We start from the raw sequence: 72,089 nt of genomic DNA, 5'->3' as shown, positions 1-72,089 counted from the left end.
GTACGAGCTTATAAGCTATTTTTAATAAGTTTAGCCAAACACTCTCTTAGTATAAATAGAACCCTCCAGATGCTAGAAATATCAATCGAATCATCGAATTCATCTAGTATCTTGGTAAATGAATTGCTGCTATCCGTTAGCACCGTAGCGGAGCAATATTGTTTACGGAGATAGTGTTGAACACTAGCCTCGACGATCAGTATCAGTTTGCGCACTCCGGGAGATACCGAGAACAACAATCGTAAACGATAGTTTGCAAACTGATATGGCTACTTCCAACGACGTTCCTGTTGGATCGAAAAGAATTTAGATATCTCCATAATTGCATGGTATTGTCCACTTTGGACCTAAGCCCTCATAGTTTTGCTCTTGGGCTCTCCCCAAAAGGCCTCAGCCAAATGGAGATATCTTTCTCTTATAAACCCATGATCTTTCCCATGTGTTTTCAATGTGGAACTATGTTTGCAACCTTGCAACCCCAACAATCCCCCCCTCAAACAAAGGACCACAGGCTTCCCACGTCCGATCATCGACCCACCAGGTCTTCCTGCCCCTCGGTCCACCCGACCTACTAGGACTTCCTTGCCTAGTCGCAACTAGGACTTCCTGCCTGGTGTCTGGTCCTCTTGATCCGAACATAGGGGCCCCCACTTCCTTTGTTCAAGGTTAATATTGTACCCACATGGCTCAATTAGACCATAGCTCTTGTGCACAGTCGGCGGTTAAACCTTCTGGCAGTCCGGGCTCTGATACCAATTGTTGGATCGAAAAGAATTTAGATATCTTCACAATTGCATGATAGTGTCCACTTTGGGCCTAAGCCCTTGGTTTTGCTCTTGGGCTCTCCCCAAAAGGCCTCAGCCAAATGGAGATATCTTTCTCTTATAAGCCCATGATCTTTCCCATGTGTTTTCAATGTGGAACTATGTTTGCAACCTTGCAATCCCAACAGTTCCGACGGTCGTTCCGACCGTCATTCCGACCGTCATTCCGCCAACATCAATTCCGCACGGAGAAAAGCCGGAGAAATTCAGCGGAGCCGATTTTAAAAGATGGCAGCAGAAAATGCTGTTTTATCTAACGACACTAAACCTTGTACGGTTTTTGCAGGAAAACCCGCCAGCCGCTACGGAAGGTAGTAAGGCTGCTTGCGATGCGTGGTCACACGGAGATTTCCTGTGTTGTAACTATATTCTCAACGCCTTGGACAACACGCTGTATAACGTGTATTGTTCATTGGAGACGGCGAAATCTTTGTGGGAATCACTTGAGAAGAAATACAAGACCGAAAATGTCGGATTAAAGAAATTCATCGTCGGCCGGTTTCTGGATTTCAAGATGGTGGACTCTAAGAGCGTCTCAGCTCAAGTCCAAGATATGCAATTAATACTGCATGATCTGGACGCCGAAGGCATGAAGCTGAACGAGTCATTCGCAGTAGCTGCGGTAATTGAGAAGCCCCCTCCGTCATGGAAGGACTTCAAGAATTACCTCAAGCACAAGCAAAAGGAGATGAGACTGGAAGATCTGATCCTGAGACTACGAATAGAGGAGGATAATCGAAAATTATCCGACTCTAGAGGAACCAAGCGGACTATTGACGAAATGTCCAACCTGGTCGAGCCAAATGCCAAAAAGCCGAAGCAGCTCAAGAAGAAGGCTCAAGTAAAGAAGTTCAAGGGCTCTTGCTACAACTGTGAAAAGTCAGGACACATGTCAAATGACTGCAGACACCCGAAGAAGCCAACTAAGGGGCCAAAAGATGCTGCAAACCATGTCGCAACCTCTCTTGAGGACTTGGATCTCACTGCGGTCGTGTTTGAATCCAATACAGCGGAGGATAACCCGAAGCAGTGGTGGATCGATACTGGAGCAACTCGTCATATCTGTTAAGATAAGGCGATGTTCTCCAACTATACTCCGATAAATGGAAGGAAGCTCTATATGGGCAATTCCACGACATCTCCGATCGTCGGACTCGGAAAAGTTGTTCTGAAGATGACGTCTGGAAAGGAGCTAACTCTGATTGATGTGCTCCTTGTTCCCGACATCAGAAAGAACCTAGTTTCTGGATCGGCACATGTTAAGGCCGGGTTTAGACTAGTGCTCCAGTCCAACAACTTTGTCCTTACGAAGAATGGTGTCTTCGTAGGAAATGGGTGCTTAGAACAAAGTCTATTCAAAATGGTTGTAATGACTGTACTCCGAAAATTTGATGGTAATAAAATAATTGCTTCCATCTATGTGGTTGAGTGTTTCAATTTGTGGCATGATCGACTCGGACATGTTCATAATAATACTTTGAAACGTCTCGTCAAACTAAATTTATTACCGAACGTCAATGTTGACGAAACACACAAATGTGAAGTGTGTGTAGAAGGTAAAATGATGAAACTACCTTTTCATTCGGTGGAAAGGTCAACAACTCCTCTAGAGTTCATACATAGTGATCTATGTGACTTGAAATTTGTGCAAACTAGAGGAGGTAAAAAGTATTTCATTACTTTTATCGATGATTGCACGAGGTTCTGTTATGTCTTTCTTTTAAGAAGTAAAGACGAAGTCTTAGAGGCGTTCAGAACCTATAAAACAGAAGTTGGAAATCAACTTGACAAACGAATTAAGATAATTCGTAGCGATAGAGGTGGAGAATATGGTGCACCGTTTGATGAATTTTGTTCAGATTCTGGCATTATCCATCAAACAACAGCGCCTTACTCACCTCAATCGAATGGTGTTGCTGAACGTAAAAATCGGACACTAAAAGAGATGATGAATGCCTTGTTGATAAATTCAGGCTTACCTCAAAACTCGTGGGGGGAAGCAATATTATCGGCAAATCACATTCTCAACAAAATCCCTCATAAGAAAAGTGATAAAACTCCATACGAACTATGGAAAAGCCGTAAGCCATCGTACAAATACCTGAAAGTGTGGGGGTGCTTGGCAAAGGTCGAAGTACCTAAACCAAAGCAAGTAAAGATCGGGCATAAAACGTTCGATGCGATATTTTTCGGATATGCCCATAATAGTAATGCATACCATTTCCTAGTTCACAAATCAGACATTCCTGATATTCATGTGGGAACAACCATAGAATCTCAGAATGCGATATTATTTGAAAACGAATTCCCAAATAAGAAGGAAAACGTTGAAAATGATAACAACGGAAGTTCAAAAGAAAATGACGTTACCGAACTTAGCTGTTATAAAAAGACTATTGACGATCAAAGCGAAGGGCCACGTCGTAGCAAACGGGCTAGAGCTGAGAAATCGTTCGGGCCAGATTTCATGATTTTCATGTCGAAAATGGACCCAAGAACATTAAGTGAAGCTCTCTCTAGTCCCGATGCTCCAATGTGGAAAGAAATTGTCAACAGTGAAATCGAATCCATCATGAATAATCATACTTGGGAATTAGTAGACCTTCCTTCTGGTAATAAACCATTAGGTTGTAAGTGGATACTAAAACACAAGTATAAAGCTGATGGATCAATTGACAAGTATAAGGCCAGACTTGTAGCCAAGGGGTATAAGTAAGAGGAAGGACTTGATTACTTCGATACCTACTCACCGGTGACAAGGATTACGTCCATACGAGTGCTAATAGCCATTGCAGCACTATATGACCTTGAAATATATCAAATGGATGTTAAGATTGCGTTCTTAAATGGTGAGTTGGAAGAAAAAATTTATATGGAGCAACCCGAGGGGTTTGTGGCTCCAGGAAATGAGAAAAAGGTGTGTCGACTTGTTAAGTCATTATACGGACTTAAGCAAGCGCCTAAACAATGACACGAAAAATTTGACAAAGTAATGCTGTAAAAAAAATTCAGAATAAATGAATGCGACAAATGTATTTATGTCAAAGACACACCTAAAGGTTATGTAATCATCTGTCTATACGTAGACGACATGCTAATAATGGGCAGTAATCATGATATAATCATGACTACAAAGAAAATGCTGACCAATAATTTCGATATGAAAGATATGGGTCAAGCAGATATTATATTGGGAATTAAAATTCTCAGAACATCAGAAGGGATAGTTCTGACACAATCCCATTATATAGAGTCAGTATTGAAAAGATTCAATGCGTACGATCTCTCTACAGTAAAAACACCTATGGATCTAAGTCAACACTTAGTGAAAAACCATGGTGAGACCTTATCGCAATTGGAATATTCTCGGATAATAGGCAGTTTGATGTATCTCACAAACTGCACACGTCCGGATATTGCCTGTGCGGTCAACAAGCTGAGTCATTTTACGAGTGATCCAAACAATACCCATTGGAAAGCATTGATGCAAGTTCTTAGATATTTGAAATATACTATGAACTATGGATTACATTATGGAAAATATCCCGCTATACTAGAGGGATATTGTGATGCTAATTGGATATCAGATACAAAAGACTCCAAATCCACTAGTGGATATGTTTTCACGATCGGTGGGGGAGTAGTATCATGGAAATCCACTAAGCAGACGTGCATTGCTCGGTCAACTATGGAATCCGAGTTTATAGCACTAGACAAAGCAGCTGAGGAAGCTGAATGGCTGCGAAATTTCTTGGAAGATATTCCGAGCTGGACGAAACATGTGCCTGCCATACTGATCCACTGTGATAGTCAATCGGCAATTGGAAGGGCACAGAGTAATATGTACAATAGGAAGTCACGACATATACGTCGTAGACATAATACCATTAGGTGGTTGATCTCGAATGGAGTGATTGCAATCGACTATGTTAAGTCCAAAGATAATTTGGCAGATCCTCTTACGAAAGGGTTGAGTCGAGATCAAGTATACTGCTCATCAAGAGGAATGAGATTAAAAATCTACAACTAAAAACGACTGTAGCAGTAACCCAACCTTGTTGACTGGAGATCCCAAAATCTTGGTTCAATGGGACAACGAAGTTACAGAAGCTGTGTTACAGCACATGAGATATTTTATCTCTATCCCAATCCTAGGATGAATTTGTGCTGTCCTACCTCATGTAGTGAGGTAAAGCTTATGCTTTTAGTGACTTCTATACCTTATAAGGTGGAGTATGGTAGGATACTCCTGATAGAAGTGTCACCTATATGAGTGTGAAGACAGGCCGCTTCAATGAAACACTCATGAACCCAAGATGGTGTCCATGGTCGAAACGGAACCAACCATGAGAACCTAAAGTAGGTGAGATAGGTCTTTGTGTGGGTGTTATTGTCTTAGTATACACCAACAGCTGAACAGTTTAAAACATCACGTTCACTGCGCAGCCTAGTATACTCGATAGCATTCCACTACGGAAGGTTCAAAGCCACAAGCTACCTCTCCCGATGCAATGACTTATCGATTAGACTCTTGTAAAGTGTCAGCATGCATACACGCATTGCATTAATTTCCATTCATATGGGGGATTGTTGGATATTGGGCCCTTAATGGACCAATACGGTTTTGTGGAAAAATCGGAATGCCATCAATAGATAAAAGTCATAATTGACTTCAAAATTGAAATCTACATTTCGAGTAGATAAATTTAGACTATTAATTTGCTCAAAACCGATTAAAGGTGAATGAAAAATTAATTGTTTAAAGTCGGCCCAAATAAACATTAATTATTCATTAATAATATATATAAGGAAATGCATGGGAGAATAGTCCCACAATGAAAATTTTCGATGTGCATTCTTTGTTTATTAATGATGCTGTGTTAATGGAGTTAACTTAGAAAAAGACCAGGTGCTCTCTTCTCAGCGGCGAGCATATGCTCGCACCTGTGAGCCCGCCACCCGCCACGTGCGCAATGGGCGCTTTGTAGGCGCACTTTGTACTTCGCACTTACGTGTCGATAGAATTCATCTATTCTACTCTCTCTTGAGCATTCATCTCATCTTGTGCATTTAAGAGTCCAAAAAGCCTACGAGAATGTTCGCTGGTCTCGGAATTAGGAGTGCTACGATTCCGAGACGTTCTTCGTTGTATCTTGGGAACGAATTGCTGCTATCCGTTAGCACCGTAGCGGAGCAATATCGTTTACGGAGATAGTGTTGAACACTAACCTCGACGATCAATATCAATTTGCGCACTCCGAGAGATACCGGGAACAACAATTCTTTCAGTTCTAATCAGGGGAGAACTGAATTAAAGAAACGAACTGTGCTGGTCCGGACCACCTATGAAAAGAATTACATCATGTTAATCTACTGCTTGTCAAGGTGACTTCCATTGGACTGTTCTTGGAGCATGATTGATTAGAGGAAGGCCATTGCATTTTAATAAGGCGACGAAATCTCTTTGTTTTTTTCTTTGAATCGTGTCTTCGGGTTGGACCGACAAGTCGAATGGTTCATATCGGTTGAGCAATCGACTCAGGCATCAAGTCGGTATGTGAAGCTAAATATCGACAACCAAGCAGATTTAGGGCTAAAGTGAACCAAATCTAGTCAACTGAAAAACAAGTTGACTTGAATCGGCTGGTGGGTGCCATCGAGAGATTCATACTTGTCAGTGGCCTTCTTTAAGTAGCTAAACCATGTTTGAATTTGGTGAACTTTGTAGTATTCTCAGGCACCCATCAGTTTGGCTAACTGTGAGTTATGCTCAACTAGAAGAACGAGAACTTCAATCACATTCGTGTTCCGAGATGCTCGTCAGTTTGGTTAGCTACATCACGATCAGACTCAGATAGGGGAGCAAAATTAGTGACTACTTTACACAATGCAATCCCTATCCGTGCAACTTGACCTTTGCCATGGAACAGCTCGCAGTGCAAAACAATAATAAGGGAAACATCCACATTGATAAATTATACCAGGTTATTTCATCTTGTCAATAATATTAATATTGGGCATTTACAACAAGATGGAATTGCAACGGTTTCTTTTAATTACCTCGAAGTACCTGCTTCCATTTTCGCTGATTAGCTAGCTCTTCATATTTCTTCTGCAGCATGCACAAAACGTAGATCATGCCATACAAATAAAAGTAAATAGTATATCGTCTTTCTGAGAGATAGTTCCCCAATTGCCCGTCGTTACCTGGCCCGTCCAGCATTTGTAACACAAGCCGGCTGCTCAGAAAAACCAACCCAAAGCTGCTACATTTTTCAACTGTTAGATGATGCAAATCTGATCATCCCTAGGATTCCTGGAACACAAAGCCAGATCAATCTAGGTCCATGTAGCATTTTTGGACTAAACTGCTACATGATGCAAATCTAATCAGGTGTGAAAGACGAATGCATCTTCCAATTCTCTATGGTTCAAAAAACACATTTCAATGACCAAACAAGCATCGAGATCGGTGTTAATCCATGTAGCAGTTCTAATCAAAAGTGCAACGTGATTAGCAATTTGGTTAAAAGTGTTGCATCATGAAGACCATTTGGTTTACCTAAGAAGATTAAAGAGAAATAAAGAAAATTTAATGAGAATTATTTAATGCTAAGAGGATATGAAATTCTATCTAACATGCTATTTTTCCCCTCTATAAGATACTATACCATACACATTCCCTTTTACCCTACCTTACACAAGTGTACTCACATTTCACTTTCTTTTAACAAGGTTCATAGACTTGAGGTGATTTTCATAGTTGGATTTGTCAGTTAAGTCATGTTTAGATATATCAAGTGACTATGTTGGAGATGAAATTTTGTGTTTTTTTATTTTCATGTTGCACATGTTATTGTTTTTTATCCATTTTTCTTCTTGCATTTTTTTATTTTTGTTAGCATAAATATAGTTCTACTTATTAGCACAATTCATACATTTTGTGTAAGTATATTTCAATTTATTTAATAACAATCCAACATTTATTATTATTTAGTCTTGTGTATTTATTTGATGTTTCTATTGTGTGGTTATGATACAATTATGAATTTTGTTACGATCGAGGAGCTTTCTCCCTTATATAAAAATGGAGCTTTTGGATGGTGGCAACTATTCTATATTACTCTAATAGCCTTTCCCTTTTTTCTTCTTTTATTTTGCTTTGCGGTCTCTCCATGACCTCCTCTTTCAAACTTTCTTCCTATTCCTATGTGAATCCCTTTCACTATTTTACAAAGGATTACATGGTGACATATGCATTGTTTGGTCAGTGACCGAAAGAATTCTCCTACCCAATAAAGTTCTTTTAGGGGCACCCGATTGAAATGTTGGATGTACTCCAACAAAAGCTCCTAGCTCTTTTATTAAAATTGTACAGACTAAGAGGAGTTTGAGGGTACCTCTTACAATTAGAGAAGTGATGCATGAACAGCATTGAAAAACCTTCAAAGTTCAGATCAAAGTGATCAAGAAAACCCAACAATCTATATTATTCAAATATTGATGCAAAAGGGCAATGTTCTCAAACTGACATAAGTGATCACTTGGCTTAGTGGTGTCATTATATTCTTTTGAAAAGGTCAAAAATTAGGCGACAACTCTCCTGCCATAATGGATGAGGAGAAAGGTATTCCTCATCAGGCTAGAACTTTCTTTGGTGGCAACTCATCAGCGCATTCAAGGTCCCTTTTGGAACTAGAGAATGTGCCCTCACAATAGCTCTATTCAACACCTCTTATGGAGGATCTAACGATGACTCTGAATCTGTTCCTACTTCAATCGGTGATGATGCTCAATGTCGTTGTATAACCTCCTCCACGTAGGTGACAAGTTGTGATAACTGTTTCATGGTGATTGGACCCTCTGTAGTTTCTAGAACTGGCAGTAAGGGTTATCTTGTTACTCATCATCCTCAACGTATGAGAGCAAAGTTTCCCACAGTAAATGTCAAAAATGATGTGTTAATTTTTCTCCTTCTCACCTTGTTATCCTCCAAATGGGCTCTAATTGTTAAAGTTGGTTGCTTTGATGTTCTCTTTCTACATAGTAACATAGGTGAGAGAGCATCGACAAGCGTTGAAAAAAAAATCCTTGGATGATTAAGTTGAGTTTCTAAAATGAAGAATGAAAGCTTGAGAAAGGTTTGTATGCGTACCACTTTCCCCTACCTAAGATGCCTTATAATGGGGCATTGTCTGTCCGTTATAGTCACATAAGATTCAGGTCAAAATTATACTAATTGTTAGGATCTCAAGATTCAGCTAAACTAGGGTTAAGAGGAATCAACCTATAAATAAAAAAAGTATAAGTTCTTGCTAATGACTTAGCAAGGTCACATAAACAAAATTAGCAGTAGAAATAAAACATAAGCAAGTGAAAGTATACCAAAAAGCTAACATGACCATGTAAAGTGGTTTGAAATCCTCAATCCTACTCTATGGCCTATAATTTCTCAATGAGTCACTCCTAAAAGCTCACTATCTTTCTCCTTTATATATAACATCCAAAGATAGAGAAATATCTTACAACAAGAACTTTACGATGAGAGCTTAGAGGATTGGGATAAGAGTACAAGAGATAAGGCTTAATGGATTGTACAATTAATATTTCGCAACATTCAAATGCGCCCCTCATTTCTCCTTTTATAGACTTCAATCTTCTTCAGCTTCATTTATTTTTAATTGTTTTCTCATTGATCACTCGATTATATGCACCATTAGTCAACTATTTTCTTGATCAATTCTAATGGTGATCTTCAATGATTACCTCAGTCGATTGATCCACTATAGCCCCTAGGTCAATCGATTGTTGCATCGTTTACATGTCAGATCAATGACTTCTAGTTTTCTCATTGTAGAATTTGTCGATTAGAACCCAACATTAGTAGATTAAACACAATTAAGCTGAAGTGTGTGTTTCATACATAGTTTTCGATATTGTTTTTTATGTATTTTATTTCATTGCGTCAGCATATTTGGCAAACATTCATTAATTTCATTCCTGAGAAAAACAATTAAGCCGAAGTAGGCAGCGCATTCGGGTAGACACCTCAGTATCACTCCAAAAGATGATATTGGGTGCCTTCGGATAAACCACCTTTACATAATTTAACCTAGAGGTAAAAGTATGATTACCATTGAGAACTTCAATAATTATCATGATAAAATCGAAATCCTAGAATTGTTTCCTAAACTTGGTTTTCCCTCAACTTTCTTCCTTGTTCTCTTAGTTTTTTTTCTCGTTCTCACAATTTCTCTGCTTTCGATTGATTTAGATAGTCTGCTTCGTAATTCTAACTAATACTTGATTTATAGTCCCTATTAGATTAATATTTTATCACTTGAGGACAACCGTACACTTACGAATTTCACACATCATAAACCAACTAGCCAATCAACTAGGCTTCAAATAAAAATAGTTTATTCATTTGCCACAATGCTTGAATAGACTCCCTAGTCAACTTAGCTCACTAGTTAACAAGAACTCACCATCAATCGACCGCCCAGTCAATGAACTTCAAACATAAACATTCTTTAGATGAGTAACTAAGCATGAGTCAACTCATTAGTTGACTTAGGTCACCAATTGACTAGAAACCCTACTACAATCATCTTCATTACCTAGTCTTCACCTAAGTTGAGATCCACCCTCTCTCAAAGGATACAAGTCTTTCAACACTCATGGCTCACATAAATGCATACCTTCCACAACTTGACTTCGCCACCAAGGTCGTCTCCTGCTAGGATAATAGTCCTTTGAATACACCAAACCCATAATTCGCTTCATATGTCATCCTTCACGTTTCACCTATGTGTAGGACCGTAAGTACGCTAGAGGGAGGAGGGGGGGAGTAAATAGCGTTTTTCAAAAATTGAGAGTTAAAAACAAATATGCAACGGAAGAATAAAAGAGAGAAGCTAGAAGGAAAAAGACAATCACATGCTAATACAAGTAGTTTCACTTGATTTGGAGGTTTCGACAACTCCTGCTCTAAGGCCCGCACTCGTCGAGTACTTTTGTTGGCAATCCACTAATAGTTCGAATGATTACAAAGTTTAAGTACAAGAACTAAAAAAAATTGTTACTGACAACAAAGAAAATAAGAAGATCTTGATCTCCGGTTGTTGGAGCTTTGCAGCGTCGTAGGAGCTTTTTTGGAGCATCGCGCAGAGTGAAAGTCATAGCAGTTAATGTTCTGGAGCTACTGGTCGAAGGTCCTTATATAGGTCCATTCCAAGTGCCTGGAACTCCTCTGGATGTCTGGACTATGTTGACGTGGCTCGACCAATCGGCGCCGTCCAACTCAGCTCCTAGATAATTTTTTTTTTGGTTCGAGCGTCTGGACCAACTCCGGGCACCCAGATCGCCCGAGTGCTTGCAGCACCCGCCCGGGTGAGCTAGTCCGGGTCCCCGAGTTCAGTCGCTCGGATCCCTTCCGGGCGCCCGGACTCCCTTTTCTCAGCAGCTACTTTCCTGCAAAAAGGTTAGCCCAGGCAACAGAAAATATGTTTTATCTTGCAAAACAGAGTTAGTACAACATTAATAAAATAGGAATAGTAATTAGATCTTGTCTCCCTGAGATCAGGATCTAGTCAAGTCTCAACTTAGGTTTCCCAAATGGATCTAAGTTGAACCAACGCCTACAGTTCCCTCAAATGAGAACGGGTCCTCGCTGGATCTCTCTTCCAGTTACTTACCTTCACTTACCAACTATAGTCGTTTGACTTGCCTTTGAACCACCAGATCTTCCTGCTAGTTGCCAGGTTCGCAGACTCAACTAGACTTCTGTCGATTGTCAGGTCTCGTGAATCTAACCGGACTTCCTACCAAATATCGGGTCCTGCAGACCTATCTGGACTTCAAACTAGCTATCGGGTCTCACAGACCTAGATGGATTTCAGTCTGGTATCAGGTCCTTCAGACCAGTCAACTCCTGCACACTTGGTAGAAAGGTTAAATAAATAACACATCTAACTTTAACCTATTTATCATACATCAAAACCTGATTATTAGTACAACTTACACTAATACTATGTAGCTCGCCTTCTTATAGTTACCATCAACACTATGCATCGATGCTAAGGAACCTCAAGCCACCAAGTCAACCAACATGACTGTGTCAACTCGAGCTCTATAAATTATTTTAACACTATCAATGTTTTCTTGTCCTACAGTCCCTCGGACACCTTATGCAATCTTTTTCGAACTCCATTGCACCTCCAAGTCATTGAGTGTGTATTTATCTATCACTAACTCATAAGGTGTTACCACCATGAGGTCTAGGGTTTGATTTCGGCAATGCCAAAGTAAATGGCTCCCAGATGTGCTAGACACTATTCCAAAAGCTAGTTGCCGCCCGTGATTTTTCTCCTAGATGTGCAATCAAGGGATGTTGTGCTTCTTGACCATACGCCTGGAGTGCTTCTCGATTTACCCTATCAGTTAGTAGAAAACTTTCGTAGGGCCCAGCCAGTTGCCCCAGATTCAATATTACCTGACCTGGTTAATATATATATATATATGCAAAAGGCGAATACGCTTGCCCCCAGTGCCCCCGCCAACCCCTCCCAGGGCCAACACGGAGGAGGTAAATCACGGGCGGGTACTAGTCTTTGGAATAGTGACTAGCACATGACACTACAACAAATATGACTTTCCGCAGCGTGCAATTATGCTATCCGCAACGTGCATCGCATGCTGCACAACTCCATGCTGTTAAAAGTCAGAATACATTCACAGCGTGCGGTTGCGTGCTGCGGTAAAGTGCATTCACTGCACGCTGTGATAAAGTACATTCACAACGTGCAGCTGTGCGCTGCGATAAAGTGCATTCGCAGCGTGCAGTTCCGCGCTGCGAAAAGTGCATTCACAGCGTGCAGCTACGCGTTGCGATAAATTGTATTTGCAACACACAACTATACTCTATGGTTAATATCATTCGCATCACACGACCATGCGCTGCGGTTAAATGCATATAAAATAAAAAATATATATATATCACACATAATTATCAATATCGTATAATTATAACTAAAGGAATAACTGTGTTACATGCATATAAAAATAAAGAAAATAAATATCATATAATTTTTATTTCCAATAGAAATAACTATGTTACAGGTTGATAAGGTAAAAAAAATATTTGATTGCTACCACTTTAACTGATGGGATCGATATCATGTGCTTCATTCCCTTATCTGAGCAGCTTTGGTGAGGGTGAGAGCAACGCCAGGTGCAACATGGCACCAATGCACAAGACAATCTGCATTGAATCCCTCGGTCGATGGATAGTTCCCGCTGATGAACCAGTTGTTAATCATGTAGTTAAGGGCACCCTTAACATATTGCAGGTTATCTTCATTAAGATTAACACCCATCAAAGCATGCATGATCCCAACAAGGCCATGGGTAGCCCCCCAGCACCTCTCATCGTTCCACTCGTACATCAATGGGCAGCTACTCTTGCTGGCTAGTCTTTTTCCATCCCTAATTATGTCCTTAACTACTGATCTCTACAAAATTATGCATCCAAGAAAACACTATTGCAAAATATGGAAATGAGATAATAAATTTCATCCTTTAGTCTCACATCTTCAAACGATAGTTCTTAGAATATGCTTGTACTAGCATAACATCCACCTACGTGATTTAGTACTTCAGGTTGGATTAGAGTCTCTTAGACTTAAATATGGTATTAGAATCAGTCCCTCACCTCTAACAAGGTTGAGATTGAGGAGAGGAGGTTGAGATTGAGGGTGGATTATTAAAGAAAGTTGGAACTGAGAAAGATAAAACTTTCAGTCCTATTCTCACATCTTCAAATGAGGACTCTCATAACATGCTTAAATACTATAGGTCATCCTTGTAAATGTATTGATGTTTTGAATTGGGTTGGACTCAATCTTGGACATTACAACTATAACGAGTGAATGATTTAGAAAATAATGAAAGGAAACAAGAACGAAAGTTACCATATGAGTTGAGGGAATTGTTCCCTTGCCGATGTTTTTATTTAAGAAAGAACACGGCCACAAGTAGTCAGCTCTTCCATATAAAAGCTCATTTGGGACGTCGTGAGGAAATTTAACCTGTTTAAAAGAAAATGATAAATTAAATTTTATGCAACCAGCAATAAGTTTCCTGTGGCACATGATATTGATCCCAACTGATGCACTTTCATATCTGATGTATCATACCAATGATATTTAAGCAATACAATAACATCCGTGAGACTTGTAAAGAGAAAACAAGAGAAATCAATGATCTTGAAGCAATGAAGATGAAAATTAAACAATTACAAGTCATAAAAAAAAAATCTCTACCAATAAGAAGCTCTGTTTCATGGCTTCTCTCAAAATCCATGCAAAAGAAGAAATTGTAGTGATCAGAACTGTAAAAAAACGCTTCAAGTTTCCTCACACCATAATTCTCCAAAAATAGGAAAATGAAGCTACAAGACAAATCTTGACTTGGTTATCAACAGAAGGGACCTAATATTGTTCCACTAGGATGAATTTATACCAAAAAAAAAATCTCTACAGAAACTACTAATAAACTAATGAAAAAATAATAATGTAAATGTATTAATTCAACCTATTTGCAACCATACACTATTTTTATTAGTTATATAATATCCTTGTGCATTTCCTTTTCTGTTAATATCTATGCTTCTGTCGGTATGAAGCTAGAGTTTAAAAAAAACATAAAATAACATCTTATCAAAAAGTCAACTATCTCAGTATAGTTTAAAGAAGATGAGAGAACATTTCAAAGTCTAATTACTTGGCCTACCTAACTCATATAGATTATATTTAATCAATAAATAAAATTTAAGAAATGGTACTAACTGAGAAATCTTAAAGATCATTCCAACTGGCATAAACCTGCGTGAAGAAATTTTTAGAAACACAAGGCCACAAGGAAAACAATGGATGTTAGTGATTAATTGACATCAACATCAACAGAAACATAGGAGATTCCATTTAATGTTAGACTCACTTGGGAAACCCTATCAAACCAAAAGAATCACACAAAATTGATCGAAACATGATGCTGTTGAGTTAATGAGATGTTGCATCTGATGATGTCGGTTTGCTAGAAAATAACAAAGCTTGGAGAAAAGGATAGATTTAAAAGATATCCTAATAAAGCTATGCAATTTAGTCAGCTAAATTAACAGATGTAAATGAATGCATATCAGCCTACATAAAAAGTACATCTTTTAGCCGCTACAAGAAGTAAGAGAAACTCAAAGCAATTTAAACAAATCGGTTCAACTCCTACCAATCCATGACCGTCATAAGAACTCCTACCTAGAGTGGAAGCATGCTGCGACTTAATATCTTGACCACAATAGCACTCCCTATCACCTCCTGGATGTCGGCCCCAAGCACGGCCACCTTCGCCATGAACCAAAGCACCAACTGTACATAGCGTGAGTACTCTTCCAGGCACAGCTCCGCCAAATGCCACCCAGTAGCCATGCTGAGCATTACCGATAGCATCTAATTAGCAGCCTCGTCGCCCTCGCCCACAGCAATATCCATAGCAAAGAATAGCCCACAATAGCCTCGGCTTGCAAATCCTCTTCCAGATTCCCTGAATCTAGGAACCCTATGCTCATCAAGAACCCTGGCCCTATGAAGAGATACAACTTCTTCCAAGAGAAAGGCAGTGCAAATGATCTATCATCATCATTGGCGTCATCCTCAGCGATTTAGACTTTCTCATCGGCTTCGTACGAGCGCTTGGATCCCTCGTCATGGTCGTTCGCTATCGAATCACCATCGGATAGGATTGGGTGGAGGGGGTTCGCCTCTTTCTCCTCAGTTCCCTCGCTCCTTGAAGGCGAGGCAGAGAGAGGAGGCTAAGGGGGAAGTAAGCGACGCCTGATCTATCACCGACACTAGAGGAGAAGGTAGTCATCATCCTCGACAATGCCTACTATCTTTGTGACCTTCCGACCGCCCTTGCCCTCAAAAACGGTCATGATACCAGATACGGGAGGAACAAGCTTGGTAGCAAAAGGTGCCACCCGAGAGGGAGTATCCTTAAGCAAATCATGGAAAAAACATCGGAGAAGAAGATCGTGTGCACTTAAGGAGGAGTCTTGCGTGCCTGGGAGCCGTGCATGATTTGGAACCGGAAAAGAAAGGGGGGCAGGGGAACCGACTAAGGGATGGGGATTTTTTTCCGCAAAGGTGAAGAGAGGAAAGGGGGCAGGGATTTTTTTGACAAAGGCGAAGAGACGCACACAGGGCTACTTAAAAAAATAGGATTTTACAATAGTATGTCCACAGCGAGCTGCGAATAATGCGCTGTTAAAAGTAACGAAAAGTTTATTAATAGCGTACTTTTTAACGGTGTGTTTTAACTGCACGCCGTTGATGATGCGTGTAAAGGAGGTATTTATCTTGGCTTTGCCGAGATTCGAACCCCAGACCTCATGGTAGCAACACCTCATGCGCTAGCCACTAGACCCATCCGAATGGACCAACTTCAAATACATATGAAACACATATAGGAGGTCTAATTTAAACATTTTATCCAAATATCAAAATCCAAGGTCAAATTGATCACTTTACAAATGTGCCAAGTTGGTGTTCAACTTCAAATTCATATGAAACACATGTAGGAGGTCTAACTTAAACTTTTTATCCAAATATCAAAATCCAAGCCGAATTTGATCACTTAGTGTACAAATGTATAATTGTACCAATAATATCTTTTGTATGTTTGCCAAATCAATTTAGGTATGTGGAGCAAGCTAAACGGAATTGTTATCATTCTAGGTAGCTCAAAAAAACTAGTCATGCCAAGTTTAATGGACTAATTCAGTGCAAGACAATTCAAGAAATTCAATTGAGTTAAGCATATTATAAAAGGTGACTCGTTCGCTCCTAGTATCTTTGTCAATCTATCTCTAGGTTAACATGGAGAAGATAAATCATGAGTGTCTAGTAGTCATTAGTGCAGGTAGTCAAAGTATGGGGGAAGATATGCTCGGGTACGCTGAGTTTCAATCTCAAGATCTCATGTGGTAACACCTCATGTCTTAGCCACTGTACCATTTCGAGGGGACCCAATTAAATTAAGCTTGTGGCAAAAGGTAATTCGCTTAGCCCCAGCTCCCCCGCCAATCCGTTCCTAAACCAACACGGAGGAGGTAAATCATGAGTGACTATTAGCCATTAGTATAAATGACCAAGGTATGGATGAGGGAATGCTCGGAAAAGAGCTAAATTTTAGTTGGAAAATTAAAAATCCAATTGAGTTAAGCATGTGGGAGAAGATGATTCGCTCGCCCTCAATACCCCATCAATCTGTCCTTAAGCCAATACGAAGATGGAAAATCAATTGAATTAAGCATGTAATTAGATGGGATGGACAATTCACGTCAATATGTCCTATAATTAATCAACAACTATGTCATGAAAATCTCAATCGAAATAGGCCAGTCAAAAAAAGCTAGGAATGTTGAATAAATAAGGTAGGTTGGATATACCATAGAAACTTTTACACTGATTAAGTTAAGAGTGCTTTTATCTTTCTTAGGACTAGTTACCCCGCACACGTATTGTATGTATAATATAATATAGGGGTAAATTAATACCCTAACTCATAAATTAGACTTGGTAAGGATGTATCAGACCATACAGTAGTATAACATAAGGGCAACGCTTGAGAATCCAGGCAGTAAATTACTGTAACGATCTCTATCTTATAAAATATTAATTTAATTTTTTATATCAAATATTAAATTGATAAAAACAAATATTATATTTGATCTTAGCCAAAAGACCGAGAAATGTATACTTTCTAATGTCGTCAACTCAAAATATTTATAAAAACTTCTTCGCTCGCGATGTTTTCAATCTTAAGATGTGGGACTAAAGATAAATTATTGAAATAAATTAAATGGTTACATGACAAATTACTTTATTAAGTAAGTCAATTATGCTGGTTATAATATTCCATACATAGTAACGATATTGATAATATATATGATATTCAAACGTCTCCTATATATCTAATTGTTGTTATCCATCCAGAATTGAGCTTGGAGTCGGTCAACAATCTTCTGATCCACTTGGAAAGCCTTAGAGAGAACTTCATCGGATATGGAAGGTTTTGAGCCAAAAACTGCATTTGCAACGGTTATGGTACCGGGGTTTTGACTACTTAGAGCAGCGATTGCAATAGCTCTTGTATGGCCACGGTTGAATTGAAAGTGGACAAGGCCTTGAGGGAACACAAACACATCGCCCTTCTTCAGAATCTTGGTGAAAAGGCGATTGGTTTGGCCGATGTTGGATGTCACAAAGCCAACATAGAGCTCTCCTTTTAGCACGGTGAGGATCTCAGTGGCGCGAGGGTGAGTGTGGGGTGGGTTGAGCCCGCGAGGGGCGAAGTCGATGCGAGCCATGGAGATGCCGAGGGTGTTGAGACCAGGAATCGTATTCACATTGACTGCACGGACGTTGGAGCCTAGCTTGTTTATGGTGTTGCCGGGCTTGTCGAGGCCATAGGTGAAGAAGTCTTCGGCTTTCACGTCATCCATGCTCTTGCAAACGAATCCATTGACAAACACTGTAAATCAAGGAACCAATGAATATATAAGATGTAATTAGACAAGCCACTCTAAATTAAATCAACCAAGCTAAGCTAAGGGAGAAGGAGTTATGCATATAAACCTTTGGAGCTGTTATCGACAACGCAAAAGTCTTGAAGTGGACTAGGATCAGATGCCCATACTACACGAGAGGTAGCCAATTGCAAAGCAAGGAGAGCAGCAATAACCAGAAGAATTTTAGGTGTCATCTTAGCTAATTAATTTGTTTAGGAGATTAATATATAAAAGAGTAGAAACGAGGGTTGGTTGCGATCAAGTTGTTTGCTAGCTGCAATGATGTACGAATAGGTTAGAGGGAAGGGATGTATATATAGACTATCAGACTAGAAGGTTTGAAATAATCTTAACTTACTTTGACTTTGACTTATTATAAATGTATAATTCAAATATGAACATTAATGGGAACGTGGATTAATTAAGTACAAGCCAATACAATCAATTAATTAATACGATAAACGCATTGTGTTGCCCATTCTAATTTGCTTCTATGTTGGCCAAGTAAATTAATATAAAGGACGTGGAGGACTAAGTCAATTGGCTTAATTTGTGCATGTCTTGTAGTTGCTAGCGCCATATGGTCAAATTCTCAGGCGAAAACTTTTAATCTGTCAAGTAATAAGATAAGACCATGTAGTTACTCTGATGATTAAGGAGCAGGTGAAGACTGAGCATGTCATGCGCATTTACCATTTCATGATATCTCTTCTCACGCACGGCACCAAATGAAAGCAAAGCAGAGCTGGAAGATTGTTTCAAACCTCTACTTCTTCTCTATGTAAACCTATTAATGTATGCATAGTATTGCATTGCATTCACCATCAGAATTGCTAGCTAGCTCGGCTCAGTGATACAATTAATCATGGTTGTTAAACTGCTCCTTGTCGAACTCCTCGTCTTGGCTTCCGCTCACGCTATATTGGCTTCAGATCCTAGTCCCCTTCAGGACTTCTATATGAAAGAATATATGTGTTGGATTAGAAATGTGAATGGAATAAAGAGATAAAGATAAAGAGATTCTATTATACATAGATTTTTAGTTTCACATTAGAAGTTTCTTGACTTTATTGTTGGTTTAAATTATGGTGCGTGCATTGATGTTACAAACATATCTATGGTAAGAGACTCTCACGCGTGGGTGCACAAGAGTGGATACAAATCTAAGGCCTAGATTATACTGAACCAAGCTTGACTCATGTACAAGCACGAGTACCTGTGCATGTCGAATGTCGAGCCGATTAAGGCAAGATTTGTCTAAGCCAATGAACTAATGTTTTGTCACATAAATCTCTTTTTGCTTTCTGCTCAAGAGTGTAACAGAAGCATTAATATAAAATTAATAACGATATTAAATCAAGCATTAAATGATTATAATTTGGGCATTCATTACAGGCAGATGATAGCTCCTATATAAAGAGGTTGGATCTTGAACAAAGTGGATAGTAGTGGAAGATAAGAGAGCGCGAGAGGAAGAGCAGGAAGCGAACCTCTATCCACCCGTGTTCTCCCACAAAACTCTCTCAGTCGTGCATCCGTTCGGCTGAACTACTCGTGATATCACTCAGGTGCATTCTTAGTTCACTACGAACAACCAGTGCTTGGTTCGTGTGTGGTTTTACCGTTGTATCTTGGGAAACAAACAACCCGAGAGAACCTCGAAGCACAGCTTGAGGTGAGGCGAATCTGTTTCAAGGAAATTACGTTGTGTGCAGGCCTCGGTATCTTACTCAGCAAATCCCCTTCCTGATGTTGGTTGCTACTCGGAAAGCCTAACGGTTCCACTGTACAAAAATTTTGTACAAAGGTCTGAACTTTTTCCTAGCTACAATGTGTTCTTTTAAATTAAACTCGGATCGCCTGCGGAACTTAACACGTTTGATCCTAAGTTTAATTTATTTGTTCTTTTAGGTTTAGACTTGGATCTCCTGTGGAACTTAACACGTTCGATCCAAATCACCTAGGTTATTAATTTCATTAAATATTAATTTTCAAAATTAGCTTCCAGTACTGACGTGGCGAGGCACATGACCTTCTTGGATATGGGAACAACCACCACCGACTAGACAAAGCCTTTTAAGGAAAGCTAATATTTAATTTCCTTAAATAACTCTAGGTTAACAAAAAAGAACAATCGAAGCACAAGTTCGAAAAGAAAACACAAAAGAACACAACATCAAAAACAAATTCGAAATACTAGAATCGCATGCCTCTTATATTTGGTATTTTTACAAAGAAGTAAAACTAGTATGATGCGGAAATTAAATACTAGTATACCTTTTCGTTTGCAAGCAAAAACCTCTAGGTCTTCTACCGTATTCCTCTTCTAACCTCGGACATTGTGTGGGCAACGATCTTCCGAGATGAGAAACCACCAAAGCACCTTCTTCTCCTTTCTTCAAGTTTCGGCCAAGCACAATGCTTCCCTAAAGATGAAGATCTTTTTCCACCAACCAAGCTCCAAGGGACGTAAGCTTTCTCTCCTTCTTCTCTAAGCTAGAATCCGGCCACCACTTTATCTCCAAAGAAGATGTGAGGTTCGGCCACAAAGGATGGAGAGAAGAGAAAAAGAGGAAGAGGAAAAGGCCGGCCACATCAAGGAAGAAAAGAGGGAGAAAATAATAGAGGTTGTTCACCATGAAGCCTCCTCTACCCCCTCTTTTATAATCCTTGGTCTTGGCAAATAAGGAAAATTTAATAAAAACTTCCTTAATTCTTTTGCCATTGAAAAAGCAAATTTATTTAATTAAAAATAATTTTCTCTTCTCCAATTTATTTGGCCGGCCACTCTTCTCCCCAAATCAAGGAAAGTTTTAATTAAAACAAAAATTAAAACTTCCTAATTTTTTTCCGAAAATTTATAAAAATTTCTCCAATAATTTTTATCCCTTCATGATTGGTTTATAAAAAGGAAATTTAATAAATTAAAATATTCCTTTTAAACATGTGGATAAAAAGAAAGTTATCTCTAAAAATTAAAATCTCTTTTAATCTACAAATAAGGAAAGATATCAAATCTTTTCTTAATCTTTTGTAGAAACTTATAAAAGAGAATATTTAATTTTTTAAACTCTCTTTCAAATCATGAACATGGTTTAAAAGGAAAGTTTTCTTAAAATTTAAAATCCACCTTTTAATCAACAAATAAGGAAAGATTTCAAATTTTAAACTCTTTTTTAATCATGTGGATGATTTACAAATAAGGAAAGTTTTTACCAAAAATTAAAACTATCCTTTTAATTTACAAATAAGGAAAGAGATTAATCTCTTTTCTTAATCTTTTGTAGAAAGCTATAAAAGGAAATTTTTAATTTTTAAACTCTCTTTTAAAACCATGATATCCACATAAGAAATAATTTTAATAAAAATCATTTTTAATATTCTAGTGGTCGGCCACCTAAGCTTGGGACCCAAGCTTTGGCCGGCCACCAATCTTGGCTCATCCATTTGGTCTTGGCCGGCCCTAGCTTGGGTTCCAAGCTAGCTTGGCCGGCCCTATTGAATGGGTAAGAAGGTGGGTATGTGGTGGGTATAAATCTCTCTATACAAGAGGCTACGATAGGGACCGAGAGGAGAAATTGGTTTTGGTCTCCCGATAAAATTAAGCATCCCGTGTTCGTCCCGAACACACAACTTAATTTTATCAATAATAATTCATTCCACTAGAGAACTATTATTGAACTACCGCACCAATCCCAAATTACATTTTGGGCTCCTTCTTATTATGAGTGTGTTAGTCTCCCTGTGTTTAAGATGTTGAATGTCCACTAATTAAGTGAGTTACTGACAACTCATTTAATTAATATCTTAGTCCAAGAGTAGTACCACTCAACCTTATCGTCATGTCGGACTAAGTCCACCTGCAGGGTTTAACATGACAATCCTTATGGGCTCCTCTTGGGGACATTCTCAACCTAGATTACTAGGACACAGTTTCCTTCTATAATCAACAACACACACTATAAGTGATATCATTTCCCAACTTATCGGGCTTATTGATTTATCGAACTAAATCTCACCTATTGATAAATTAAAGAAATAAATATCAAATATATGTGCTTGTTATTATATTAGGATTAAGAGCACACACTTCCATAATAACTGAAATCTTTGTTCCTTTATAAAGTCAGTATAAAAGAAACGACCTCAAATGGTCCTACTCAATACACTCTAAGTGTACTAGTGTAATTATATAGTTAAGATAAACTAATACCTAATTACACTGCGATCTTCCAATGGTTTGTTCCTTTCCATCTTGGTCGTGAGCTACTGTTTATAATTTATAAGGTACTGATAACATGATCCTTTGTGTGTGACACCACACACCATGTTATCTACAATATAAATTAATTGAACAACTACATTTATCATAAATGTAGACATTTGACCAATGTGATTCTTATTTCTAGATAAATGTTTATACCAAAAGCTAGGCTTTTAGTATACATCCTAACACCTGACTCAACGATCGACTCCTGATTCTACTATGCACCACATCAACTCCGTAACTCAGACCATCAGAAGTTTGGTAAAACTAGTCCCGCTGGCAGCCTGAGATTATCCGCTCAGGTCATCTTAATAGATAAGTTAGAATTGATTTTGTATAATTTCAAATCAATAATTTTTCCCAATATCTTCAACAACAGATTGTCCAGCAATCTTGAAATAGATTCGTTTGTTGAGATGACCATAGAACAAAGTGTTTAGGTGCAACGGACTCAACATATGAAGGCCCCCTCCACTCTGATTATAATTGTACCAATCAATTATGGGGAAATGCCAGAGAAATTCACTGGATTGAACTTCAAGAGATGGCGGCAGAATATACTCTTCTACTTGGCCATGCTCAATCTGGATCGGTTCTTAACCGAGGACCCTCCCAAGCGTTCTAAGGATATTGATGCGCAGACCATCAGTACAGTGGAAGCATGGACTCACTCTGAGTTCCATTTACTGAAACTATATCCTCAACTGCCTTGTTGACTCGCTGTACGCTGTGTATAGTACAAAAAGAGGGAGATTGTTGGAACCCCAAGGTTGTTTTGGTGTGATCAACAAGTTAAGTTAGGTTATGTGTGTTTCTAACCTTGTGTCCAAGTGTGCAGGAGCTTAGAAACACAGGTAGTCGAGCGGAAGACGTAGCTAGAGAGAAGTACGACACGCGGTGCGTCCGAGGGACGAGGCGCTGCGGAAGAGTACACCGATGGACGAGAAGGAAGCGTGCGGTGGTTCCGAGGGACGAGAAGCCGGAGCGGAAGACTGCTCGAGGAGCAAGAGACGCAGCTAGCGAGAAGGTCGGCACGGGGTGTGACTGAGGGACGAAGACTGCGGATGAGTACGCTGGCGGACGAGAAGGAACCACGAGGCGATTCCGAGGGGCGAGAAGCCAGAGCGGAAGCCTGCTCGAGAAGACCGGAAGTTGGGTTCGGGTGAGCCCTATTCCGGATGGCAGAGATCACCCAAGCGAGCGGAAGACTCGGTCTAAGGTGAACGGAGCCGGAGTAGAAGACCCGGGCTGGAAAAAGTCAACAGGGTTGACTTTTCCAGCCAGGGGGTGCCCGGAGCTGTCTAGGGCGCCCGGAACAGTCTGGGGCACCCGGAGTTGACTTTTTGACCAGATCGCATCAAACACGATCTGAATATTTGGGGATAAAGTTTTATCCCCTCCAGGGCGTCCGGAACCCTTCCAGGCGCCCCGACCAAGGCTATATAGCCTTGGTCTAGAAGCTTTTCAACGAACTCAAGAATTGTAATTCCAACGCCTGTGTGCTTTAAGTTTAGAGTTGAGTTTCTGTTTCTGTGCTTAAACGCTGTAAAAGGCTTCTCCGCCTAAAGGAAATATTTTAGTGCGCTTCATCTTCCTTGGATTAACAACCTCCCCGGTTGTAACCAAGTAAATCTCTTTTGTCTCTTACTTTTAGTTTATTTGTTTAATTTATTTATGCAAGTGTTCTGTTAAGAGTTCGAGAAAGGTTTTGCATTTTATTTTGTCAGGCTATTCAACCCCCCTTTTAGTCAGCCGTCGCGATCCAACACTTTTTATTAATAAAAACCACTTTCACTATGACACAATATGCAAAAATGTGTATACGGGAGCTTGTCTGACTACATGGAATTCTAACCCGAATCGTGTCTGACAGAGATCCAAAGCTTACTTCCAGATTCTAGGGAAGCTTGCATCGTGGTCTAGGTACGAAGCTTGCTTTTAGTATCGCATTCCACCCTAAGATGGATGGTCAATTGGAATGGGTCAATCAAATCCTTGAAGATATGCTCCGAGCTTATGTGATCGACTTCTGGGGAAGCTAGAAGACAAAATTGCTCCTAGTGGAGTTTACTTACAACAACAGCTATCAAGATACTATAGGTATGACTCCGTATGAAGCATTGTACGGGAGGAGGTGTTGAACTCCTTTACATTGGGATGAGGTAAGTGAGAGAGTAGTTTTTGGTCCAAACATTTTGGTTCACACGAGCCTAGTGGCTAAAATTCGAGACAGAATGTAGGCAGCACAAAGTCGCCAAAAGAGTTATGTTGATGAGCAGAGAAGAGAATTGGAGTTTGAGGTGGGAGATCACATTTTCCTTAAGGTGTCACCGATGAAGGGTGTGAAGAGATTTGGGAAAAAGGGAAAACTCAACCCAAGGTACATTGGGCTATTTGAGATTCTAGATCAGATTAAAACTTGAGCATACGGAGTTGCCTTACCACCGAATCTATCTAGAATTCACAATGTGTTCCACACCTCCAGACTACGAAAGTACATCCATAACCCATCCCATGTGATTCGTCATGAGCCGGTTTAGTGGACGCCAAATCTATCATATGATGAAACGCAGTTCAAATCCTAGAAAGACAAGTTCGGAAGTTAAGAAACAGAGCAATTAAAATAGTAAATGTCTTATGGGGAAAATAACTTATGGAAGAGATTACTTGGGAGACTGAGATAGACATGCGCAACCACTATCCCGAGTTATTTGGTAAGTCTAAAATTTAGATGGCAAAATTCTTTTAAGAAGGAGAGAGTTGTGAGACTCTCATACTTTGAATGTTTAATTGGGAATTTAACTACGATAGATTATAGCAAGGGGTTTTAATTTAATACCTAAGTCTAAAGTCTTGTGGGCTAGATTGGGGGTGGGCTTACTGGTGATGCTTGAGGCCCAAATAAAGGATGAGGAAGGGGTTTTTGCCCTAAAGGAAGAGGGGAAGGAGGGGCTGTATCGGCTGGGGGCGGCGGGCGGTTTTCTGCGGGAAAGAGCTGACGGTGGCGCAACTCCTCCAGACGTGAGAGCTTCCGACGACAAGGCAAGTAGTTCCCTTGTTAGTATGGATGAGGTTTCACGTGGTAGGTTAGCTAAGGGGAATCCGGATGCGAACCCAGTTTCTGCGCAAGGTGTTGCTCGATTTTCTGCATCATTTTCTTAGGGAGTTCATGATTGGATTTTGGTGGTTCAATTGTTTTCTTGCAATGGGTTTTGAACTCTCTCTCTGGAAAGGATTTGGGGAAGGTTTATGTAACTGAATTGTTTTTGTTTTTCCTTTCTTTCGCCTTGCCCTTTTAGAGGGTTGTTGGTTGCCGATCGGTTTCAATCGGAGAGATTTGGACTTGATGAGTTTCTGTTTTCTTTTTCAAGCTTGATGTGATGGTTTCGGATTAGGGTAGGTTCAGTGGTGATTTTCTAGATTGGTTTCATAATCTAGTTTTGTGATGGCTTTAGTTTGGGACAGATTCGGAGATGGTGTTCTAGCTTGGTTTTCTCATTTTGCCTTGGGATGAATTTGGATTTGGGCAGATTCAGTGATGTGGCGAGAGTTGTTTCATGTTTTTTTTCCCTACCTGTAGCTGGTTTCGGTTTGGGCAGAAATGGTTGAGTTGCAATGATTTTATGATGGATTCTGTTTTATGTAGTTAGTTTTGGGTTGTGGTGTACATGTCCTCGCATTGACGTTGGCTTCTCCGTTGCTGGATAGTTTCTTGTGTAATGTGTGAGTGGATCTAATAATGATGTGCTTAATTGTCTTGTTGGCTCAAATTCTGGGTACCTATTTTTGCAATTTAGGATTTTGTGTGGTTCAATTAGGAGTTTTGTTTTTTTTCGTATTACTTCTTTAAGATTACCTGTTTGGTGTGCTCACTAATTTAAGTCCTACTTAGATTTCTTTATGAATGTCAGATTGGCCGGCGGAGAGAGTTGTTAGGGTTGGGGATAGATAAGAAGTCGAGCTAACACGACTTCGGTGGAATTTATAGTTTGTAGCAAATCATTTAGGGGTTGGGTCTACTTGCGTCGCTGAGTCAAGCCGCACGTGAGAGAACCTAAGATATAGCCTCCGGCTCAACTAAGAGATGGCGTAGCTGCCCGTAAAAAAGTCTAATAATATTGTGAATTCTTTTATTTTAGTAATAAATTAATGTTTGAGTCATGCTCATTGAAATAGAAACAATTTTTTTTTATATTTTATAATTATTTTATTCCTTCTAAAAAATTAAGCCTATGGAAATCTGTGTTGAGTAACTAGCTATGCGGTACCATTAAAGATTTTGTTTATTTTAACTAACGTTTCATATTTTATTTTATTTCCAAAAAAACAAACATAGATATGCTCTAATCTGTAAGAGTTCTCAGAGATCTTTTGTTCCTATGCATTTTTTTACCTCTAGAATTGTAGTAGAAGTTGTATTAGAGTGATGATTTTTTGGGGTTTTTTTTGCATATAACTTACTGTGTCTTTCTCTTTTACCCATAGGGTGCACTATCTTGAGCTTGATTGTGTCAGTCTGCCCTAGGGTTTCGTTAAAGGTTTTTCGAAAATTTTATGTTGGAATAGTTTTGTGTATGTACTGTAGAGCCTGGATGTGCTTTGTTACAAGAGATGAAATTTTAGGCTTTCTGTTTTTTCTGGTTTTTAAACGAGTTTTGTGATTTATGAATCTCCAGACGTGCTTTGCTATTTAGTGATGAGTGTACTGATGTCTGATTTAGCTTGAATATTCTGAGCTTGGGCATGCTTTATCAAAGCAAATTGATGTGGTGTTCATTTTGTTGGGCTTAGTGAGACATGCAAGAGTGAAGTGCTATCTGGGATTGACGGAGATGTCATTTGGCTGTTGGTTGCCTTTGGCAAAGATGATTTTAGAGTATGAATTGTACTTTAGGTCTTACAGCACACCAAACCTCATATTTATGAGTTTGAGATATCTAAATATATTTTTGACATTCAAAATAGGATAGGCATAAGGGCTAATATTTCCTGCATCATTTATTACTATTATATTAAACTTAAAAAAAAATGTGGAACCGCCACATCAGCGGGCCCCCTAGAGCTATTATATTAAACTTAAGCATGCATGATATGTGGTTTAGATTTTAAATGATTTGTTAGTTGACTTAATTCTCACATGTAAATGAATGTATAAAAATGTCAAAAACATTATAAATTATAAGATGCTTTTCTAAGCTCATGCACTTTGACATTGTCCTAAAACATGTGACACTTCAGAAGTAGGAAGATCTTTCTTGTCCAATCTACAAAAACCCCTATTCATTTTTTTTTGTCACAACTTAATCTAAAAAGAGAATTAAGTCAATTAACAAATCATTTAGAATCTAAACCACATATCATGAATGCTTAAGTTCAATATAATAGTAATCAATGATGCAGGCAATATTAACCCCTTATGTCTATCCTATTTTGAATGTCAAGAATATATTTAGGTGTCCCAAACTCATAGATATGAGGTTTGGTATGCTGTTAAGACCCAAAGTACAATTCATACTCCAAAATCATCTTTGCCAAAGGCAACCACTGACCAAATGACATCTCCGCCAATCCTAGATAGTGCTTCACTGTTGCATGTCTCAGTAAGCCCAACAAAATGAACATCACATCAATTTTCTTTGATAAAGCATGCCCAAGCTCAGAATATTCAAGCTAAACCAAACATTAGTACACTTATCACTAAATAGCAAAGCACGTCTGGAGGTTCATAAATCACAAAACTCATGTAAAAACTAGAAAAAGCTTTTAACAGAAAGCCTAAAATTGCATCTCTAGTAACAAAGCACATCCAGGTTCTACAGTACATACACAAAACTATTCCAATAGAAATTTTCGAAAAACCTTTAACGAAACCCTAGGGATTGACACAATCAAGCTCGAGATAGTGAGCCCTATGGGTAAAAGACAAAGTAAGTTATATGCAAAAAAACCCAATAAATCATCCCTCTAATACAAGTTCTACTATAGTTCTAGAGGTAAAAAAATGCATAGGAACAAAAGATCTCTGAGAATTCTTACATTGCCTAAATGAATACTCATTTGACCTACTTAAATTACCTAAATTAAATTGGTTATCTAAACCTTTATTAAAAAGTTGATAAAAATATTTCTTTCATTGCTCTTTTATTTCCTCATTATTTACTAGTATCCTATTGCATTTATCTTTAATACATCTTATTTAATAAGATTTTTTTTTTGTCTTTCTCTCTCTTTTTAACTATTTTATAAATATCTTTTTTCCCTTCTTTTGTATTTAATTTTTGATATAAACATTTAAAAGTTTCATTCTTAGCTTCATTCATTGCTTTCTTAGCCTCTTTCTTCTATTATATATATTTTTAAAAAGTTTTCTTGGTTCTTAAAAGTATATAATTCCTTATAGGCTATTCATTTTTTCCTTTACTTTCTCTTGTACTTTCTTAGTCCATTGCCAGGATTCTTTACTTGGTGGAGCACATCCCTTTGACTTACCGAGTATTATTATTTTCAATTTTAATACTATCTTATCCCATATCGTATTTGAGTCGTCGTATATTTTCCTAATACTTGTAATCCTACCATGCCTTTAAATGTGTTTTGCTTCCCATCCTATGGCTTTCACCATTTAATTCTAGAAATCATGCTTATTTATTTCTTTTGATACTATGCTTGAGACGTATATCCAATACTACTAAATTACGTTGGGGAGTTAGATTTTCTCCTGGAATGACTTTACAATCTTTACAAATCTTTCTATCATTTTTCTCACTTTTGGATGTGACCTAATGTTCTCTTCTCTTTTTTTTTTAAAAAAAATGTATTAGCTAGTATAAGATCATATGCTGTCGCAAAATCCAATATAATTTTTCCTTCATTTTTTTTTCTAAACCCATAACCCCATGTACTCTAGCATATTTCTATTTTTTCACTCCTACATGTCCATTTAGATCTCATTCTATTAAAATCATTTGGTTGGCAGAATATTTTGTAATACGTCATATAAATTGTACCAAAATATAGATTTGGTAGGCTCATTTTATCCTATTTGAGGGGCATATATGCTAATTACATTATTAGTTTTTTGTTGCCACTGCTATCTTGAGAGATATAATTCTATTTCCTTTTCTAGTTACTACTATTTCGTCCTTTAGCGAATTATCGACAACAAAACCTATTCCATTTTTTATTTTCTACCTCCATTGTTTTACAAGTGAGCGTTTTCTATATTCCATGTTCCAAATCTTATACAATTATTTTTTTATAACATTTGTTTTTATCAAACCTATGGTGTGAGAACTTTTGCATATTTAACAATACACCCAAATTCTGATGGAGATGTAACAGTCGAACCTTACAACGTGAATTCTTGCATATTTAACACTACACTCGAATTCTCATTTAGATGTAGTGGTCTTTGCCGACCCTGCAACGCGTTCCTTCCGGGGAACATCCTAGCATTAACACAATAGTTTGATGGATTCATTTATTGAACATTTGCCTGAAAGTCTACGCTGCCCTTCCTCAACCGGGCTTGGGACTAGCTATAACGGGATTACATACTTACAAAGCAAGTCTTATGGTGATGACAATGTTTTGAAAATTTAATCCACACTATTTGTTGTACTAATACTTCCTAGAGTGAATTTCCATTCTACACTGTAAGAGATTATGAGCATGCAGAGAAATGAATGCATGCTTTGAATACCTTTTTTCTTGTTCTTGAAGGTCATGGATTTAATCTCATTCTATAATCTTATATTTTCTACTCCGCCACTATACACTAATAAATAACATTGGTTATGCTGTTATTTTGGGCATCTTCAATTTGTCACTTTCATACTTGGTAAGTTTGTACTCAAAATTCCATGTTCTAATACTCGAATAAATTACATTTTATGATTTTAGTTCATTTAGTACCTCATGGATGAACTTGTGGAAAATACTGTTGAAGAAGAGACATCAGGAGATGTTGGAAATTCACATGACATGAAACAAGAACAAGATATGCAGATAGCGGCTGAATCTGGTGAAAAAAGGTGGCCTGGGTGGCCAGGTGAAAGTGTTTTTCGTATATTGATTCCTTCCAATAAGGTGGGTAGTCTCATTGGTCGCAAAGGAGAATTCATCAAAAAAATGTGTGAAGAATCAAAAGCTAGGATTAAGATTCTTGACGGACCTCCTGGAGCACCAGAAAGAACAGTAAGTATATTAATAATTTCTTGATCACTATTCGCTTCAGCATGATTCATTGCTCCAATGATGCTGTCAATTGTTTAATTATGAATCTTCTGGTGATCATTACATTTTGATACCATGTTTCTGCAATATATCACATCATATTTCATTATTCTAACCCATCATTTCTCCTAGACATGTAGGTAATATGCCCTTTTTTAAATACTTGGATATTAGTTTGTTGAGAATTTCTGCATTTCATGATCTGTGGCCTTAATAATTTTCTAGCTTATAGGGATTTTGTTATGCATTTCTTGAAGCTATTTCTAGTTTGCTATTTTTCCCATTTAAACACTATCTTCAATTTTGTGATACTTGGGATCACAAATTAGTTTGGAAGCTTTCTCCCAAACTTTAATTTTCTTTATTAGGAATAGATTAAGTTTTATGTTTTGCATACTCATGACAATTTAAAAAATCCGTAATAATTATTTGATGTGGATCCAATACTGATCAAATAATTTCCTAACACACAATTTGTTGCTAGCATGTATATTTTATAGGGATTTTGTTATGCATTTCTTGAAGCTATTTCTAGTTTGCTATTTTTCTCATTTAAACACTATCTTCAATTTTGTGATATTTGGGATCACAAATTAGTTAGGAAGCTTTCTCCCAAACTTTAATTTTGCTTTATTAGGAATAGATTAAGTTTTATGTTTTGCATACTCTATGACAATTTAAAAAATCCATAATAATTATGTGATGTGGATCGAATACTGATCAAATAATTTCCTAACACTCAATTTGTTGCTAGCATGTATATTTTATGCCCATTTCACTGATGTAGATCAGTTCATTTAAAGTAAGTACATTTTGAAAGTTTATGATAGTCTTGTGTCTTTATTATTAGCTTGTTATCACTCAAGTTAGCCAGGATATAAATTTTTCTTATCCTTAAAAACATTATAATGATATTATTCTAAAGATGGATGATATAGATTGTTAGCGAATGGTGTTCAAAATCCAAGTCAAAGAACAAAAGGTTGGATAAGTGAATGACATAGAGATTATCAAAATGCAGAATTGCAGAATGCATAGAAATAACCCTTTCTAGAATGAATAACTGATATGAAATTTGTAAATTTCCTATAAAAAAAATCATTGTTTGATTGGCAAAAACTCATACTCGTTCATTTCAAATTGATTGAGGGAACATTTTAGTGCTACTAGAATTGTATAGGAGCTTTACTTTATTTATTATGTCTCCATCTAATCTAAAGCTTTCTAAATATAAGGTCTTAATTATAACATTGTCCTTCAAATCAACAAATTGCACATAAAAAATATTGTGACTTCAGAAAGAATTAAAATTGATCCGTCGTTGAAAACTTGAAAACAATTAAGTTTTGTGAATGAGATGTATTCTAAGTCTGTATATGAACTTTAAGCCATCATCATGTGAGTTGGCCTGAAATTGAGTGAGTTAAGTAATCAAGATCCTTAGGTCTGGATTATTGGCTTCTTCATATCAGAGTTCTTAGTAAAACTAGCAATGATATGATTATAATTATTGGTTGCTAGTTATTCTGTTAGTCTATAATCTGGTGATTTAGAAGATCTTGATGATCATAAGCTTCTTTTAATATGGTTTTTGGTTTAGTAACTGCCAACCGAAGTTTCTATGGAATTTAATCTTTTGAAAATTGAAGTGCTTATTTGTTTAATTTTCCTTAGACGTAGGTAATATGGGTATGCTGGAGCAGAGAAAACTACAATTTAATATGCAACTAAGAATACCAGACATTTTGAGAAGTAATGAGAACTTGGCCATACAAAATAACTAAGATCCAAACAATCACATGCAAAACCTAAAGACAAAAAACTGAAAATATGTAGTTTGCAACCTCCGGTCATATAACCAGATCAATCTTTGCAGGTTCTTTCTGCAGACCTAAAGCAACAAATCCAATTCTACACGTGAACCGAAAATAGAAGAACAAAGATCCAGTTTGCAAGATCACTCTTTGAGCATCTGAGCTGGAATATATCTAAGCATATACATATGGATTACCATCAGACATCATTTTCTTCTGGTAATTCCATAACTTGCTTGATTGCCCTTTCAACAAAGGAATAATTAGCTCTCTCTAGGGAATAGAGTCCAGTGTAGAGACTATTTCATAGTATTCTGCAATCTTGCAGAACCAAAAAAGAACTATTAGCTGAAAATGAGAATAAAAAACAGCATATACACTATTTGGAGATATTAAATATAAGATAACTTAAGAGAAGGAATACTGCAATGAATATCTCTGATATTTATGGATGTGAATATATAAGCAAGTAGGGTTTATCAAAAGAACAAGATGATTTGCCATATTTTCAGCTCTGAATAGTCTCAAACTAGAAACTGGAAAAATTCGTGGTAATGCAAATGAGGAGGTAAATACCATGAATATAAAATGACAAATAACACGAATATACTAGTTTAGTTGTCGAATTGTAAAGTCAAATTTTGCTGCTCCTTATTAATATGGTGGGGTATTTTGCCACATGCAGTGGGATATGACACTTGAAATATGACATATATCTGTTGCTTTAAAGGATGTTACTTTGTGTTCAAGTGAAATTATGCGTGACACTTGTCACTGGTAAATTACATCTTAATCCTTTAGTTTATATCTATTGCTTTAAACGGCGTGACTTTGTCTCTATGCATGTGATACCTGGCACCGAGAAATTACATACCGATCTCTTAATTTTCTAACATTTAAAGGGTGTCATTTCGTCTTGTGACATTTGTCATCGAAAGATTACATCTTGTTCCTCTAATTTTCAAAATTTTTAATCTAAACCTTAAGATTTTACAATAACCTCATAGCGTCATCAAAAAGTTACATCTTGATCCTCTAATTTGCTAAATTTTCATTTTTTCTCATAAAAATAGTTTCACTCAAATTACACTTACTCTATCAATGTTTTAAAATTTTAATTTCACTATCAAAACATCATTTTAACCACTTAAGTTGTAAGATTTCACTGTTTGACCCCTGTGTAAATACAACATTATAATTTGCTCCTTTATTTTTTATATTTTCCATTTTTCCCAAAGTTTGACACTACCCTCACAAATTTTATATTTTCTAATTTTTCCTATATTTTTAAAATTTCCACTTCTATATATTTTTACCCAAAGTTACACATCTGCCTTTACTTTTATTTATTTTTTATTTTACTATTAAAGTTTCATTTTAACCTCTATATTTGTCAAATTTCTTCATGAATCAAAATAAGTTTGCATTTTATTGATTTATTCTTAAAATTTTTCACCCCATAATTACACTTTTTATTGACAATTGCCTTCCATAGCATATTTTTACAATTTTAATCACTTTAAAATATTTCCAATTTGCCAATGGATTTTTATTTTGCATTTTAGTCATAAAAGGCTTTCATTTCTTCTGCATAAGACATATATTTTCCTCAAAAGATTGTCATTTTCTATTTAATTCCAAAAATTTAAAAGCTATAAGTTTGTGTTTCTAGAGTCAATTTCAGTATCCTTCTAGAATTTTTCCATTTTATCTTTTAGCCCACCATATTAGATAAGTTAAATTTCACCTTTTTTATTTTTGTTAAATATCATTGTATTCTATCAGCTTGATGTTGCTTGGTTAATATATCACCTAACAAAAAATTGTATAATGAAACTTGATTTTACTTTTATAATTTGCCCTTCTTTCTAAAAATGGCCATGATGTCATATAAACATCAAAATGTTCACTAACGTTTTTGAATTCAAATTGAACCAAATTAACATCCAATATTATAATTTTCTTTGCTATATTGAATACAATAACAAGTATATATGAACTATACAAAATCTAATCAAAGTTTTAAGATACTTTGGCTAATTTGAAAGGCCGAAACTATCTGAACTAATTTTGTTTGATTTTGATAAACAAAGGAACAAGATGGAAATAAAGATTGATCAAATTGAATATTTTGTACCTAGAAAACGTTTTAGCCTAAATTTTAAATCTAATGACAACTATCGACAAATTATTCGAAATTTAATTGAAATTTTAAGACACTTTCTGGAAGGTTGAAACTATCTGAAATGATTTGGTTAAAAAGCTAGTTGAAAATATAAATCAATTATGGAATCTCATTTCATATAAGGGATCAAATTTTAAATAAGATAAATCAAATTGAACATTTTGTACCTATAAAAATATATCAGTTTGATTTAAATTATTTAACATCAATAATCTAAAAAAAATAGATGTATTATTTTCCATATATACACACAAATTTACTATAATTTATATATTGTTTTCTAAATGTTTATGATTTTTTTATATTAGTTATTTATTAGTTTATTTTTGATATAATTTAATAAAATTACCACGCCTTGTGTGGGGTGATTCTATCTACTACACTAGAATAAGATTGATGATTGATTTTCTTGTTTTCAGATTATGGAGATATGCCAATTATGCAAGAGTTAATTTGAAACTCTTGATGGTTTTTTTTGAGATTTCATATTCATCTCCTTGCAAGTGTCCATTGAGTTTACTTGTATTCATCATCGCCAGATGTTGTTATAAGCATTTCAGTTATGTTTGATTGGCTCTGGTGCAAGTGTCTATGGATAGAATGTGGTGATATGAGGAATTAATTTGATGCTTAGTGGATGAGAAATTTTGATTTAAGATATAAAATATCATTTATGTTGAAATAATAACTAGCAAGATTGTGTTAGAAAAATTTTAATCCTAAATGCTCATGACCTTGTTGTCTAGCAAGATTGTGTTAGTCTGTTAGAACTTTTTCTAATCCTAAATACTCATGGCCTTGTAGTCCTAAAAACATATTGTAAAATCGAAGAAAATAAAATATTTTTTTTACTTATTGGGAAAAATAGTTTAAGGATTCTAAGAATGATACCAATTGTGCTGCATTAACTGCTAAAAATGTCATTTGTTAAGGATAATGGAATTTAATAAAAATAAAAAGTCAGATCCTAAATTATCAAATGAAATATTTCATACCATTGTTCTAATAAAAATCCTCACAATTTACAAATTTAGATAGAATAAAAATGATAACTATTCAAAGAAGTTGAACATCAATATTCCATACAATCTTAATAATACTTTTATAAATTAATTCACTCACTATTTAATAAAATTATTTAATATTGCTTGTCAACAATGTTGAAGTTTACTCATAGTTTATTCAATTTTATAATTACTAAAATATGCATTAATTAATATTTCTCTCACATTAGTAATATACCTTTTTTTTTTATTTGTTTAGTTGGTCTTGGGTATCTAGTTTATGCCGATTAATTCTGATGGGTGATCGGCTCGATCCCACGAAAGTTTTCCACCTACCACCAGGGTAAATCAGGAAGTGCTTGCAGCGGACAACCCATCAATCAACGTTTTTAGGTCAACCACCCATTAAGGGTAATTCATCCGTTAATTTGTCGAAGTTAGAACTCGATCTTTAGATGTCTGAGAAATTGAGAAGGCGTCCTACCACTCACCATTATCCCAGGGAAATTGGGAAGCTGGGACTTCGTTAATTTAGTAATTATTATTGAACATAGATACCAAGTAATAAACTTCTATAAATATTGACTTATTTATATCATTACTATTAATTTAATTATTTGGTAACTAACCTGATGTTATATGTTTACAAAGTTAAATATTATTTATTTGAAAATGATGATTTAGTGATTAACAAATTATTTAATTAGTCAATTTAGATTTTCTGTAAATGTGATTATATATTAATGAATATATTTTTGTTAAATCTTTAAATAATTATTAATGACATTGTATTGTAATTGAACCTAACTATGCCTATAGCGAATAACTCCGTCATGGTTGGTCTTAAGTTCGAATAAAGGAAGGTTGCGCTAGGTTGCCTGTCAACGTTAAACAAAGATAAGTATTATGTATGGATCCATCAAACTATTGCGTTAATGCTATGTTCTTATTTGGAAAGAATGCATTGCAACGTCCGATTGCAATGTCTTGACAAGAGGCATTACATCTCCATGAGAATTTGGGGTGTAGTCTTAAATATGTAAGAATTTTCACACGCCATCTTGGACAAGAACATACGTTATAAGAATACTGATTGTATTAGATTTAGAACATAGAAACACTCATTGGTAAATCAATGAAAGTAGTAGATATGATGATTAGAAAAAGAATTAATGTTTTATGCTTACAAGAGACAAAATGGATAGGGGCGGGCAAAGATAATAAAAAACTCAGGTTTTATGTTATAGTACAGAAAGAGTAAAATAAGAATTAGAGTAAGGATTTTATATATATATATATATATACCTTAAGTAGGATTAAATGAAGACATCAAATGTAGGTAAACGTAGGTTTATGGAAGTCCTAGATGAGGTAGTATTAAAAATTTCAACAAACGAGATGATTTTAATAGGAGGAGATCTGAATATGTAAGAGTTAAAAAATGAGGAATATGATAGGATGCATGCAGGCTATAGTTTTAGACCAAGAAATGAAGAAGGAAAAGTTATATTAGATTTTGTAATAACATATGAATTTATAATAGCTAATATATTTTTCAAGAAGAGAGAAGAGCATTTATTTACATTCAAAAGTGAAAATAATAAGTTACAATTGATTTTTCTAATGATTCGAAAGAAGGATAGAAAAATTTATAGATATTGTAAGATTAATCTTGGAGAAAACTTAACCACAAATATAATTTAGTAGTATTAGAAACGTGCCTCGACATAGTATTAGTAAAAAAATATGCATGACTCCTATGATAAATGGTGGAAGTTAAAGGATAGAAAACAAAGTGTCTTTAAGGAGAGGGTAGGAACACAAGTATTAAAAAAAATAATGGTGACTCAACTATGACATGAGATAAGATGACATCGAATTTGCAAACAGTGGCTAATAGTGTACTTGGTGAGTCAAGAGGATGGACACCATCAAATAAAGAGTGGTGGAACGAGGAAGTACAAGAGAGATAGAAAAATGAACCGCCTATAAGTTATCTTACATTTGTAAGAATGAAGAAACCTTAAAAAATATGCAATAGTTAAAAAAGAGCTCAAGAAAGCACTGAGTGAATTCAAGAATGAAGCTTTCGCATGCTTGTTCCAATAGTTTGATACAAAAGAAGTGAAAAAGGACATCAAATTGCTAAAGCAAAAGAGAGGAAAACAACGAATCTTACCCAAACAAGATGCATTAAAGATGAATTCAATAGGGTACTAGTGATGAATGGGAAAATAAAGGAGCGATGGAAGAGGTATTTTTATTATTTTTTAATAAAGATTAAGTGATCAACTTAGCTTACGAAACTTAAGTAGGCCAGAGGAGTATAGAAATTTAAATAATTATATGAGAATTCAAACTTCAGAAGTAGAGCGGACATTAAATATGATGCAAAATGGGAAAGTGGTTGGACTAGATGATATTACAATAGAGGTATGAAAGCGCTCACAGAAACATGGTATTGAATGACTTATGAAGTTGCTCAATCTGATATTAAAAACGGAGAAAATGCTTGATTAGTGGATGAGAAGTATTGTAGTCTCCTTTATAAAAATAAAGGAGACGTATAAAATCTTATAAATTATAGGGGTATTAAGGTAATAGGTCATCATGGAATTTAAGAAAGAGTGAAGGATATATATGAAAATGTAATGACAAGAGTGAAAATTTCAGGTGGATTAATTGAAATATTTCCTATAAATATATATAGGGTTACACTAAGGATTAACTCTAAGTCTATATCTTTTTACACTAGTCATGTTAAACTCACTGGACACATCTAAGACAAGTTACCATGATATAGGTGTTGTTTTTAGAGGACATTGTATTGGTTGATGAGTTATGTTAATAAGTAAAGCTTAAAAAGTTTTAAGCTTAATAGAGTAAAGGTAAAATATATAGAATTTAAGTTTAGTAGTAATAGATGTAGCTAGATAAATGTTAAGCTAGGAGATGATGAGTTATTTGTAATCGAGAGTTTTAAGTATCTATGATCTTTTTTTTAAAAGGATTGAGGGGTTGATAGAGATGTTTTACATAGGATATAAGCAAGATGGTTGAAATGTAGGATTGTGTAGGTGTTCTTAATCGTAAGATACCTCTAAAGTTTAAAGGAAAGTTTTACAAAATGACAGTTAGACCTTCTATGTGTTGAGCTGAATATTGGACTATGAAGTGAGCACACAAACAAAAGATAAAAGTCGTAGAGTTAAAGATGTTAAGGTGGATGTGCAAACACATGAAGATGCGCAGTATAACAAACGAGAACATTAAAGAGAAAGTTGGAGTTGCGACCGTTGAGGAAAATTTTCGAGAGACACGTTAGAGATGGTATGCTCACGTACTTAGGCGTTCATTAAATGTTTTAGTTAGGTGATGTGAGACCATAACAAATGCACAATTAATAGAGGAAAAGGGAAATAATAAAAAACTTGTAAGGAACGATAAAATAGGATGAAATTTATTTAAATATAGATGATGTTATAGTAAGAGATCAAATCTAATGACGCATGAGGATCTATATAACCAACCCCACTTAGTAGGGTAAAAGCTTGGTAAAACATGGTTGTAGTTGTATTGTAATTAAACCTTTCATTATATATTAATAATTATTAATCATACTGTACAATGGATATTCCTTTCAGTCATGACTCCTTGCTGTTTAAAAATAAAGAATAAACATGATCAAATTGATTGGATCCAGTTCATACTTTTTTTCTAATTCATTCTTTGTCAATTCTTGAACCAAACATACTACAAGTGATTGATTTTGATTTTTAATGAACTTTTTCATTAAACTGTTTTAGACTAGAAATCAGGATGATTTTCTTATGCTGATTTTTATTATATATCTACTATATTCTTTTGCTACTTCTGGTAATTTAAGATGTGACAAATCTTGGTTCAATAACTCATACTGTATTTTCTAATTCTGATTTTAAACCGCTACACTCGCTTTGTGATGTTGAATTTGATTTGCTTTATTCTGCATGAAGAGTATTTTTCATCTCTGAGTTTATTGGGCTACCTTGTTATACTTCTAAATGTTATCTTTGTTGTTCTTGCAATATATAAAGGTAATGATTTCAGCAAAAGAGGAACCAGATGCTTCTGTTTCTCCTGCTATGGATGGTCTGTTAAGAGTTCATAAGAGGATAATTGATGGTTTAGACGGGGAATCTGGTCTTGCCCCATCAGCTGCTGGCAACACACTCCCTACAAGATTGCTTGTGGCAGCTACACAAGCAGGTAGCCTCATTGGTAAACATGGAGCCACAATAAAATCCATTCAGGAATCTTGCAGCTCAATAGTCCGAGTTGTTGGTATGATGCTGTAAACACTTCCTCTTATTTACATTATCTTTTATTTGTGGAATCTTTCTTTAGTTTTCATGATCTGATATCTAGCAGATAGTATGCATATTGACAGTCAGATGGATCTGTTTCTAACACTATCTATTAGTGTTTATACAGCCTGTCTATCTAATAACTTTTGTGATTATGTAGTTATGCACTGAAATCTGTTGAAGTGTAATGTAGAATAGATCCTCTCACATCACTCTTTTTTATATATATAATTAGTTTTTTCTTTCTATTTATTTATTTATCATTAAAATTTCCTTTCGGCATGAATGTATTTGATTGGTTGCTTTGGTGAATGCAACTTGAATTATGATGAGAAAGATAGGTTATAAGTTATAACCAGGTAGTTGGAATGCACTGGTTAAAATTTTACCCTCCTGCTTATTGAATATATAGTATTGTTATTCTTCGAGGCATTACCTAGGTTCTGTTTGTCAGCATAAACCATCACCAACTTATTTTCACGGCCTCAACCTGCTGTCCTTTAGTCTGTATCTTTTATTCCATTCATGTGTTCTTGATTGAGGAAAGTCATTTAGGAGATGATTAAATGGGCGAACGAAGCTATGTGAGTGGTTATTGTGTATGATCTCACAGTATGTGTTAATGCCTTTTGAGTCGAGATATCAGCCATGATGCCTTTCATTATATAGCAATTTTGACCTGCAAATTTACCTCGAATGTTCCATGATTTCTTATGCACATAATGTTTCACTTTGAACTTTTCCAGAACTCCTTTTTGCTAAACTTCCATGGATCTATGCAGATAATCTTCCTCCTGTCGCACTTCCGGATGATAGAGTTGTTGAGATACAAGGAGAGCCCATTGGAATGCATAAGGCGGTGGAATTGATTGCAGCTCACTTGAGGAAATTTCTAGTTGATCGTAGTGTCCTTCCTTTGTTTGAAAAGCGTGTAAGTTTATAAAATTGTGGAAGTGTAAATCTGTATTATTTATTAGATAAATGATGACTCAACTTCTCAAAAGCTAATATAATTTCTAATATATTTCTCTCTCTAGCCATTGCCAAATATGCATATGGAACAAAATATGCCGCCACCTCAACCTTGGGGTCATTCTCAAGGCCTTCCGCCTGGTGCTGGCTCAGCATATGGTGGGAACCCTCAGTTTATGTCTTCCCGCCCACATGATAGCTTCTATCCTCCAGACCTTCCCCCACTGGAAAAGCAACCTCACCATGGCATATCAATGTATGGGCAAAATGCACCCACAGCAGGTGTCCATTCCGGAGCAAATCAACAGCCACAATCGATGATATCTCAGGTGTCTTTCATGATCCATGTCTTAAAACATTGTCTTTTTCTTTCAACACCATACGTGTAATTTCATACTGTTATTCTGATGCTCTCTACAGATTACACAGCATATGCAAATTCTACTTTCTTATGCTGATGCTGTAATTGGAGAAGCTGGCTCAAATATTAGCTACATCCGTCGTGCCAGTGGGGCAACCATAACCATACAAGAAACACGTGGGGTGCCCGGAGAGATGACTGTTGAAATTAGTGGGACTGCTACTCAAGTTCAGACTGCTCAGCAATTGATACAGGCATGGTCTCCTACCCATTTTCTTAATCAGCATCACTGATGTTTTTTGCTTTATTTGTTCTTATATAAGTATTTGCTTGATATTCTTATTCGATAATGACATTTTTTAGTATCGTGTTGACTTGGAAGATGCGCATTTAGTCTCCTAACCTATAGTGGGTGTTATATTGTAAAATTCAAATGTATATACCTTCACAAAATAGCATCGTGGTTTAATAACAACTTACCATGACAAGATACTGGAGTAAGTAGTAGAATGTTCTGGCTTTCAAAAGTCTGGTTTGGTCATCTCATTGTAAGAAGAGACTATCTTGTAGTATCATCTGTTTTTTCCCCAGAATTTTTTCTGTAGGTTCTTGCCTATTGATTAGCATTGTCTTATTTTCATGCTCTTGTAAAAAGCACACTTCAATCGATAATTTCAGTGTCAATATGGCTAAGAAAACTTGGTACTCAAAACAAGCAAATCAGCTATCTAAATTAATTTGATAATGTGATTAACTCATGGTTTAGTGAATATCTAGGTTAGAAACTTGGAGCAAGTGCAGAAGGAGAATGGAGATGGGGCAAAGTTGGTGTTAAGTGCAAGTTTATGATTATGCGGTGCCTCCAAAAGCTGTGTCATTGTTTAGTCTTCACTATCATCATCAGATTGGCCATGTTGATCTCAATTATTTAAAATTTGACTATGTGAACTTTATTCCTTAATGAATGCTTTGCAAAGCTATTCCACTAATTACACTTAGATCTCTAAATTATTCTTAATTATGTTATTTAGATATCTTTTACACTAATTATTTCATGAAAAACAGCTTTAAACCATTTCTCATTTATTGTTTATGATGCATGTGCAATCCTTCATTTGTTTCCAAGAAATCCCCTAATGGAATTAAATTATGTTGCTATTGCAGAATTTCATGGCGGCAGCTCCAACTCCAGCATCCATGGATCAAGGTTATGGTTCATACCAAACACACGGCGGACCCATGTACGGTTCCCCTGCGTCCCATTCTGGTCCTGCTGCACACACTGGAGGATATGGCTCAACCTACGGTGCCAATTATGGGTATTAGGATGCTAGATGCCCTCCAGAGTTGATACTGTCTTGTGAGATTTACTTTAAAAGACATCATTTTCCTTTAGAGATTGTTGTGATTGTACGAGTAATCGACACTCTTTGGCAACTGATGCTTATTTATGCCCAACTTGAAGGTAGTTTAACATCTTTGTTTCATGTTATAGTTATATTAGTACTGTGGACCTAAGTTTTAGTTCTTGGTTTTTACCTCGACCTTTAATAGTTTAACTTTCCATGTTGTAGGCATTATGAGCTTTTAGTTGGTAAATATTTACCAGCCATAGAAACAGAGTTTTGGTTGGGGTTACTTTAGGGTTATGTCCAAGTTCAGCATTCATACCTTCTTGTTATGACCAGTGAGCATCCTACGACAACATTTTGTCATGGGCAGGCATATGGAAGGATTCCTCAACTAGAAAGTGATCTATAAAGGGCTCTCGAAAACTTGCATAGATGGTTAGCTAAGTTTACGAGGTTGGTTTCTAAGAACACAATGATGGATTTATATTGAACATTGATCTGTTTGCTTCATGCCAACTGAAAGAGCATGAGAATGCACATCTATTGCATCATCTAGGCTTGATAATTTGACACAATACTTTTACTACGTGAATTGAGATATCTGAAGATCTTGTGAGTGTCAAGTAAATATCCATCTTCTCCCGATGACCCCGTGCAGCTCGATCAAATTGTTTGGATTGTCCAACTTGCTTAGCTTGCCAAAAAACACCTAGCTCGATCAGCTTACTCAGCCCATAAGGGTGTAAGTGGATAGTCTGCCTAACCCATCTGGTTTAGTTTCTCTAAACCACTTGATTCACTCGACCCATGGAACGTTACCAAAGACATGGATAGTACAAATTTGGCTGGTTTGACTTTATTGGAAGATTCAAATTGTTTTTTATTTTTTTTTAATAATCTAGATATCTAATTTTTTTTTTTAACCAATTAAGTGACTTTTAGTTTCACGAAAATTTTTTATTGACTAGCAGTATAAATTAGAAGTGCTCACAAAGGTTCATTTAAACGGTCAACGTTTTTAGAGTTATTATTCCACTAGAAAAAGTATATCGTAGTTGAGATTTAATCCTTAGATGTTTGGTTATCTACATGAAAGGCCTAATCACTATATCATTATCGACGAGGAGAATTTAATTTTTATATATATATAATGTTAATTTTTTTGAATCAATTAAATTTGGAAGTAATTCAGGAGGAGAATCTAATTTTTAAACTTAGTTGATGATGATATTTAATTATTATGAGATATTATTTTGCAAAAACGAATGGGTGGACACATTTGGATGACTGGATGAGGATGAAGAACACCTAATTTAATTTATATTGAATCGAAATATGAATTAAAGGGATTCAAACTTTCTTTTATCCTTTTTATATTGTCTTTTTTAATTTTCCGTCCGGATAATTCCATTCATTCAATTCTTCATCCTTTGAAGCTAACATTCGGGCTAAAAATAACAAGAATAATTTTTTTAAAAAAAATCTACTCATTTGTATAATTCATCTTTTTAATTTTTCCATCTAAATTAGCAAGCCTTACTACCTCAAAGGATCGATTCTGTAGCTTTGAGTAGTGACTTAGTCATGTGAGTGAGCACTTACTACTCCTTGGAGAAGAGATTAGAGCAAGAATGGAGATTTTTTTTCTCCTGGCAGTTGACATCATATATCAAAATTTTCAAACTGACTAATCTTGAGGATGACTGATTCAATTCTATAGAAAATTTTCATATCAAGAGGATGACTGATTCAATTCTATAGAAAATTTTCATATCAAGATAAATCGGGAGACGCTCATTATGATCTATTCCGCTTTCTCAAACCTGCTATCCAATGAAGGGAAAATTCCCTGCATTACCTTTCACATTCTACATTTAAGCATTACCTTTGACACTTTGAGTCAATTATTTGAGCAAAATATTCATATGAAATGACCACTAAAATAGAAATAATGTATTTTGATCAAGAAGACATTAGGGTTGTTTATTTACACCAACTTACTTAGGGTTCTATTCGCGTTGGAATTTATATGTCCCAAACAGAATGATTGAACAATATGAGAAAATAGCAATAGGCATAGAAGAGGAATCAACTTCCTTTTCGGTATGTGCTGCTTATATTATCGGGTAATCGCCTCCATTAAGCAAATAATTGAGATCCGTTGCAACCGGTCGGCCACCAAGGATGGGCACCACAATCACCCAACCAACAAACCTGAACCTGAACCTGGAAGCAACGAGACACCGTCAATCTGATAAGAGTTCTGACGATAAACAAAGAATACAGCTCGAACACAATTCAGCTCGATGACACAATTGCACGAGTGAGCGCCTTTGACACAACAACACCCACCCACTAACCATTGCTAGATGTGCTCATGGATATTACCAACTTAAAAGATATGCCATGGATTTTGTCTCTCCAATGGCTTGAGCAAACCCTAAAGTCACAAAGCACTGACAGAGACACAACACATCCACTAGATAGCAAAGTGGGTGATCGATCAGCCACACTTTGACTCGGCAAAAGCATGGCCATCACCTCCATCATTAGTAAGCATTTTACCTCATACTTTTCGATGAAACATCATGTTCAACCAAACAAATCCACACCTCTTTACAACTTGTCCTATTGCCCACTACACAAAAGCAGCTCCCCACCACCACTGAAGTGCATGGTCAGTGGTAAGACCTTTGCTGAGGTGACCTAAAGAAGTATTGGGTTGACTGTTTCATTACCATAGGCTTACAATCATGTAGACCTTGAGTGAAGGAAAGGAAGAGAATTACATTATTTGACATCTACCGAGGAATCTTCAGTGTCATGATTGTTAGGGTGATGCAATAATGAGGTCGATTGTTGTAGGTTGATTGCTTTTGTTAGGAGGGAGTGCTGGGTTCATGTTTGACTGATTGGGCCTCAGGCTGGTGTGTGTCGTAGATCGCCATGGCAAGTGATACTGGCATCATGCACAGAGCTTTGGACTGAAGGAACTGCATTGCGGCTCCTATGTCCTCCTCCATCAGCTTTGCTACTTGCCGTTCCGTGCCATCGGTGGACCACTTCTCCCATACATGTTGATGGCTGCCAGACTTGCTGGGCTCTCCCTGAAATGACGAGTCTGAAACATTATACCATTATTTTCTTTATTGTGGAAAGATTTAAGATACAAAAAGAGCCTCATCGGATAGATAGCTAACAGCAAAACAATTACCATTGCACTAAACAAGTAACAAAATGTTCAAAATTGACTGTGTATATATATAGATATTTACACTAAATAACCAATTGAGAATAGATGAAACATAAGCTGGAAGTTGTTATTACCCGTTATTGTGAAAAATCAAGTCGCTAAAGCAAAAAAGTATTAATCAAGATTATCTGTAAGGCACTGTTTAACTAAGAAAGAACATATGTAAGTGGAGAAGAGTCGAGAGACAAAATCCATCCCAAACAATTATTTCACAGCTACTAACAGATTTTGTTTCTGAGGTTAGCTTGATTCACAGTAGAACTTTGTAGGAAGTTAATAAGTATGTGAATTATGGTTGAAGCTGTTCTTACATAATCACAATGCTTGCACCCAACTTCCAGTGTTCATTCACTGGCTTGAAACTCACCAGTTTGGATTCATGCTATCATATGGAATTTCCAGGCCTATAGAAACCTAGTTCATAGAATGCCAAAGCCCAAAGCTACTTTTTCTATGATCTAAAGTTTGATGTAGACTAGCAGTGTAATAGTAATGAACTCTTTTGTAGAGCAATTAAATCTACAAATTGAAACTATCATGTGTGATGTGAGAGGATGCATACTGCGTGAACTTATTGATAATCTCTGAACTAAGAGGATAGATTTTGAACAAGAAAAACGGTTGGCATTCTTGTAGGGAACAGCTAAATGAGATTTGCACAGTCGAAGAAGTCAAGTAAGACTGCCCGAACACAAGTGGCACATATAATTTGAAAAAATATTGACAACGGCATTAAGACAATTATACAAGAACAAAGATGTTAGTATTTAGTAGGTTGAACCCTTGAACAAATGCAATTTCAGGTACCTGATAGATTAATACCAAGAATAAAATATAGTACATATATGTAGAGAATAATATTAGGTAATGAATTCACAAAAATTAGTAGATATCCTGTAATTCATTAATACACCTCTTACCTGAAGACAATCTGTTCCAAATCTCAAATAGGAGATCTTGTAATAATAGATATTATATATCCTTTCCTCTTCTAAAAGATTTTTTTCTAAAATATTAAAAAGGGAGAAGAGATCGAGAGAGATAGGGATGAGGATTAGGGTTCGAGTACTAAGTAAGAAAGTGAAGTAAAAACCTTTAAAAAACCCATTTTTTCCAATTAAACTAGACTCCCCAAGGTTACCTAGCTTGCCTAACCCGCCTAATTAGGTCCTCCTAAACGGACCCTGTTCGAATCTGCCTAGGCAGTCACCTAGTCTGCTTTCTGAAAACATGCTCTGCTCCAAACCTGAAATAGAGATTTGCAAGTATTTTCACAATATCAACTACCATTAAAAATTTTGGTACTTGCATCATTACGTGAACCAATAATTGGTTTACCCTAAACCCTAAACCAATAACCAATATGTCTAAAGCTCATAGAAAGTAGTGCAGTGAACAATGAACAGTGAAGAATGTCTACATAAAAATGAAAATATGATCATCTTGCGGATGCAGGTATTGATTTTTACCTCAACTGACACAGGAATATCAGCTATCAGCTGTGCCACAGCACCAGTACCACCCAGCCTACTCATACTTAGAACCTATTTTTAGAAGTTTGAGTTTCAAGATAAAATCAGTTCTAGAAGAAAGGGTAAAATCAAATAGCAAGTTAAGCATTCTGTGAGATTCAGATACAGTTAGCGTGTATGGTATCAAGAAAAATGACACACAAATTATTTGTTCAATGGCACACTGACAAACTACTGTTAGTATTGTGATGACCAGTACACAATCAGTAATTAGTACTATGTTTTATTAGATTTACTAACACAAGAAAAAAAGTAAAAGAATAAGGATTGTAATTAGTGTAGATTTAGTAAAAATAAGGTACAAGTTAAATTGCCAATATCAGTCCCATACTAAGATTAAGAATTTCATTCAATCTTGAAAACTAACATAAAATATTTTGTCTAAACCCAATGAGGATGGACTCAACTGAATTTATTATAAAGCTAAGTTGCAGCAACTAAGTGATGCGAGAGGCCTTCATTGTTCCAATATATAGATCTCAATGAAAGAGAACCCAAGTAGTTTGGAGGAACATGGAAATATGGCATCATAATGAACTTCAACTTAATTTTAAACTATTCAACAGAGAGATGCAACAAACTAGAGTAGCTACTATGTCTTTTAAATTGCACATATTTTCATAAAGGAAGTCCAATTCTCAAGGAAACAATGTGTGAAGTAAATGTAGAAATGTTAAAAGTTGAACCATTTAAGAAGTCAGATTCTTTGATTCAGAATTTGTATTTTTGACACATTAATCTAGAATCACAAAATTCGCACTGTTCAAAGTATGGCTAATCTATCCCATGTCAAAAATTCCAATTAGACAAATATAAATTATGCAATTAAATGTTAAAAGGGAATTCTATTATAAAAATAGCTTCAGGTAAGCCTTCCATAATTTTAACTGCTCAATAACCAATTTAATCAGGTCTAGTTACAACAAAAGACGCAGTCAATATAGCCAAAACCACACTTGTAACTAAATTAATTCACGAGGTTTCTTAAATCTAGCAGCTAAGGACACACAAAATACTAGCAAAATCATCAATAGAACCATTGTCGACCATCGATGAATTGATCAAATTAACTGACCAAAGTTGGCCATAAATAGGTCTCTAGCAACAAATCCAAAATGTCACATGACAGATTCACATAGACAAATTGATTAATAACTAGTCCAATTTTGTTGGATCTGCAAGAAGAGTATAATCCAATCCTTCCAATATCCTAGGTGGCCATGAGGTAGTAGTCCTTATATAGCATCTCTCTATATATCTATATCTATATATATAACATGACACTATTATAGACTCTACTGTTTTGGAGGATATAATATTCAAATCCACATCATATTTCATTCTAAAATTTTAATTTATTATTAGCACATACTTACCTTCACTTGCAACCTCAAAAACTTCACATAATCCAAGATTTCATCAAGCATGACTGCTCTATCTGTCTGCACAGGTAAGTTCACATTAACAAGACAACATTTCACTAATCAATATCCATCATTGCCAAACAAACATAGTTTTTTATTCATTAAAAGCTCGATACTTGGTTTAAGAGTCACCTAAACACAGAGTAAAAAGACTAGACTTCAGTTTTAGGAGATGATAATATATTTTTGGATAAAAAAAATCCAGAATGTAATAATAAAAAGCACCAAATGGCCAAACTTTGTTAGCTAACAATTCAATTTATTTCTATATTTGAGTAAAACTTGAGGACAACAGAATTTTAATGGAAAAGAGAGAAAATGAGCCTCACATAGTCACCTTATTAGTGTTGGGTACCAATTCCTGTAGTGCCCTTATTCTTTCTGCTATCCTTTCTCTGCGTAACTGCGCATTTAAAAGGTTACAACACACACTAATAGGTTGGTAATTTAATAAAACTAAAAAGTAGCCCACCCTGTGCCTTATAAGAGTATGAAAAAGCAATCAAAGATAGTTTATTCATTTGACTGTTGAAAAAACATATGACAGGCTATGCCTAAGAAAATACCTAACCAATATACTTGGGCAAATGTTCTAATTAAACAAGATGATAATAGCACAAACACAAGCAAGAATTAAGCAATGCTTCATAGAATAATCCCTTCTTTTAGCAAGGCTTCAATATACCAGATGTCAAAGACAAAATTAGAAAATCAGAAGTCCAAAAACAGTTACTCAAAAAGAAAAAAGGAAAAAGAAAAATCTCTCTCAACATGAAAACTATAGGTTTAAAGCCTTTCTTATTCTCTCAATACTTCAAGGCCAGATGCCATAAAAGAAATACCAATGACAACAAGATTGGACAATTTGACTCTCTCTCTCTCTCTCTCTCACACACACACACGCACGCACGCACGCACGCACAATACTTCAAGACCAGATGTCATAAAAGAGATACTGCTGACAACAAGATTGGACAATTTGATCTCAAAAACACTTCTGAAGAAAAAAAAAAATCAAACTCAAGAGTAGGGGAAAGATACATAAAAAAAGTGAAATGGGCCTTATGACCCTCAAGTGAGGCAAAGAGTCTAGTTAATGGATGTGTTTTATTTACTCTAGAACATACCCGTTCAGCAATGCTGTGAGGGTCAGTAGCCTGGCCACGCCTTGCCCGCACCTTTGTTCGTGGAGCTGCATGTTGTGGCATTGCAGAAAATCCACCTTGCTTTGCTTGACCATGGAAAACCTGCAAAATCAAAAGAAAATTTCAAACAGAAGTAGCGGCCAATAACACAACCTCTAACAGAATCAGAAATAACAAGAAAGTAGGCAACAAAACTTGAGACCCTTCTATGAGTATCAGAAATAACAACCACTAGACAAGAACAAAAGGAGAATAGACAGGAGAGGAAGCAATAGTATACGAAATTCAGCAAAGAGAAACTTCCCTTTTTAAATATTCTTCAGCCTAGTTTACAATGGAGATGCTAAACATGGAATTCGCAAATTTCTTTTCAATTTCATGTTTAACGAATACAAGAATTTTTTCCGTTATTGTAAATTACAGCGATGATAAGATCGTGGGGCAATACAAGATTAGAATTTAGAATACTTCCGATAAATCCATATAGATGTAAGCAGCAAATGACAGCGACAGGATTTAGAAGTAATTTGGGAAAACGGGTTTACCAAAACACAAAACAAGAACTGTCAGAAATCAGCGAACCTGAGGAGGGGGGTTAGGTCGAATATGATGCGATTGGATGTGCCCGAATCCAGGAGGAAACAACGCCGCCGATGGAAACGTATCCCTCTCCTGATCCAAAACCACAGGAACAAGGTGAGATCCAAAGAAAAGGTCACATTTTTCCTTCAAACAAGCATCAAAAAACAAGCGCACACAACACCAAAACCCTTCCTTTCGGGCGCAGAGGCGGTTATAATGGTAAGAACGAAAAGCAAAACGAGGAGAATAGAGTGAAGAAATAAGTGTCCACTCACCGCCTTCCCGTATGGGTTATCGCGGATCCGTTTCCCTCCGGAGGAGCCTTGCTCCAAGCTGAGCCCAAGGGGCAACGAGCCTCCACCGGCACCGGCGGCGGCGGCGTCCCCGGAGGGGTCGTAGGAGGGAGGAATAGAGAATATCTGCTCGAAGAAGTCATCGCTGATGCCCTCCGGCGGCGGCGGCGGCGGCGGCTGGTTGGCCATGGCGAGGGCGGAGTTGGGAATGAAGTGGATTAAGGAAAGGAATGCAGAGTCATTTTTATACACGAGAACGACGATTGGAGAGGGAAAGAGGAAAGGGAAAATGACTTTATTTTGCTATTTTTTTTTAAAAAAAAGAAACCCTTTAAAAAGGTCTTTATTTTTCTTTTTGGAAAAAGAAAAAATATTTTATCATTAATTTTTATTAGAAATTTATTAAATCAGTCGCCCACGCATTTTATTATTATAATTTTTTACCTTTTTAATAATCTATATATACTTTCAAATATATGGGAGGGCAAAAAGGTGGAGTTGTCGGTCCCTCCAAAACGACTCTACGTACTCTAAAATTAAATAAATCATGACTTATTCAGTCTTAACCGAACGGTCTTCTTAGACACAGGGTACTAGATACTCCGAAACAATATTTGTATTTATCGGAAATCGAATGATGCCTCTTTGACAGTAAGCATGAATATTTGTTTTTTCTTTTCCTAAGTTGAATCTGTTTTTTCTCTATCTCATTTTTTTCTTCCTCCCCTGATCTCCCTCTTATTTTTTCACTAACTCTAATTTAGCCTTCAAAATCCTCCGTCGCACATTGTTGTCATTGCCACCCGCGATGTTGTCACTGCAAGCTATTACTGCCAGCGTCGTCGTCATTGCTTCGTTGATGCTTTGTAACAAACACCTTTTGATCAAGGTGAACTTTTCTTACTTAATATCTTTTGATTGCGGATTTAAGTATTGGAAAAACATTTAATATTAAATTTTTAGATATTCATAGTTTTGTTGGTATTTACAAATATTGAAGTATGTCGTGCATTTGCTGTTGATTTATTATATAAAAATGATCAATTTCGTTAACGATCATTCAAAAGTTTGATCAATTAAATCATATCATTTATTACATCGATAAACTCATCATATACTTCACTATAAGAAAACTTACAATTGGAGATGAAATTTAATTTTTGTTGCTAATTTATGATCAAAATAAATTACGGGCGCTAATTTATCGATAAAAAATTAAATTTTGTCACCAATTTCGTGCCCATACTTATTTAACGTATTTAATTAGTGACGGGATTAAGTTTCCATTGTTAATTAACTTTTTAATTAGGGTTTTCATTCTCGACTTTTTCTTCCTAGCATCCTAAAATCTTCCTCTCCGATCAACCTCCTTTTCAATATCCAGCATGTTCCTCTCCTTTACTCTACGATCTCTAGCACCCGTATGTATCTTGTTGGTATGCTCAATCCTCTCCCCTTCTTCCCTCTCCTCTTAGCGACGACTTGATGATGACCTTGCAGCGAGGTCTCACTTTAGCCGCGACCTCATAGCGAGGTCTCACCTTGGACGCGAGTTCGGGCGCGACCTCAACAACGTGCCCTGGCCGGCTTGAATTAGCCCATCCTGATTGAAAATCCTTGCCACGTCACTGGTGGTAGGCTTTGTTCGAGTACCAACTTGAGCACAACCACGGGGCATATTTTCAAATATATCAAATTTAAGAAGGATGTTGATATGGCGAATAAGGTGAGACCCCCAATGTTGGGTTCGAAGTCAAGAAAGTCGGCTAATGTAACAGTCAAAGTTAAGGAAGGGTCAATACTCAGAGCTAGTACGAGCGCATAGCTTAGTCGAATAGCTTAGCCGATTGGACCTTCGTATGGTCGGATCCTGAGTTCCCCCTGGCACGATGTAAACCTTCTTGGTTCTATTCAGAGCAAGGTCCCCAAGGAAGCAGAACCGAGTTCTCCTATTATGGTCAGGTATATTCGACATAAGGTCTGGTCGAACATTATTTCTGAGCGGATGCCAAATTCCTAGCATAAACCTGGGTAGACATAGCATCGGTCGAATCTATAGGGATCAGCTCCCTACTCAGAAGGAAGGCTCCTAGCTTATATCCACTCGGCCCCAATGCCGATCGGACCTATGAGGCTCAAATCCCCAGTTAGAAGCAAGGCTCCCAGCTTAAATCCGCCCGGCCCTAGTGTCGGTCTAATCTACGGGGTTCAACTCCCCACTCAGAAGTAAGGCTCTCAACTTTCATCATATGTTCGGTTAGCTCGAAGTGTCAGCCGGACCATCTGTTGGTGTAATTTCCCTAGGTGAAGGTTAACCAAGTTGACTAAGCTTGAGTTGACTCAAGCTTGAGTCTTATGTTTGAGTTTTGATGTTTGACAATGTATGGAGATTGCATGTACAATCGTCCATTTGGAGAGATTGTTGGTGCAATTTTCTTTTTGGTCAAGATTTGACCAGGTTGATGTGGAGAAGAGTTAAGTAGGTCAAGGTGACTAGATACTTGACTAGGAAGTCCTAACTGGAGGTTAGTTAAAGGGAAGTCCAATGGGAAGGTTGACAAAATGTGAAAAAGTCCTAGTGAGCGAAGCTAGGCAGAAAAAAATTCTGGTAAGTGAAGCTAGGTGAAAGCCCTGATGAGTGAAGCCAGACAGTTGGAAGTCCTAGTAAGTGAAGCTAGGCAATGGGAAAATCTGGTGAGTGAAGTCAGGTGAAAGTCCTAACGAGTGAAGCTAGGCAGATGGAAAGTCCTGGTGAGTGAAGCCAGACACGTGGAAATCCAAGTGGGTCAAGGATGACCGGACACCTGGTGTTGGAAAGTCCAAATAGGTCAAAGGATTGACCGGATACTTGACATAAGGAGAAAAGTCCAAGTGGGTTAAAGAATTGACCAGACACTTGGTGGAGAAATCCCAACAAGTCAAGGTTGATCGGATGCTAGGCAATGAGGAGTCCCAACATATCACGGTTGATCAGATGTTGGGTAAAGGAACCCTAGACTTCATTTTGGAAGTTAGGGTTTGGTAATCGACTAGGTTAGTCAATTACCGTATCTTAATCGATTAAGGTAATCGATTAAGCTGTGTTCGCGAAGTCCACAGAAAGTTTGGTAATCGACTAAGTTAGTCGATTACCGTAGCTTAATCGATTAATCTAGGATTTTGCGAATGCACAGTAGCTTTGGTAAGCGATTAAGCAAAGTTGCTTAATCGCTTACGAGCTGCTCTCGCACGAATAGAAGGCTTCATAATCGATTGTCCTGATCAATTACCGAAACTTAATTGATTAGGCTAGTCGATTAAGCTTGAGAAACTAGCTGTTGCGAGCGCGATAAAAGGCGTTTGTGTGCACTGTTCGCCATACTTCTTCTCCTCCTCTTCTCACTTCACTCTCAGATCATCTTGCTAGTTCTTGAAACTTCTTGGAGCAAAGTATTGCTACACTTCCAAGGTCAAGAGGCGTTCCACACAAGAAGAAGAAGCTAGCTAGAGTTTCATTTGTGTAAATCTTGTAAGATTTTCTTTGTATTTGCTTCTTCTTTTCTTCTTGTTGTATTGAGAGTTTGTATGAGACTTCTCTGCCTCTGGTAGTTACCGAGAAAGAGTATTTTCATAGTGGATGAGAGAGTGAGGGTCGGATCCTTAGAATAGTCGCCTCTTCTTGAGATGAATACCAAGTAAATCCATATTGTTAGCATTGGGGAGCTTTGCGTCAAGTCTATTCGTTGCAAAATCATCATCAACGAACATACCCCTTCTAGCTCCGAAAGTGACCCAACAAGTGGTATTAGAGAAGGTGGCTCTTCAACAGACTAATCGCCGAGGGAGCAAAGCGCTAGAGGAAGATGGAGTCCGAAGAACCTCTAGGATGGGATATCCGGATCCCACCTTCGTACGATCGAGACGACTTCAAGTATTGGAGGATGAGGCTGGAGACATGGTTCTAAATGGAGTGGAACCATTGGATAGCATTAGAAGAGTCATTCAAGACTCCAACGAATAAGAAGGGTAAATGCCTCGTCCTCGGTATTGGGCTGAGAAGCAAAGGGAGCAAGCAGAGGCGGATAAGGAGGTAACGAAAATATTAGCTCATTTATTACCTCCTAATATTATGTCTCATGAAGGTGAGTACGAGTGTGCTCATGACTTATGGAGTAAGGTGATTGCTCTACATGAAAACCCTACACAAGCACAAGAAGTGAAGGAATTCAAAGAAGGCAACTCATTGGATCAGGAGAAGAAGAAAAAGAAGAAGAAAGTTCATCCTCAAGAGAGTGTAACGATAAAGACAAAGAGGGAGCATACTCTTTGTGTCATGTACATGAGGATAAAGATGAAGAGGCCTCCACCTCTAGAATTAAGGGGAGAATGACATTCAACAACACCGGAGCAAGTAGAGGTCTCTACCTTCGGGTCAAATGAAGAAGAAGATGATGTCACCTCCAAAAATCAAGAGAAATCAAATGGAGGATCATGTGCCACCCTTACAAGCAAAGGTATAATAATTTTAATTGTTAATAATAAAAGTCATATCATTTGATTTGAGTGTAGGGAACATGGCCATTATAAGAGCAAGTGTCCAAAATTGACAAAAAAAAAAAAAGAGTCAAGTGGCACCCAAGGGCAAAGAAAAGGCCAAGGAGGTCGATCCCTCAGTACGCAAAGGCAAGGAACACATTGTGTACTTCCTTTATAATCAAAGAGGATATTATCGGAGCCATTGTCCTAAGAGGAAGGATCCGACCAAGGTCAAAGGAGGATCAAATCAAGGGGGAGCTCCCAAGAGCAAACCCAAGGTATCATTTATTTAGCCAATTCCTTTGAATCATGATAAAAAGCATGCTAGTGTTAGGGACGATTTGTAGCTAGGGGATGAATAGCTCATCGCGTTTGTTGTCTTGGTGCTTCGTGATGATGTGCAGCGGAAAAGAACTCAAAATAAACACTCACAACGCTAAAAAGAGGATTTACTTGGTATCCACCTCAAGAAGAGGTGACTAATCCAAGGATCCACATACGACACTCACTCCACTAATAAAACTCTCCTTCTCGGTAATTATCGGAGGTGGAGAAACCCCATACAACACTCACACATACAACAACTCAACGCAAGAAGAAAAATATAATGAATACAAATGAAAAACTCTCTTCTTGCTCACTTGTTGTTTGTAGTTGACTCTTGAACCTTGGAAGTGCACTAGCACTTGTCCCCAAGAGCTTCCAAGAATTGGCGAGAAGTGTCGGAGAAGATCGAGAAGAAGGATTTTTTATGTTTGAACGCTTCGTCGCCTTTCTACGCTTCTAGGGCTTCCAATCGATTCGGGCTCCTCCCAATCGATTGTCACGTTAAATCCCAGCGATCTTGACCGTCCAAAACCTACATCCTGCGTAATGGTCATATCCCAATCGATTGACCAATCGATTTAGAAGGCATGAATCGATCGGCTGATTGATTCAGAGAGCCTCTGTGCTCTTTGCTGGAAAAGCCTGAATCTATCGATCGATTTAGCTTTCTCACGTCACACGCAATTTCCAGCCCCCAATCAATCAGCTGATCGATTGGCGGTGCCCAATCGATTGACTGATCATCGATTGGCGGTGCCCAATCGATCGGCTGATCAATTGGCGGTGCCCAATTGATCGGCTGATCGATTGGGGAGGCTTTTGTTTACGCGGTAAACACCCCCAATCGATCGATCGATTGGGCTGCTGTTTATCGCAGCATTCTCCCAATCAATCGGCTGATCGATTGGGCTTTGGTCCAATCGATTGGCTGATTGATTGACCACTCTTGATTTGCTTAACTCAAGCTTAAGGGTCCCCAAATCCAAAATATGGTCAACCGTGACCTATTGGAACTCTTCGTGCCTAGCATCCGGTCAACCTTGACCTGTTGGGACTTCTTCACCAAGTGTCCGGTTAATCCTTTGACCTACTTGGACTTTTCTTCTTATGTCAAATGTCCGGTCAACCTTGACCCACTTGGACTTACCGTCTCATGCCAAGTGTCCGGTCCTCCATGACCCACTTGGACTTCCACCAGATGTCTAGTCACCTTTTACCAATCTGGATTTCCTCGTGTCAAGTATCCATCCAATCCTTTGACCTACTTGGGTTTTTCAACACCAGGTGTCTGGTCAACCTTGACCCACCTAGAGCTTCACGTATCTGACTTCACTCACCAAGTATTTCTATCTGCCTAGCTTCACTCACTAGGACTTTTCATCCGTCTGGCTTCACTCACTAGGACTTTCCATCTGCTCGGCTTCACTCACCAGGACTTTCACCTGCCTAGCTTCACTCACTAGGTCTTTCACCTAGTTTCACTTATCAAGATTTTCAACTGACTGGCTTCACTCACCAGGACATGCCTTTGCCTAACTCCAGTTAGGGCTTTACCAATCAAGTATCTGGTCAATCTTGACCTACTTGACTCTCTTTACATCAAATTGGTCAAATCTTGACCAGAGAGGAATTGCACCAACAATCACCCAAATCGAACGATTGCACTTGCAATCTCCACATATTGTCAAACATCGAAACCTAAACATCAAGACTCAAGCTTGAGCCAACTCAAGCTTAGTCAACCTGGTCAACCTGACCCAGAGGATATTGCACCAATAACTAGTTCTAATATTTATCATCTTAATGCTATTTATCATGAAAATAGAAAGTAGATAAAAATTTAGGCAATAACTCTAAGGATTTTAGATACATGCCTAAGAAAAATAAAAATACTCAAGGAAATCAAGAAAAATCCAAATCTATATATTTAAGGATGGAAAACCAAGCCTTGAGGTCAAGGCTTGATAAATTTAAAAAGACCCTAAAAAGAATGGAAAATATCTTTAAGGGGCAAAATGAGCATAACCTAGGTTTAGAAAAACAAGTGTCATCCAATAACCATAGAGGTTTGGGATACAAACCTAAAGCCAAGAAGGATGTTCCTTCTTACAATAGGGTTCCATATAGTTATAGAACTAACCCTATGTCTAGGGGTCAAGCCAAGATTTTAAAGGAGGCTATCCCTAAAGTTAACCTTGAAAAGACCAACGTGACTAAGGTTCCTAAGAAGCTTAAGGAAGTCACTAAGAAGATCACAAGGAAAATTATCCCTAGAGTTGACCTAGAGGAGTCTAACATGACCAAGCCTTCTAAGAAGCCTATAAAAGTCATTAGGAAGGTATCAAGGGAAGTTATCCCTAGTGAGTACCTAGAGCATCTAAGGAGCACCAATAGATTTTGGGTTCCTAGGAGCATGTTCTCTACACCCTATGTGAGTTTAGAGAGTGGCAACTCTAAATGGGAAGGGTGGTTAACCCAACCTTGGAAAAGTTGACACTTGGAGGTATTTTCAAGGTTTTTGGTTAACTATTGAAAATGCAAAGGATAAATTGGTTACTCTTTGGAAAAGTATGCCAAAATTTGAGGAATTGGATTTGATTTAAATTGACACAAATAATCAAGAGTAAAAGAAACGCCAAGTTGGATTTTGGTATTCTCTTGAAGAAGATGGGGGGCAATCTAGATTTAGTTCCACGTTTAGCTAAGGATTAAGGATACTTAGATAGATTATCTAGGTATATTTTATTTGTGCTAATGTGCCATGATTGATTGCCCATCGTATGCCATGACATCATGTGTTGTATTCATGCTTATTATGAAAAATAAATAAAAATATCATGTCATATCATACATACATCATGTAGCTATAGTATATTTTTCTTTTAAAAATTACTTATCTTGATGTATGCCATAAAACATCATGCATTATTTTAAAATTCCTTGTAATTAAGTACAATGACATTTACCAATAAATGGTAAAAGATTTTATCAATAAGTAACATCCTAGGTGGATGTTCTTAAATTAAAATGCCTAGATAGATATGCATGATTCCTTAGTTTAGGGAAAACCAATACTTACATCTCACAAAGAATCATAAGGTGACTTGTATGTGGTTTAGTACACATTAGATATAAGTGAGATGTTAGGATGATGAACAAGACTCAAGATGCTGATTTAGTGTATCTATTTGAGTTTTGATTTCATCAAAACACATAGTTATGTGTTATCCAATCATTGGAAAAGCTAATGTACAAGTCATGTGCATTAAGCCCAAAGAATATAGTTGGAAATTAGTTTTAAATATGATTTCAAAATGCTTTTGGAAAATCTTGGTGAAGGCTATCTTTTGATAGTAATCACCATTGCATAGTTTAACACAAACTTGGAAGAACCATTGAAGTTTTTACAAGTTTCCAATTTTATGTCAATCTTTGAAAATAAGATGTATTTTCTTAAAAAATTATTTTTTTCATGAAAATATATGCATTAAATAATGTCTACATGAATTTTCATAATTTTTAGAATTTTATAAAATTTTTGGGGCATTTTTGAAATTCGGCAGAGATCGAATTTAGAAATAAAAAATGGTAATCGACTAGGCTAGTCGATTACCACATCCTAATCGATCAGGTTTGATCGATTAGGCTAATTCCCGTGAGCACAGTAGCTCATGGAATCAATTACAATAATCAATTAACATGGTGGTAATCGATTAAATCCCAACTTTAATCAATTAAGGGTGGTCTTAAGCAATTAAGAGCCTTGTTTAGGCGCTTGAGATCCTGTTTTCAACTTGAATAAGTTTATTTAAGTTAAACAAGTCGTGCTTTGGTCATGTTAACCATCCTTAACCCTATGAAACTCAATTTTGAATATTTAAGGGTACTTTTCATGTTGAATACAAGAATGGAATGATTCCCAAATATTAAATTAAAGTTTAGGTTGAGGTTTGCATTCAAATATTGATTCTTGAACATCAAAACTTCAAGTTTTGGGTTTCCTAAAGGTTTAGGGATTCCAAGTCATTGTTGGTGCAATGACAAAAGTTTGGAACATGTCTTTAGGGAGACCCACTCTTTAAGGACATGAAAATTATTTTTCAAACACCATGGAAGGTAGTTAACCTTCGTTAGAGTAAATGCTCAAGGTTGAGCATTGAATACAATGGAAGAGTGGATATCTTCATTGTTGAGTTGTGAATGCTCTAGGATGAGCATTGTGAGGTGGTTTAATGCTTAAGAGTGAGAATTGGATACAATGAAGGGTATGAGACCTTCATTGTAGTGCTGTGAACAACATGTGAGATTGTGAACAACGTACGACTAACTCTTCAAGGGAAGAATTTTTTATGTATGCCAAAGGGGGAGAATGTAGGATTTAATTTAGAAAATTCTCTATGTTCACAAGGGGAGATTGTGAAAAGGAGGAGAATAGGAAATTCTCCATGTTCACAAGGGGAGATTATGAAAAGGAGGAGAATGAAGTAAACCCTCATTCATGCTTTGGCATGAAGAAGAAGTTGAGGCTATGAGATTAGCCTAACTTAAACATATTGTCAAACATATAAAAGGGGGACAATGTTGGTACAATTTTTCTAGATCAAGGTTGACTAAGTTGACTAAGCTTGAGTTTTATGTTTGAGTTTTGATGTTTAACAATATATGGAGATTACAGGTGCAATCGTCCATTTGGGAAGATTGTTGGTGTGATTTTCTTTTTGGTCAAGGTTTGACCAGGTTGATGTAAAGAAGAGTCAAACAGGTCAAAGGTGACCAAATACTTAACTGGGAAGTCCTAACTGGAGGTTAGGTAAAGGGAAGTCCAACGGGAAGGTTAGAAAAATGTGGAAAGTCCTAGTGAGTGAAGTTAGGTAGGAAAAAATCCTGGTGAGTGAAGCCAGGTGAAAGCCCTGGTGAGTGAAGCCAAGTGAAAGCCCTGGTGAGTGAAGCCAGGTAGTTGGAAGTCCCGGTGAGTGAAACTGGGCACTAGGAAAATCTTGGTGTGTAATGTCAGGTAGTTGGAAGTCCCGGTGAGTGAAGCTGGTCACTAGGAAAATCTTGGTGTGTAATGTCAGGTGAAAGTCCTAATGAGTGAAGCTAGGCAGATGGAAATTCTTAGTGAGTGAAGTCAAGCACGTGAAAATCCAGGTGGATCAAGGATGAACGGACACCTGGTGTTGGAAAGTCCAAGTAGGTTAAAGGATTGACCGGATACTTGGCATAAGGAGAAAAGTCTAAGTTGGTCAAAGAATTGACTGGACACTTGGTGGAGAAGTCTCAGTAGGTTAAGGTTGATCGGATGCTAGGCAATGAGGAGTCCCAACAGGTCACAGTTGACCGGATGTTGGGTAAAGGAACCCTAGACTTTGGTTTGGAAGTTAGGGTTTGGTAATCGACTAGGTTATGTTGGGACCTTGACGTCCGCTAGAGGGGGGGGGGGGGTGAATAACGTCTTACCCAAATCGATCGCTTCCTATAATGTTAGTGCATAGCGGAAATACAAAAATAAATCTAACAAATAGAATGCTAAACCTAGAGGTAATAACCAAGATAATCAAACCTCTAACGCGTTTATGTAACATGGTTCGGAGATCACTTACTCCTCCACGACTGACCGTAAGGTGGACGATCCTGATCCGTCGGCGGATGACTCTCCGGAAAACCTCCGGCTAGCTCAAGCTCCTTGTCGGTAGAGAAACCTTGCCACAAACACTTGAATACAAGCACACCAATCATACGAGGGCTTGGGAGACTCTAAAAGGCTTTAACCAAGTCTATTTCATCAATCTTAACCAAGCTTCCAATGCTTGGTTATATATGCCACGAGTTGGAAAATCCCGCCTACCAGTCGACTGCCAAAACTATCAGTCGACTGCCCTCTGTGGAGATTCGACCGTTACAATCCAACGGCTCGATACCAGTCGACTGATACTTCCATCCGTCAACTGCTCCACACTAACCGAATGAACAGAAGCATTCTGTTCGCTCTCAATCAACTGCTCGGTCGACCGCGCCAGTCGACTGATGAAAACATCAGTCGACTGCTACAGTACTGCTACAATAAAACCCTAATCATATGATTTAACCCCCGAGTACATTCACTCAGCACTCGTCCTCGCCCGACCAACCTAGACCTAGCCTTCTAGTCTCCTCCATCAGCCTTGCGCCCCTCGGATGCCTCCCCATCCTTCAAGTCTTGCCTTCTGGAGCTTCCATCGGCCCTGTCATTGTTGTCGAGTCTTCCTTTGCCAAGAGGTTGCGCCTCCGAGACTTCATCCATTGCCAAGTCACACTTGGACTTACGTTGCCAAGACTACATGCTTAGACTTACACCGCCAAGACTCATCCTCATACTTTCCTCTTTTTCCAAGATCACCCTTGGACTTTCCTTGTTGTACCTGTATCCTGTACACTCACAATGCATATCAAATACAACAATAAATCTAACTTAAACCTTTGCCCAAACATCAAAAGCTAGGGTACCCAAATTGTTCCAACAATCTCTCCCTTTTTGGTGTTTGGTAACCCGTTTAAGTTAGGGAAATAATATAGCAATAATAATGCAAATAAGCATGCAATCTATGCATGCATAAATCATGGAACCTAATCCTAGGCTCCTCCTTTACCTAAACTCCCTCGCAAAAGGAAAACTTCTCCCCCTTTGTAAATAAATGAGCAATCGCTCCCCTTTTACCTAAGCTTCCACTTGAGTTATGATTTCTTGCAAAGGTATGTAGGTTTCCCACTTAAAACTGAACTTCTTCCCCTTTGCCATACATCAAAAAGAGCTCCAACAATATCTCAATTATTGAACTCTTTGACCTTTAATGACTACAAGCATCATGTATTAATCTCCCATAAGATTACATACATGTTCATCACTCTTTTGGTCATTTTCTAATGCTGAAAATATTTTCAGACCATATCAGTCGACTGCCATAAGTCTTAGTCGACTGACATCATCAAAATGAGCTTACAGAGACATTCTATGCTCAAAATTACTGTTACTAGTTGGCTGGTACTCTATTTCTACAAAAATCAGCTTTTCTGACCCAACTTCAGAAATGCGCCTGTGTCTATGTCTCGATCACATATCATCAGGCACTATTCCACATGTCATTTGAAGAAATGGGTCGAACGGAAAGGCCCCAAGCATCATCTTCTGGAGACGTCCCCATTCAGGATCCACGAAAGAGAAAAACTTAGGTCCTTAGTGGTTCTCCTGAGTAAATAAGTGTGTCATTCTTTCAAGAAATTTTGGAGGACAAACTGCCAAACTATTTCTGACCCTTGATGATCAGAGAATACGAAGAAGCTACCGACCTAGAGGTTCATTTGCTCAAATTTAAAAATACATGATAGGACCCTTGGGGGCCGGCTAGAGGGGGTGGATAGCCCCTGCATAAATCAAGCAAAACAAATCTTCCTCGGACTTATAACTTAATTAAACTAAACACTTGGATAAACAAAATAAGAGATAACTAAAAAGATGAGGCTCACGGATTTACTTGATTACAATCGGAGAGGTTGTTAATCCAAGGAAGTTAAAGCGCACTAAAATTCTCCTTCAGGCGGAGAAGCCTCTTTACAGCAATGGAAGTGCAGAAATAGAAAGGTAAAATAGAACAGTGGATGTGTACAAGTGTTGTTTCACAATTTCTTATTGTTCTTTAGCTTTGGGAGCAGGGTTGCTTATATAGCCTTGCTCGGGGCGCCTGAAAGGATTCTAGGCGCTTGGAGGGGGATAAAACTTTATCCCCTTCGCAATGGATCACGGTCAAACGTGATCCGGATAAAATCCTATTTCGGGCGCCCAGACCAAAAAAGTCAACCAAGTTGACTTTTTTCAGTCCAAGCCTTCCGCTTCGACTTCGCTCGCCTCGGTCCAGGTCTTCCACTCCGGTTCCTCTTGCTTGGGTGATCTCGACCATCCGGAATAGGGTTCACCCGAACCCAACTTCTGGCCTTCTCGAGCAAGGTTCTGCTCCTGGCTTCTCGTCCCTCGGAAACGCCGCGCGCCTCCTTCTCGTCCGCTCGCGTACTCTTCCCCAGCACCTTGTCCCTCATACGCACCGAGCCCGTTGACTCTCTCCCCGTGTGGTCTTTCTCGCTAGCTGCGTCTTTTGCTCGACATCCTGTGCTCCTAAGTTTCTGCACACTTAGACACATGATTAAACACAACAGGACCTAACCTAACTTGTTTGATCACATCAAAACAACATTGGGGTTCCAACAATCTCCCCCATTTTGATGTGAACAATCCAAGCTATGTTAGGGTAAACTAACATAAAGTAAAAGAAATAAATTTACAATTTAAAGTATAAAAATTTAAAATAGTTTAAACTACCTCCCCCTAGACTTAATCTTTCCTTCTCCTCCTTTGATCACATAAAAAATGGAGTACCAAAAGAAATCTAAGGGTCTTTTTTTTTTAAGAAACTCTGATTTTCCAACAATTTTTGTTTTAAAAAAACATATGAAGTTTTTTTTTTAACTTTGAAAATAATTTGATAGCACTTTAAAAAATTTGTAATAATTTCAGAAAATTTTAATTTTTGAAAAAAAAATTCTAAGTAAAAAAAAATGTTTGAGTAACTATTTTAAAACATTAATTATAATTAAATGCTTTGCCAGTTAGTCAATTAAATATTTTATTTCATTAATTACCTTCCAAGGTGTGGCGAGGCACTAGACATTCTTAATTATTGGAACAACAACCACTTTCTAGACAAAGCCTCTTAAGTAAATCAAATATTTAATCTAATCTCTGAAAGCCCTAAGTCCAATTAAAATTTTAATTTATACAAGTTTTTGGAACCCAATATAGGTTCCTTCCTACAGGATTAATCAGAAATTTTGGGGGCACATAACTTTTGGGAATTTTTCTAATTTGACCCCTGTGAAATCTAAAATACCAGCTTAGTCTTTTAAAATTTTGAGTTTAAACAGTTAAACATGTATGGTTTTTAAAGTTTTCTACTTGTGTCTTCAATTTATCATTTTCCAATATTAATTTTTCAAAATTTTCTAATAAGCAGGATTTGGCTAGAATTAACTTTAATTCTTTATTTTCTTTTTCTAATTTGCAATAGTCTTTAGATAATAACTTAACAAATTTAAATAACTTATCGAGAGGAAGAGATCGTATCTGACTTAGCTTGTCGATCTCGTTATCCGTAGCTCCCCCTGAACTATTGCTTTCTTCCGATGTTGCTCCCCCTTCATCGATGCTCTCGATGCTCATTTCAGACGAGCTTGCTTCGTTTTCATCGTCTTGATGACTTTCCATTAACGCAAGTCTAGATAAAGCCTCAATCTCTGATTCAGATGACGTTTCGTCCCACGTCACCTTCAAGATTTTATGCTTGTTCGTTTGGACGGGCTTCTTATTCTTACCCTTATCCTTATTCTTCAATTTAGGGCAGTTGTCCTTAACGTGCCCTTCATTGCAGTGGTAGCATCTGATTGTTCTTTTCTTTCTACCCTGTAGATGGTTAGTTTTTCTAGATTTAAATAATTTTTTAAATTATCTTACCATCATTATCATTTCGTCATCGTCGAGAGAAGATTCTGAATCATGTTCATCCATCTTTGCCTTAAGGGCAATGTTGTGCTTCGGCTCCTTTGTATCTACACATCTCGTTTCATGGACTTCAAATGTTGAAAACATTTCTTCTAAGGTAACATATTCTAAATCTTTAAATATATAGTAAGCATTTACTAATGATGTCCACTCAATAGTTCTACGAAATGCATTAAGTGCGTACCTTAGCAAATCTCGGTTGCTTACCTTTTCTCCAAGATTTGTGAGTCCGGTGATTAGTTCCTTCATTCTCGAGTGAAGATGTGCAATGGTTTCTTCTACTTCCAGTTTTATGTTGCTTAACTGATTCCTTAGCAGATCTCGTCTCGCGAGCTTGACTTTGGATGTCCCTTCGTGTAGCTCAAGGAACTTCTTCCAAAACTCCTTTGCTGAGTTGTAGGTGCCGATCCGGTTAACTTCTTGTGGTGGTAGGACGCTCAGTAGATGGAGCTCTACTTTGCTGTTTGCCATGAAGTCGGCCTGATCCTTCGTCCACTGGTATTCTTCCTTACCTTCGGGTGCTACAAAACTGAATTTCATTATTAAAAGTAATTCAAAGTCAGTTTTAAAGAATACCTCCATTTTCTTTTTCCAGCTCGCAAACTCCCCCTCAAACTTTGGTGGGCAGATGCTCGGCCTGGCCATCTCGTATGCTTCATTCGGTGGTTAGTCCTCCTGAAGCATCCTCGCTCTGATATCACTTGATAGGACCCTCGGAGGCTAGCCAGAGGAGGGTGAATATCTCTTGCACAAATCAAGCAAAACAAACCTTCCTCGGACTTATAACTTAATTAAACTAAACACTTGCATAAATAAAATAAGAGATAAGCTAAAAAGACGAGGCTCACAGATTTACTTGGTTACAACCGGGGAGATTGTTAATCCAAGGAAGTTAAAGCGCATTAAAATTCTCCTTCGGGCGGAGAAGCCTCTTTACAGCAATGGAAGCGCAGAAATAGAAAGTTAAAATAGAACAGTGGATGTGTACAAGTATTGTTTCACAATTTCTTGTTGTTCTTTAGCTTTAGGAGCAGGGCTGCTTATATAACCCTGCTCGGGGTGCCTGGAAAGGTTCTAGGCGCCTGGAGGGGGATAAAACTTTATCCCCTTTACAACGGATCACGGTCAAACGTGATCTGGATAAAATCCTGTTCCGGGCGCCCGGACCAAGAAAGTCAACCAAGTTGACTTTTTCCAATCCTGGCCTTCCGCTCTGGTTTTGCTCGCCTCGATCCGGGTCTTTCGCTCCGGTTCCTCTTGCTTGGGTGATCTCAGCCATCCGAAATAGGGCTCACCTGAACCCAACTTCCAACCTTCTCGAGTAAGCTTCCGCTCCTGGCTTTTCGTCCCTCGGAAACACTGCGCCTTCTTCTCGTTCGCCCGCGTACTCTTCTATAGCACCTCGTCCCTCAGACGCACCAAGCCCGTCGGCTCTCTCCCGTGTGGTTCTTCTTACTAGTTGCGTCTTTTGCTCGACATCCTGTGCTCCTAAGTTCCTGCACACTTAGACACAGGATTAAACACAACAGGACCTAACCTGACTTGTTTGATCACATCAAAATAATCTTGGGGTTCCAACAATACAGTCATCCTCCATAAGTACACAGATGAAGTAAAATGTCGAGTGTTGCTTATCACTCTATCTGGCTCGGCGCAGAAGTGGTTTAACCGACTCCCAGCTGAGTACATTCTGTTGGTCCCTTGAAGGCTGACAAGAGGGGGGGGGGGGGTGAATTGCCTTAACAAATAAAAACAAGCAAACACCTTTCTTAAACAATCAAGCTTTACAATTACACACTTAATTAAAAGGAATAAATAAAATAACAAGAATGAGTATGAGACAGATCGTTTACTTGGTTGGCAATCATGAGATTGCTACTCTAAGGAAATTAAGCTCAGTAAGACAATCTCCTTCTAAAAAAAATGTCGAAGGTGGAGAAACCACGTACATGAGAATAACACTTAGAAAGTGAAAATAGAATAGAACTTTGAGTACGAAGTGTGTTGTCTCAACTACTGAGACAAAAGCTCTATTTATTGTCTGCTAGTCGAGTTGCTCAGGGCGCCTGGAATGGCTTCGGGTGGTTGGATGTGGATAAAAATTTATTCTTGTTGCAATGGCTCCTCAAGGATAAGATTTTTCTGGTCTGAGCGCTTGGAATGGGCTGACCCAGACTGCGTCCAGGGCGCAAGCCCGGGGCGCCCTGGCTGTCCTCGGGGGTCCGGTCTTCTTCCCATTCTGGCTCTGTTTGGTTAGCTGATTTCGACCATCCGGAATAGGGCTCACCTGAACCCATTTTCCGGCCATCTCCTCGAGTAATCTTTCGCTTCATCTTCTCATCTCTCGGAAACGTCGCGTGCTCCCTTCTCGTCCATCAGCGTAATCTTTTGCAGCACCTCATTCCTCAGATGCACCAAGCCCATCGACTCTCTCTCGTGCCATCCTTCTCGCTAGCTATGTCTTTCGCTTAACTTCTGGTGTTCCTAAGTTCCTGCACACTTAGACACAAGGATCAAACCACAACAGAGCCTAACTTGACTTAGTTGATCACATCAAAACTACCATGAGATACTTACAATTTCTCCTTTTTTGATGTGAGCAACCCAAGTTAGATTAGGGTAAATAAAACACAAATAACAGTGAAATAGTAGGTACAAAATTTGTAATTAATAACCAATGTTAACCAATGTAATGTAAACTAAATGTACTCTCAACTTAGACTTGTTGGTGCAATCGACCTCTAGGATTTTGATGTTTGACAATATGACCAAAGGTTGACCCAAACAGGACTTGATGTTTGGGAGAGAGAAGTCTAGTCAGGACTAGATGACTAGCAAAGGTAAGTCCTAATCAAAGGTTAGGCAAAGTTGAAGTCCCGATGAGTGAAGTCGAACCCTAGTGAGTAAAGCTAGGTGGTGGAAGTCCCGGTGAGTGAAGTCAGACCCTAGTGAGTGAAGCTAGGTGGAGGAAGTAATGGTGAGTGAAGCTATGCCCTAGTGAGTGAAGCTAGGTGGTGGAAGTCCCGGTGAGTGAAGTCGGACCCTAATGAGTGAAGCTAGGTGGAGGAAGTCCTGGTGAGTGAAGTCAAGCCCTAGTGAGTGAAGCTAGGTGGAGGAAGTCCTGGTGAGTGAAGCCAGACAATGGAAGTCTTAGTGAGTGAAGCTAGGCAACCCTAGGAGGTAACCCTAGGTTATACTTGAATTCTGTTAACACTGTTGTTATCTATTGTGCTAACTCAGTGTTGTAGAGAAGTTCAGCTAGGTCGACGGGCTGACCATGTAGCTGACACGAAGTCCAGATGGGTTGACGGGCTGACCGGATGTCTGGCGGGTAAGTTGAGGTAAGTCACTGGAGGGGAGTGACTGTGAGGACGCGTTCCCCGGAAGGGAACATTAGGCGTTGATCCAACTTAGATCAATTTCGAAAATCTAAGTTGAGATCGTGACTAGATTCCGATCTCGAGGAGACGGAATCTAATTAATACTTATTCCTTATATAAATTGTGCTAACACTTTGTTTTGCAAGGTAGTTTTGCATTTTGCCTCGGACTAACGTTTTCTTGCAGGTTGCTAGAAAACATAGGTCCGGGCGCCCGAAATGAAAAGTATATCCCCTTATCGCTTCGCTACGTGGAGCACTCTGGTTGGACGGGCTACGTCACATTCCAGGCGCCCGGAGCCTCCTATATAAGGAGGATGCACCCCGGAGCAAAGAAAAATGAACAACAAGATCTTCCAACGCTTGTTCTGCAGTGCTACGCTCTTGCAACGTTGCAAAGCTCCTCCGACAACGCGCCTCTTTTTCATTCCTTATTGTTGTCGGTATTTTTTTTTAAAACAATTGTACTATCATTTGTAATATTTCGAATTGCTAGTGGATTGCCCAACGAAAGCACTCAACGACTGCGGGCCTTGGAGTAGGAGTCGACCAAGGCTCTGAACCAAGTAAAAAATTACTTGTGTTAGCATTGCTTTAATTTTATTTATTCTGTTGCATACTCGATCTTCTTTTCGACGTTTTTTAAATCAATATTCACCCCCCCTCTATCGACTTTCACGATCCGACAAGTGGTATCAGAGCAGGTACCACTCTGATTTGGTGCAACCACCAATCAGGCAAGAGGGTTTTTTTTTTAAAAGAAAAATAGATATCATTTGTGTTTAAAATAAATCCTTACGCTTTTCGTTTTTTCTCTCCAAAATCATTTTCGAAAAAGCCATTTTCATCTTTTCACCATTCGTCAATATTAGAAAAATAGTGTATTTTTCAAAATTTATAATAATATTTTTTATTAATATTTTTATTATATTTTATTAATACTTTATTATTTTTTTTAAAAAAATTATATATTTTTTCGCATATTTCTTTATCTCCCACATTGCTTACCCCAAGACCGAGTCTGGGAAATTCTTTCTTGTCTATTCTTTTTTGCATATACCAATGTCTATTCAAGAAGGACAGAGCATCCACAAACCACCACCATACGATCAAGAAGATTTCAACTACTGGAGGCGAAGAATGAATTGTTTCTTAGGAAGTCTAAACTTTGATTATTGACTGATATTGAGAAAACATTCTCAAAACTCTTAACTAAACAAAAATGTAAGTAAAATTATTTGTAATGTTTTACGTAATAATGTTTTATGCAGACTAGAAAAGTACAAGAATGCATATGAGCTTTGGACCCAGTTGATCAAGCTTCACGAGGAGCCAATGGAGCTAGAGGATTAAGTCGAACTAGAGTTCGGATTTGAGTCTGAATCCCCAGAGTCATCCTCAGAATCAGAACAAACAAGCTTTATGGCCTTAATGGCACAAGAAGAGGTGGAAGGATCTGAATCAGAGTTAGAACAAAAGTTAGAATTTGAATCTGAGACGACAGTGGACAAGGAGAAGAATCTTAACAAGGATTCTAAAGGTAAATTTGAAAATTCAAAATTTAAATATCATTTAATATGTTTTAAATGCAGTGAAAGAGGACATTACAAAAGTAAGTGTCCCACCTATAAGACTCGGAACACACAAATAGAGGTAAAGGAGAAGTCAACACCTAAAATTCAAAAAGGGAAGGAGCATATCCTATGCTTTAATTGCAAAAAGATGGGTCACTACAAACTTCAATACCCAGGAAGAAGACCCAAGGATCCAGGGGGAGCAAAGGTTAGTAAATTTACTATACATGACAATCTAGTTTTTTCTACACATGGTAGTAAATTAGATAATTATCATTGCTCTAGGTTGGATGTACCTCAATAATTAGATGTACATGCTCAACCAAATAAATTAACAAATAAAAATCTAAGCAATAATTTAGAATGTAATTCTTTAATCTTTTATTCAAGGTTTAGGAAATTAGAAAAACAAATCAATCTTTTGAAAAATAAAATTCATAAACAAGAACAGATAATTAAATCATTAAATCTAGACTTGAATTACAAGTCTAAACCAAATCTAAGATGTAATCAAATATTTTTTGATTATGAAATTAATCAACAGATATAATTCAAACAATTTAATTAATTCAAAATTAAATTAAAACTTAAATTAAAACTTAAAAAATTAAATTAAAACTTAAAACTTAAATTTAAATTCAAAATTAAACATTAAATCTTAACTAAAACTAATATTAACTATAAAAAATTTAGGGGGAGACTCTAGAATAACTGACACCTCCAAAACTAACTTATCTGATAGGATAACCAAAAACTAACCTACTCGGCAGGGTAATTAGGACTAGTTTAAAAAGGGACAATAGTTTAACTTGACCTATGGTACTGGTGAAGTTTTGGATGATAGTACGTTAGGGAAGCTCTGTATATGCATGTCTAGGAAGATATGGCTTCGACCTGGTGCATTTGGCTGAGTGGAACTAATTGAAGCTATCCCTTACAGATCCTAACTATTTAGACCAAGATTTTGTACAAAGTTCAGTGGATAGGACTATTTGGAAAACCTCGAAGGCATGATTACTCTAATGATGACCAGGTGATTCATTACAACCCAAAAGTTTATCCAAAAATTATTTGTTTGTTGAGTCCAAAGCAAAACCTGAATCTAAGATAAAGTTAAATCAAATCCTAATATTGAACTTAACTCATCTCACAAAAATTATAAGATTCTCTGATTGAAAACATGGATCGGGTGAGATGACTAAGGACTTCAAACCGAATCTAATCGAATCAAACCAAATCAAATTAAATTAAATCCAATTAAAATTAAATTAAATCTAATTAAAATTAAATTAAATCTAATTAAATTAAATTAACTAAAATTAAATTAAATTAAATTAAATTAAATTAAATTAAATTAAATCAAATCAAATTAAATTAAACTAATCTAAATTAAATTAAACTTAAAAAGTATTTTAACTCAAAAAAATTATTTTAAAAATTAATTTAAATTAAAAATTATTTTAACTTAAAAATTAATTTAACTTAAAAATTATTTT

General features: G+C 37.3%; 3 protein-coding genes, 1 long non-coding RNA gene and 1 pseudogene across 7 annotated transcripts; 1 reads left to right on the top strand and 4 right to left on the bottom strand.

Annotated features, from left to right (window-relative positions):
• Window positions 1–6,772: 6,772 nt before the first annotated feature.
• LOC122024350 lies at window positions 6,773–16,062 on the bottom strand. The gene is made up of 3 exons (XR_006123397.1): window positions 15,137–16,062; window positions 13,796–13,912; window positions 6,773–7,140 (listed from the first exon to the last, which is right to left on the bottom strand). It is a non-coding gene; the product is annotated as an uncharacterized LOC122024350 (long non-coding RNA).
• Window positions 16,063–17,459: 1,397 nt separating this feature from the next.
• On the bottom strand, window positions 17,460–17,637 carry LOC122025950 (annotated as a pseudogene).
• Window positions 17,638–17,721: 84 nt separating this feature from the next.
• Window positions 17,722–18,732, bottom strand: LOC122024731 (putative germin-like protein 2-1). Its single transcript, XM_042583403.1, has 2 exons — window positions 18,518–18,732; window positions 17,722–18,413 (listed from the first exon to the last, which is right to left on the bottom strand). Exons 1-2 carry the CDS (start codon window positions 18,642–18,644, stop codon window positions 17,854–17,856), a joined length of 687 nt encoding a protein of 228 aa, XP_042439337.1. The 5' UTR covers window positions 18,645–18,732; the 3' UTR covers window positions 17,722–17,853.
• Window positions 18,733–25,616: 6,884 nt separating this feature from the next.
• LOC122023609 (flowering locus K homology domain-like) lies at window positions 25,617–43,126 on the top strand. Its single transcript, XM_042581815.1, has 7 exons — window positions 25,617–25,759; window positions 30,620–30,913; window positions 40,032–40,278; window positions 41,084–41,232; window positions 41,339–41,602; window positions 41,694–41,888; window positions 42,799–43,126. The coding sequence occupies exons 2-7, from the start codon at window positions 30,635–30,637 to the stop codon at window positions 42,958–42,960; spliced, it is 1,296 nt and encodes a 431-aa protein (XP_042437749.1). The 5' UTR covers window positions 25,617–25,759; window positions 30,620–30,634; the 3' UTR covers window positions 42,961–43,126.
• A 2,340-nt stretch (window positions 43,127–45,466) lies between these two features.
• On the bottom strand, window positions 45,467–51,468 carry LOC122023726 (transcription factor UNE12-like). Of its 4 annotated transcripts, none has more exons than XM_042582010.1 (7): window positions 51,198–51,462; window positions 50,923–51,012; window positions 50,323–50,442; window positions 49,533–49,598; window positions 49,148–49,213; window positions 47,709–47,783; window positions 45,467–46,093 (listed from the first exon to the last, which is right to left on the bottom strand). In XM_042582010.1, the coding sequence occupies exons 1-7, from the start codon at window positions 51,402–51,404 to the stop codon at window positions 45,866–45,868; spliced, it is 852 nt and encodes a 283-aa protein (XP_042437944.1). In that variant the 5' UTR covers window positions 51,405–51,462; the 3' UTR covers window positions 45,467–45,865. The 4 variants fall into 4 exon arrangements, with proteins under 4 accessions (XP_042437944.1, XP_042437946.1, XP_042437945.1 ...); XM_042582013.1 differs by having other exon boundaries at window positions 45,867–46,107; window positions 51,198–51,468; XM_042582012.1 differs by lacking the exon at window positions 47,709–47,783 and having other exon boundaries at window positions 51,198–51,467.
• Window positions 51,469–72,089: the final 20,621 nt, after the last annotated feature.

This window comes from Zingiber officinale, chromosome 9B (assembly GCF_018446385.1).
Source record: "Zingiber officinale cultivar Zhangliang chromosome 9B, Zo_v1.1, whole genome shotgun sequence".
Lineage (NCBI taxonomy): Eukaryota > Viridiplantae > Streptophyta > Magnoliopsida > Zingiberales > Zingiberaceae > Zingiber > Zingiber officinale.
Note: the sequence above shows the minus strand (reverse complement) of the source record. Positions and strands in the feature narration are given on the sequence as shown.

Coding starts and splice junctions, on each gene's coding strand:
- LOC122023609 (XM_042581815.1), top strand. CDS start 30,635: ATGGATGAACTTGTGGAAAATACTGTTGAAGAAGAGACATCAGGAGAT. Junction 30,914..40,031: donor CTGGAGCACCAGAAAGAACA/GTAAGTATATTA, acceptor CAATATATAAAG/GTAATGATTTCAGCAAAAGA. Junction 41,889..42,798: donor CTGCTCAGCAATTGATACAG/GCATGGTCTCCT, acceptor TTGCTATTGCAG/AATTTCATGGCGGCAGCTCC.
- LOC122024731 (XM_042583403.1), bottom strand. CDS start 18,644: ATGACACCTAAAATTCTTCTGGTTATTGCTGCTCTCCTTGCTTTGCAA. Junction 18,414..18,517: donor TGTCGATAACAGCTCCAAAG/GTTTATATGCAT, acceptor CTTGATTTACAG/TGTTTGTCAATGGATTCGTT.
- LOC122023726 (XM_042582010.1), bottom strand. CDS start 51,404: ATGGCCAACCAGCCGCCGCCGCCGCCGCCGCCGGAGGGCATCAGCGAT. Junction 51,013..51,197: donor ATAACCCATACGGGAAGGCG/GTGAGTGGACAC, acceptor GTTTTGGATCAG/GAGAGGGATACGTTTCCATC. Junction 50,443..50,922: donor GACCTAACCCCCCTCCTCAG/GTTCGCTGATTT, acceptor TTGATTTTGCAG/GTTTTCCATGGTCAAGCAAA.